General features: G+C 44.9%; 1 protein-coding gene across 1 annotated transcript; it reads right to left on the bottom strand.

Moving 5' to 3' along the window:
• Window positions 1-21,957: 21,957 nt before the first annotated feature.
• Window positions 21,958-40,938, bottom strand: YWHAQ (tyrosine 3-monooxygenase/tryptophan 5-monooxygenase activation protein theta). The gene is made up of 6 exons (XM_073568207.1): window positions 40,781-40,938; window positions 37,834-38,246; window positions 30,406-30,529; window positions 24,140-24,303; window positions 23,808-23,903; window positions 21,958-23,109 (listed from the first exon to the last, which is right to left on the bottom strand). The coding sequence occupies exons 2-6, from the start codon at window positions 38,128-38,130 to the stop codon at window positions 23,044-23,046; spliced, it is 747 nt and encodes a 248-aa protein (XP_073424308.1). The 5' UTR covers window positions 38,131-38,246; window positions 40,781-40,938; the 3' UTR covers window positions 21,958-23,043.
• Between the last annotated feature and the right edge of the window lie 31,151 nt (window positions 40,939-72,089).

Raw genomic sequence — 72,089 nt, forward strand, 5'->3', positions numbered from 1 at the left:
CTCCACTGTCTCTAGTTTTTCCCCTGGCCTCCAACCCCGCCAGTTCCTGCTCTGAAGTGGCCTCTGCACAATCCACACTTGTTCCTGAGTTACTGTGGCTCAGTCACGTCAGTTGATTCCCTGATGTGTGTCCGGCAAGGACTCCTGCTCTGTCCACATTCCCATTACTAGTAGTGTGAATGAGGACTGAGCAGGAGACCTTGCCAGACACACATCAGGGGATCAACTGACGTGACTGAGCCACAGTTACACAGGAGCAAGTGTGGATTGTGCAGATGCCACTTCAGAGCAGGAACAGGCGGGGTTGGAGGCCAGGGGAAATACTAGAGACAGTGGAGCCGGAGGCCATAGTGGTGCATGGTTACAATCAGTAGTAGTCTACAATCTCTATAAAACCAGCTGCAAGTTGGCCTCCGCCTGCTGCATGCTTCATCCTGGGCTACAACACAGCCAGTTGTAGCCTGGAAGTGCCATCCGCACAGATTGAAACACTCGCTCCGGTGTCTGTGGGGTTCAGTAACGCCAGCTGTTCCTCTGCTGTGTGGATGGCAAAGTCTCCTGCTGCCTCCAAACTCACACTGATTTTTAACCATGCTCCACTTAGGGCTCTGGCACCACTGTCTCTAGTTTTTCCCCTGGCCTCCAACCCCGCCAGTCGCTGCTCTGAAGTGGCGTCTGCACAATCCACTCTTGTTCCTGTGTTACTGTGGCTCAGGCACGTCAGTTGATCCACTGATGTGTGTCCAGCAATGTCTCCCGCTCTGTCCCCATTCACATTACTAGTAGTGGGAATGTGGACAGAGCAGGAGACCTTGCCGGACACACATCAGTGGATCAACTGATGTAAATGAGCCCCAGTCACACAGGAACAAGTGTGGATTGTGCACACGCCACTTCAGAGCAGCGACTGGCGGGGTTGGAGGCCAGGGGAAATACAAGAGACAGTAGAGCTAGAGGCCTAAGTGGAGCCCGGTTAAAATCAGTAGTTGTGTACAACCAATATAAAACTTGCTCCAAGTAGGCCTCAGCCTACTGCATGATTGACCCCTGGGCTCCAACATCACCAGTTGCAGCTCAGAAGTGTCTTTGGCACGGGCACTCCCTCCTGCCCAGCCTGGTTCCAGCACGCCTGCTGTTTCCAGGTAGTGTCAACGTCACTTTGCCACCGATACGTTGTCCTGTCGTGTTGCGGTCGGGTTAGCCGAGTCTATGGTGCCTGCAGTTTTGGTGCTTCCTATGTGGGCTGAGGGTTCTGGTAATAAAGGCTGGTTCCGTAGTGCCAATAGGACAAGCACCCCCTGTAGGACTGTGGGTTTCGGTAACTGCGGCCTGCTCACGGCCTTGCAACTTTGTTTTTTTCCTGGGTACCTTGTGCTACCCATCCGGGTTCCAGCACCGTCAGCTGGTTCTCGGCAGAGCCTTTGGCCTAGGTGCCTCCTTCTCGTTATCCGAGTTCCAGCAACGTCTGCTGGTCCTTGGTATTGCTTTTTAGCACAGGTACCTCCTGCTTAGAAACCGTGTTACAGCACCGTCAGCTGGTCCATGGTTGTCCCATTGGCTCTTGTTCCTTCTGCTGCCCCTCTGGGTTCCAGCACCATCAGCTGGTCCTCGCTAGTGTCAGTTGCTCTTGCAGCTTCTGCTACCCATCCGGGTTCCAGCACCGTCAGCTGGTTCTCGGCAGTGCCTTTGGCCTAGGTGCCTCCTTCTTGGTATCCACGTTCCAGCAACGTCTGCTGGTCCTTGGTAGTGCTTTGTAGCACAGTTACCTCCTGCTTAGTAACCGTGTTCCAGCGCCGTCAGCTGGTCCACGGTTGTGCCATTGGCTGTTGTTCCTTCTGCTGCCACTCTGGGTTCCAGCACCGTCAGCTGGTTCTCGGTAGTTCCATTGACTCTTGTAGTTAATGCTACCCATCCGGGTTCCAGCACCGTCAGCTGGTTCTCGGAAGTGTCTTTGGCACGGGCACTCCCTCCTGCCCAGCCTGGTTCCAGCACGCCTGCTGTTTCCGGGTAGTGTCAACGTCACTTTGCCACCGATACGTTGTCCTGTCGTGTTGCGGTCGGGTTAGCCGAGTCTATGGTGCCTGCAGTTTTGGTGCTTCCTATGTGGGCTGCGGGTTCTGGTAATAAAGGCTGGTTCCGTAGTGCCAATAGGACAAGCACCCCCTGAAGGACTGTGGGTTTCGGTAACTGCGGCCGGCTCACGGCCTTGCAACTTTGTTTTTTTCCTGGGTGCCTTGTGCTACCCATCCGGGTTCCAGCACCGTCAGCTGGTTCTCGGCAGTGCCTTTGGCCTAGGTGCCTCCTTCTTGGTATCCGAGTTCCAGCAATGTCTGCTGGTCCTTGGTAGTGCTTTGTAGCACAGTTACCTCCTGCTTAGTAACCGCGTTCCAGCACCGTCAGCTGGTCCACGGTTGTGCCATTGGCTGTTGTTCCTTCTGCTGCCACTCTGGGTTCCAGCACCGTCAGCTGGTTCTCGGTAGTTCCATTGACTCTTGTAGCTAATGCTACCCATCCGGGTTCCAGCACCGTCAGCTGGTTCTCGGAAGTGTCTTTGGCACGGGCACTCCCTCCTGCCCAGCCTGGTTCCAGCATGCCTGCTGTTTCCGGGTAGTGTCAACGTCACTTTGCCACCGATACGTTGTACTGTCGTGTTGCGGTCGGGTTAGCCGAGTCAATGGTGCCTGCAGTTTTGGTGCTTCCTATGTGGGCTGCGGATTCTGGTAATAAAGGCTGGTTCCGTAGTGCCAATAGGACAAGCACCCCCTGTAGGACTGTGGGTTTCGGTAACTGCGGCCTGCTCACGGCCTTGCAACTTTGTTTTTTTCCTGGGTACCTTGTGCTACCCATCCGGGTTCCAGCACCGTCAGCTGGTCCTTGGTAGTGCTTTTTAGCACAGGTACCTCCTGCTTAGAAACAGTGTTACAGCACCGTCAGCTGGTCCACGGTTGTCCCATTGGCTCTTGTTCCTTCTGCTGCCCCTCCGGGTTCCAGCACCGTCAGCTGGTCCTCGCTAGTGTCATTTGCTCTTGCAGCTTCTGCTGCCCCTCCGGGTTCCAGCACCGTCAGCTGGTCCTCGCTAGTGTCATTTGCTCTTGCAGCTTCTGCTACCCATCCGGGTTCCAGCACCGTCAGCTGGTTGTCGGCAGTGCCTTTGGCCTAGGTGCCTCCTTCTTGGTATCCGAGTTCCAGCAACGTCTGCTGGTCCTTGGTAGTGCTTTGTAGCACAGTTACCTCCTGCTTAGTAACCGTGTTCCAGCACCGTCAGCTGGTCCACGGTTGTGCCATTGGCTGTTGTTCCTTCTGCTGCCACTCTGGGTTCCAGCACCGTCAGCTGGTTCTCGGTAGTTCCATTGACTCTTGTAGTTAATGCTACCCATCCGGGTTCCAGCACCGTCAGCTGGTTCTCGGAAGTGTCTTTGGCACGGGCACTCCCTCCTGCCCAGCCTGGTTCCAGCACGCCTGCTGTTTCCGGGTAGTGTCAACGTCACTTTGCCACCGATACGTTGTCCTGTCGTGTTGCGTTCGGGTTAGCCGAGTCTATGGTGCCTGCAGTTTTGGTGCTTCCTATGTGGGCTGCGGCTTCTGGTAATAAAGGCTGATTCCGTAGTGCCAATAGGACAAGCACCCCCTGTAGGACTGTGGGTTTCGGAAACTGCGTCCTGCTCGCGGCCTTGCAACTTTGTTAATCATGGGTACACCTTCTGCTACCCATCCGGGTTCCAGCACCGTCAGCTGGTTCTCGGCAGAGCCTTTGGCCTAGGTGCCTCCTTCTTGGTATCCGAGTTCCAGCAACGTCTGCTGGTCCTTGGTAGTGCTTTGGAGTACAGGTACCTCCTGCTTAGTAACCGTGTTCCAGCAACGTCAGCTGATCCACGGTTGTGTCATTGGCTCTTGTTCCTTCTGCTGCCCCTCCAGGTTCCAGTACCGTCAGCTGGTTCTCGGCAGTTCCTCAGCCTTCTTGTACCTTCTCCTACTTTTCCAAGTTCAAGCTTGTGGAAATGGTTTTTGATTCTCACTCTGGATCTCCCTGACAATGACCCTGAAGACGACGACCCTGAAGACCACACAGAAGAATACCTAAAAGATGACCCTGAAGAAGATGACCAAGAGGACAAAGAACAGGAAGACAACCACCAAGATGCAGAACAACAAGAGACAGACGACCAAGAAGCATAAAAACCAAAAGCAGAAGAACATTAAGCATAAGAATAAAAATCAGAGCAAATGATATTATCTAATTTATAAGCAGAAGAAGACTAAGCAGTGTATGGGGGTGAGTCCGTTCCTCCTCGTGTTGCCCCTGGAAAAGGCCTGCTGCTGCAGGCCAAACTAAACGCGGACAAATCCTGTTGAAAATCTGTTGTCACAGGCTGAACGGAAGGTGTAATCTTCAAACTTTTATAGATAACAACTACAGGAATGCCTGACACAAATAAGAATATGATGAAGAAGAATAGGAAGGAGCTGAAGAAGTTGAATATGAAGAAGAATAATAGTTGAATAAGAAGAATATGAAGAATGTAAAATAAAAATTAAATAGGAAGAAGGTGAAGAAGATGAATAAGGTGAAGAAGAAGTTGATGAAAAAGATGCTGCTGAGGATGATGAAGGAGAAAGTGTGGGAGAAGTAAAAAAGAAGGTGAAGAGCATGGAAGTAGTGAAACATACATATCTGACAAAATATAAAAGAGGTTAACATAGTAAATATCTTTGTAACTCCAAACATCTTTAAAAAAATTTTTTAATTTCTGCTATTCCATTTGATTGGGCTAAAACTCTATGGCTTTAATGTCTCCTACACCTCCCACAATACATTCTACATTATTATTAGTTGTGTTTCTTCATGTAGAATTAACCTACAGGGAAAGAAAGGGTTTTTTTTAATTCCGATATTTCAGTTCCATTGACTTGAATGGGACTTCCGGGATCGGAATCGGCGATACCCGATACCTTTTTTTTAGATCGGCCGATCCATTCCGATCCGATATTTTTCAGTATCGGGTGGTATCGCTCAACACTACTGACTACTTTTTGCAAATCACATGGCAAAAAAACTCCAAAAACCAAAGGTTTACATTTTTGTTGTGATTCCACACTTATTACAATTAATGTACCTTCTCAAACTTCGATCCTCAAAGCGCATCAAATCCACCAATGCAGGTCAATAGTAGTTTAAGGGTTGAAAAAAACTGAGAATTTCTAATACGAGAAAAATAGATGTATCGAGGACTGAAAAAACTCACATAGGCCAATAGTTTATATACAGTGGGGAAAAAAGTAACCTGAAAGAAAAACGAGTTATATTATACTCACCCAGGGGCGGTCCGGGTCCTTTCTTGGTCCGATGGGTGTCGCGGTCCGGCGCCTCCCATCTTCTAACGATGACGTCCTCTTTGCTTCCTGTTGTGGCTCCTGCGCAGGTGCACTGCTCTGCCCTGTTGAGGGCAGAGCAGAGTCCTGCAGTGCGCAGGCCCTCTCTGACCTTTCCCAGCGTCTGCGCACTGCAGTACTCTGCTCTGCCCTCAACAGGGCAGAGAAAGTACGCCTGCACGGGGAAGCAAAGAAGAGGCCGTCACCGCTAGCGGACCAAAATCGGACCCGGACCACCCCGGGGTGAGTATAATTAATTTTTCTTCTCTGTTTACATCAGGGGCTTATCTACAGCATTACAGAATGCTGTAGATAAGCCCCTGATGGCGGTGCTAGCAGCTGATAGTTGAAAAAAATAGGTGACAGATTCCCTTTAAGCCCATTATTCTGTATGGAGCAATGTATGTGGTTCATGATACTGTAAGGAGCGTTATATGGGGCTCATTATACTGTATGGATCATTATATCAGGTCCATTATTCAGTATGGAGCAATTTATGAGGTCCATTATTCAGTATGGAGCAATTTATGGGGCTCATTATTCAGTATGGAGCAATTTATGGGGCTCATTATTCAGTATGGAGCAATTTATGGGGCTCATTATTCTGTATGGAGCAATTTATGGGGCTCATTATTCTGTATGGAGCAATTTATGGGGCTCATTATTCTGTATGGAGCTATTTATGGGGCCCATTGGGCCCATTATACTGTGTGGAGCAATGAATGGGGCCCATTATACTGTATGGAGCACTATGTGGTGCCCATAATACTGTATGGAGCAATATATAGGGCTCATTATTCTGTATGGAGCACTATGTGGTACCCATAATACTGTACGAACAATATATGGGGCTCATTATTCTGTATGAAGCAATATATGGGGCTCATTCTGTATGGAGCAATATATAGGGCTCACTATTCTGTATGGAGCTCTGTGTGGTGCCCATAATACTGTATGGAGGACTATACTGTCCGGTCTAAAATGGTAAGTCTGCAGTCACTATGTCCTGTGAGAATTCACCAGTTTCTGACTTATTGTAGAATTTACAAAAGCTATAACTCATGTAATGTAAGAAGTGAGTGAATTAATTGGCATTGTACTATACCTATATTTCTCTGTTGTATCTTTGCATCATGAATAGTGGCATGTGTTAAAGGGGCCCACAGACTTTCGCCCGGGGCCCAGGAAAACCTGAAGCCGGCCCTGGTACACCATCCCTCTATCACCACCATTATTTGATTGACATCTCTGGCTTCATAGAACCAGAGAAGGGTGGACATAGAGGGAAGTCTCACATCTCAGTCCAGTATCTCAATGAATCTAACCGAATGAATGTCGTTTACATCGAGATATGGAGGTCTCGATCTAGACTTTTTGGACGTACAGATTAATGTTGTAGATGGTGAGATGTATACCAAAGTGTTTCGAAAATCATCTGCCACAAATTCTGTCTTACGGTTTGACAGTTTTCATCCGAATCATGTAAAGCGTTCTCTCCCCTATAGCCAATTATTAAGATTGAAGAGGATTAATAACACTCAGGAGGGTTACGCTCAGCAAGCGGAAGAGTTGTGTGACAGGTTTCGATGGAGGGGTTATCCTAGCGACATTTTGAATGAAGCTAAGGATAGGGTTAACCAGGTAGAAGATTACAATCGTGGTTCTGCCCATAAACCTGACAAAAGTTTTGGTTTTTGTTTTAAATTTGGTCCTATGGATGGTATCATACGATCTGCCATTCGTAGGAATTGGCATATTCTGGAACGCAACAAGGATATTGTGGAGGTGGCAGCAAGAGGCCCTATTATTTCTAATAGGTGTAGTACCACTCTGGGTGATTTAATAGTAAGAAAACGGATGGTGAAGCAAAAATTGGCTAAGTAAGGGTGTCCCGCGTGGCAATTATAAGTGTTGACATTGCCCTTTCTGCAATTACCATGATGTAAGTCGAACGCTCTTTATTGGAGGAATGTCCCACGTTGTTAAGGATTTTATCACCTGCAAAACGACCCATGTGGTTTATGTGGTTATGTGTCGCTGTAAGTCTTTTTATATTGGTAAGACCATTCGTCCTCTGTATGTGAGGTTCAGAGAGCACTATAACTCGATTGGATCAGGTAAGGGGGTACCACGTCTGATTAACCCCTTACTGCCATGTGACGTACTATCCCGTCCATGTGCCCTGGGACTTAATTCCCAGGGACGGGATAGTATGTCACAGCGATCAGCGACGACCACGTGGTGAGCGCCGCTGATCGCGGCCGGGTGTCAGCTGATTATCACAGCTGACACCCGGCACAATGTGTCAGGGGCGGTCACGGACCGCCCCCGACACGTTAACCCCTTGTACACCGCGATCAAACACGATCGCGGTGTACCGGGGTTAAAGGGAAGCATCGGCAGGGAGGGGGCTCTCTCCGTGCATTCCTGAGCCCCCCACAGCAGCGCAATGTGCAGCGCTGCTGCGGGGGGCTCCATCCCTGCAGGTCCCCGAATCCAAGATGGCGACGGGGACCTTCGGGGACCTGCAGGGAGCTGGCTTCCTCATGCCTGCAAAGCACAGGCAAGGAGGAAGCCTGTGTAGTGCCTGTGACAGATTGCTGATCTGTCACAGTGATCTGTGATGTGACAGATCAGCGATCTGTCACAGGACAGTGATGTCCCACCTGGGACAATCTAATAAAGTTAAAAAAAAGTGTAAAAATAATTTTAAAAAATCGCTAAATAAATTAAAAAAAAAAAATTCCCTAATAAATTCATTTTTTGGAAATAAAAAAACCCCAAAAACAATAAAAGTACACATATTTGGTATCGCCACGTCCGTAACGACCCGCCCTATAAAACTGTCCCATTAGTTAACCCCTTTAGCGAACCCCTTAAAAAATAAAAAACAAAGCAAAAAAAGATGGATTTTTGGTTCTTACCGTAAAATCTCTTTCTTGGAGCCTTCATTGGGGGACACAGATTACCATGGGTGTATGCTGCTGCTGCTAGGAGGCTGACACTATGCAAAACAAGAAAAATTAGCTCCTCCCCGGCAGTATACACCTACCGACAGGCACCAAGCACCTCAGTTGGTGAAAAAGCAGTAACTCTAAACATATGTACCAACCCAACAAGGGACTCAAAGGCCCAACACGGTACAACGTAAACAGGGAGGGTGCTGTGTCCCCCAATGAAGGCTCCAAGAAAGAGATTTTACGGTAAGAACCAAAAATCCATCTTTCTTTATCGCCTTATTGGGGGACACAGATTACCATGGGACGTTCCAAAGCAATCCCAAGGGTGGGAACAGCAAGAAGGAACGAAAGAACAGGAAGGGCTTAGGTCGGTCGGTCCGCCGCCTGCAGAACCTTCCTACCAACAACTGCATCAGACGAGTCCTGGGTATGAACCCTGTAGAACCTCGCAAACGTGTGCAAGGACGACCAGGTCGCGGCCCTGCAAATTTGCAGAGCCGAAGCCTGGTGTCGAACGGCCCACGAAGCTGCCACAGCCTGGGTGGAGTGAGCTCTCACTCCCGGAGGGGGCCGTTTTTCCTGAAGTCGGTATGCTTCCAGAATTGTAGAACGAATCCAGCGAGCGATCGTGGATTTGGAAGCCGGAAGCCCTTTCCGGTGACCTTCAGAGATGACCAGCAATGAATCGAATTGACGAAGTGAAGCGGTCCTAGCGAGGTAGACACGCAAGGCTCTAACAACATCCAGATTGTGGAGTGACTTCTCAAGAGGGTGAGAAGGAACAGGACAAAACGATGGAAGAACGATATCCTCGTTGATGTGGAAGGAGGATACCACCTTTGGAAGAAAGGAAGGAACGGGCCTGAGGACGACGTTATCCTGATGGAGCACCAGGTAAGGAGAATGACATGACAAGGCCGCTAGCTCAGAGACTCTTCTGATGGATGTAATGGCAATCAAAAAGGTTACCTTCCATGACAGACGTGACCAGGGAATGTCCTGGATGGGCTCAAACGGCGCCTTTTGGAGAGCGCTATGAACGAGATTGAGATTCCACGGTTCTATCGGTGAATGATGAGGAGGAGCCACATGAGCGACTCCTTGGAGGAATGTCTTAACCTGCGGTAAGGAAGCGAGCTCTCTTTGGAAGAGGATAGACAAAGCGGAAACCTGGCCTTTAAGGGTACTGAGAGACAGACCCGAGTCTAAACCAGACTGGAGAAACCCCAGTATCGACGGAATGGAAAAGGACATTAGAAAGACCTTTTTATCGTCGCACCAACGGAAAAAGGCCTTCTAATGCCTATGGTAAATGCGGGAAGAGGCTGGTTTCCTGGCCTTGATCATCGTCTGAACCACCTGGTTGAACAAACCTGATTCCTTTAGGATAGCGGCCTCAACGGCCATGCCGTTAAATTCAGAGACCGAGAATTCTCGTGGTAAAGGGGGCCTTGCGAGAGAAGATCCGGACGGTCTGGAAGCCTCCAGGGAACGTCCGCAAGCATGTTCACCAGTTCCGCGTACCAGGGCCTTCTTGGCCAGTCTGGAGCCACAAGAATCACTGGAACGCCTTCTGATTTTATTTTCTTGACCACTCTTGGGATCAAGGCAAGAGGTGGAAACAGATAAGGGAGTTGGAACTGGGACCACGGAATTACCAGGGTGTCGGAAGCGACGGCTAGAGGATCCCTGGACCTGGCTACAAAGCGCGGAAATTTGTGGTTCATCCGAGATGCTATGAGATCGACATCCGGAGAACCCCAGCGCTGGCATATCTGATCGAAGACTGTGGGATGAAGAGACCATTCACCCGACGCCAGGCCTTGTCGACTCAGAAAGTCGGCTGCCCAGTTTTCCACCCCTGGAATGTGAACGGCGGAGAGAGCTGGAACGTAACGTTCTACCCAGCGCAGTATCCTGGCCACTTCTGACATCACTTGGTGGCTGCGCGTGCCGCCCTGATGGTTTATGTACGCCACAGCCGTGGCGTTGTCCGACTGAATGCGGATCGGCTTGCCGACGAGAAGGGAATGCCAGCGAAGAAGGGCCAGGAAGATTGCTCTGATCTCGAGAAGATTGATAGGAAGAAGAGCTTCCTGTAGATTCCAGTGGCCTTTGGCCGTTCTGTGATGGAAAACCGCTCCCCAACCTAGCAGGCTGGCATCAGTGGTGATGACTTGCCACTGAACTGGATGGAAGGACCTCCCCTGGAGGACTGACGTAGGCATTGTCCACCAAGTCAGGGATTGCCTCACTTTGAGAGGGAGGAGAATGGGACGGTCTAAGGACAACGTCGTCTTGTCCCAGGCTGAAAGGAGGGACAGCTGAAGGGGGCGAAGATGAAACCGCGCAAAGGGCACTGCTTCCATGGAAGCCACCATCTTCCCCAGAACTTTCATGCAGAACCGAAGGGGAATGGGCGATGGCCGTTTGAGGGCTCAAATCCCTTTGGACAGAGACGCAAATTTTTCCCCTCGGAAGAAACACCCGGGCCAGATTCGTGTCGAATTCCATGCCTAAAAAGGTCAAACGCTGAGTGGGATTGAGGATGGACTTTTCCTTGTTGACTAACCATCCGAGACGATCGAGAGTATCTAAAGTTATCTGAAGACTTAGGAGACAGTCTTGACGGGACGAGCCCTTGATTAAGAGATCGTCCAGGTAAGGGATGATGAGAATCCCTCTGGATCGAAGGATGGCCATGACCGTCGCCATCACCTTCGTGAAAACCCGAGGAGCGGAGACTAGGCCGAAAGGAAGAGCTGTGAACTGGTAGTGACTTTCCTGAATCGCAAACGGCAGATATTTCTGATGCTGTAAGCACACAGGAATGTGAAGATAGGCATCCCGTATGTCCACAGAACAGATAAATTCTCCGGGTTCCATTGAGGCTATCACCGATCGGAGAGACTCCATTTTGAAGTGAAGAATCTTCACGTGGCGATTGAGCAATTTTAGGTCCAGGCTTGAAAGAGACGGCACCGCAGCCCCGTGACTGGAATCTCTCAGAGTAAGAAGGTACTGTGCTCGCAGAAACCTTTGAAACCCCTGCCCCGGCTGTGAAATGGGGGAGAAAACCCTGTACTGAGCCCTCTTGAATATAGATGGAGAGGCGCGCGGCTGATGAGAGCAGCGCCGGCAGGCAGGGAAGAAGGGTGGGAGATTCAAACCGAGAACTCTGTGATGATATTGCTGATGGTTCGTCTGATAATACTGCGGGGCTGGAGGGATCGTACAGGCACTTACCTGACGTCCCTGAAGAGGATGATCACAGGGGCCACACAAGGGTAGGGTAAGCCGCTGGGGACTGTCCTCTGTACCCGCATCCTGCAGAAGACGGCATTAACCTCTTGTTGGTGAGGAGCATCTTGTGATCGCCGTCTTCCTCTCAGCCCTGTCCCGAGAGAGGGGTGAGGAGGGGAATTTTGGCAAGGACCAGCCACCTGTCCGCATCCCATAGCACCAGAAGTGATATGGAAAAAGTCCTGCCAGCGTACTGAGAGTTGCGATGTGGTATCAGCCATACTGCTCGCTCAGCCGCCTGATATGGGAAAGCAGGGTGAAATTTACACCCTGTTTCCCGACTTGAATCTGCAAAACAAAAGAGCAAGAATTAAAAACGTTCCACTAGAACACCTAAGGGAAAGAAAGGCTAATTGCGGATCTGGGGAGATCCCGGTCCGCCTCCTACAGACACTAAGCACAAACTGGGGTGCTTGGTGCCTGTCGGTGGGTGTATACTGCCGGGGAGGAGCTAATTTTTCTTGTTTTGCATAGTGTCAGCCTCCTAGCAGCAGCAGCATACACCCATGGTAATCTGTGTCCCCCAATAAGGCGATAAAGAAATAATGATTTATCATACCGCCGAACAAAAAGTGCAATAACGCGTGATCAAAAAGACGCATATAAATATCCATGGTACCGCTGAAAACGTCATCTTGTCCCGCCAGAAATGAGCCGCCATACAGCATCATCAGCGAAAAAATAAAAAAGTTATAGCTCGCAGAATAAAGCGATGCAAACATTATTTTTTATATAAAATTGTTTTCATTGCATAAAAGCACCAAAACATAAAAAAAGACCTAAATGAGGTATCGCTGTAACCGTACTGACCCGAAGAATAAAACCGCTTTATCAATTTTACCGCAGGCGGAACGGTGTAAATGCACCCCCCAAAAGAAATTCATGAAACGCTGGTTTTTGTTCATTCTGCGTCACAAAAATCGGAATAAAAAGCGATCAAAAAATGTCACGTGCCCGAAAATAGTACCAATAAAAACGTCAACTTGTCCCGCAAAAAATAAGACCTCACATGACTCGGTGGGTCAAAATATGGAAAAATTATAGCTCTCAATATGTGGTGATGCAAAAACTATTTTTACAATAAAAAGCGTCTTTTAGCGTGTGACAGCTGCCAAACATAAAAACTGCCATAAATAGTAAATCAAACCCCCCCGTTATCACCCCCTTAGTTAGGGAAAAATAATAAAATTAAAAAAATATTTATTTCCATTTTCCCATTAGGGCTAGGGTTAGGGCTGAGATTAGGGTTAGGGGTGTGTTGGGGTTAGAGTTGAAGTTATAATTGGGGGGGTTTCCACTATTTGGGCACATCAGGGGTCTCCAAATGCAACATGTCGTCTGATCTCAATTCCAGCCAATTCTGCGCTGAAAAAGTCAAATGGTGCTCCTTCCCTTCCAAGCTCTGCCATGCGCCCAAACAGTGTTTTACCCCCACATATAGGGTATCAGCCTACTCAGGACAAATTGCAAACCAACTTTTGGGGTCCAATTTCTCCTGTTACCATTAGGAAAATAAAAAATTGGGGGCAAAAATATCATTTTTGTGGAAAAAAATGATTTTTTTATTTTCACGCCCGGGCGTTATAAGCTTCTGTGAAGCACTTGGGGGTTCAAAGTGCTCACCACACATCTAGATAAGTTCCGTGGGGGGTCTAGTTTCCAAAATGGGGTCACTTATGGGGAGTTTCAATAGTTTAGGTACATCAGAGGCTCTCCAAACGCACATGACACCCGCAGACCATTCCATCAATGTCTGCATTCCAAAACGTCACTACTTCCCTTCCGAGCCCCGACGTGTGCCCATCCAGTAGTTTTCTCTCACGTATAGGGTTTCAGCATACTCAGGACAAATTGGACAACAACTTTTGGGGTCCAATTTCTCTTGTTACCCTTGGGAAAATAAAAAAAATTGGGGACTAAATGATCATGTTTGTGGAAAAAATACGATTTTTTTATTTTCATGCCCGGGCATTATAAACTTCTGTGAAGTCCTTGGGGGTTCAAAGTGCTCACCACACATCTAGATAAGTTCCTTAGGGGGTGTAGTTTCCAAAATGGTGTCATTTGTGGGGGGTTTCCACTGTTTAGGTACATCAGGGGCTCTCCAAAAGCAACATGACACCCACAGACCATTCCATCAAAGTCTGCATTCCAAAACGTCACTACTTCCCTTCCGAGCCCCGACGTGTGCCTATACAGTAGTTTTTTCCCACATATGGGGTATCGGTGTACTCAGGACAAATTGCCCAATAAATTTTAGAGTCCTGTTACCCTTCGAAAAATAAGAATTGAGGGTGAAAAGATCATTTTTGTGGAAAAAATATGATTTTTTAATTGTACGGCTGTACGTTATAAACTTCAGTGAAGCCCTTGGGGGTTCAAAGTTCTCACCACACATCTAGATAAGTTCCTTGGGGGGGTCTAGTTTCCAAAATGGTGTCATTTGTGGGGGGTTTCCACTGTTTTGGTACATCAGGGGTTTTCCAATCGCGACATGGTGTCCGATCTCAATTCCAGCCAAAAAAGTCAAATGGCGCTGCTTCCCTTCTGAGCTCTGCCATGCGCACAAATAGTCGTTTACACCCACATATAGGGTATCAGCGTACTCAGGACAAATTGCACAATAACTTTTAGGGTCCTGTTACCCTTGGAAAAATAAAAATTGGGGGTGAAAAGATCATTTTTGTGGAAAAAAATGATTTTTAATTGTACGTTATAAACTTCTGTGAACCCCTTGTGGGTTCAAAGTTCTCACCACATATCTAGATAAGTTCCTTAGGGGGTCTAGTTTCCAAAATGGGGTCACTTGTGGGGGGTTTCCACTGTTTAGGTACATCAGGGGCTCTCCAAACGTGACATGGCGTCCGATCTGAATTCCAGCCAATTTTGCATTGAAAAAGTCAAACAACGCTCCTTCCCTTCTGAGCTCTGCCATGCGCCGAAACAGTGGTTCCCCCCACATATCAGGTATCAGCGTACTCAGGACAAATTGCTCAATAACTTTTGCAGTCCAATTTCTCCTGTTACCCTTGGTAAAATAAAAAAAAATTGGACCTGAAGTCTTTTTTGTGAAAAAAAGATGGATTTTTGGTTCTTACCATAAAATCTCTTTCTTGGAGCCTTCATTGGGGGACACAGAATACCATGGTGTATGCTGCTGCTGCTGCTAGGAGGCTGACACTATGCAAAAACAAGAAAGTTGGCTCCTCACCGGCAGTATACACCCACCGACAGATACCAAGTACCTCAGTTGGTGAGAAAGCAGTAGAAGCAACGAAAACTCTAAACATATGTACCAACCCAACAAGGGACTCAAAGACCCAACACGGTACAACTTAAACAGGGAGGGTGCTGTGTCCCCCAATGAAGGCTCCAAGAAAGATTTTACAGTAAGAACCAAAAATCCATCTTTCTTTGTCGCCTTATTGGGGGACACAGAATACCATGGGACGTTCCAAAGCAGTCCCAAGGGTGGGAACAGCAATAAGGAACGAAAGAACAGGATGAGCTTAGGTCGGCCGGTGCGCCACTGCCGCCTGCAGGACCTTCCTACCAATGACTGCATCAGACGAGGCCTGGGTATGAACCCTGTAGAACCTCGCAAACGTGTGCAAAGAACACCAGGTTGCGGCCCTGCAAATTTGCAAGGCCGAAGCCTGGTGTCGAACGGCCCACGAAGCTGCCACAGCCCGGGTGGAGTGAGCTCACTCCCGGAGGGCGCCGTTTTTCCTGAAGTTGGTATGCTTCCAGAATGGTAGAACGAATCCAGCGAGCAATCGTGGATTTGGATGCCGGAAGTCCTTTCCGGCGACCATCAGAGATGACCAGTAAGGAATCGGACTGTCGAAATGAAGCGGTCCTAGCGAGATAGACACGCAAGGCTCGAACAACGTCCAGTTTGTGGAGTGACTTCTCAAGAGGGTGAGAAGGAGCAGGACAAAAAGATGGGAGAACAATATCCTCATTGATGTGAAAAGAGGATACCACCTTTGGAAGAAAAGAAGGAACGGGCCTGAGGACAACCTTATCCTGATGGAGAATCAGGTAAGGGGAATGACATAACAAGGCCGCCAATTCAGAAACTCTTCTGATGGATGTAATGGCAATCAAGAAGGTTATCTTCCAAGAGAGGAGAGATAAGGGAATGTCCTGGATAGGCTCGAACGGCGACTTTTGAAGAGCGCTAAGAACGAGATTGAGATCCCACGGGTCTATCGGTGAATGATGAGGAGGGGCCACATGGGCGACCCCTTGGAGGAAGGTCTTAACCTGTGGTAAAGAGGCGAGCTCTCTTTGGAAGAGGATAGAGCGGAGACCTGGCCCTTGAGGGTACTGAGTGACAGACCCGCATCCAACCCAGACTGGAGAAAACCAAGTGTGGATGGAATGGAAAAGGACATTGGAAAGACTCCCTTATCGTCGCACCAACGGAAAAACGCCTTCCAGTACCTGTGGTAAATGCGGGAAGAGGCTGGCTTTCTGGCTCTGATCATAGTCTGAATAACCTGGCTGGACAGACCTGATTCTTTCAGGATCGCGGCCTCAACGGCCATGCCGTTAAACTCAGAGGCTAAGAATTCTCGTGGTAAAGGGGCCTTGCGAGAGAAGGTCTGGACGGTCTGGAAGCCTCCAGGGAACGTCCGCGAGCATGTTCACCAGCTCCGCGTACCAAGGACGTCTTGGCCAGTCTGGCGCCACTAGAATCAGCGGTACGCCTTCCGATTTTATCTTTTTGACCACTCGTGGGATCAAGGCAGGAGGCGGAAACAGATAAGGAAGTTGGAACTGGGACCACGGAATTACCAGGGTGTCCAAGCGACGGCTAGAGGGTCCCTGGACCTGGCCACGAAGCGTGGAACCTTGTGGTTCATCCGAGATGCCATGAGATCGACATCTGGAGAGCCCCAGTGCTGGCATATCTGATCGAATACTGTGGGATGAAGAGCCCATTCGCCTGACGCTAGGCCTTGAAGACTCAAAAAGTTGGCTGCCCAATTCTCCACCCCTGGAATGTGAACGGCGGAGATTGCCGGAACGTAACGTTCCGCCCAGCGCAGTATCTTGGCCACTTCTGACATGACCTGATTGCTGCGTGTGCCTCCTTGGTGATTTATATACGCCACAGCCGTGGCGTTGTCCGACTGAATGCGGATCGGCTTGCCGACGAGAAGAGGTTGCCAGCGAAGGTCCAGGAAGATTGCTCTGATCTCGAGAAGATTGATAGGGAGAAGAGCTTCCTGTGGATTCCAACGTCCTTGGGCCGTTCTCTGATGTAAACCCGCCCCCCATCCTAGTAGGCTGGCATCGGTGGTGATGACTTTCCACTGAAGCGGAAGAAAGGACCTCCCTTGGAGGACTGACGCAGGCATTGCCCACCAAGTCAGGGATTGCCTCACTCTGGGAGGGAGGAGAATGGGGCGGTCCAAGGACAACGTCGTTTTGTCCCAGGCTGAAAGGAGAGCCAGCTGGAGGGGGCGAAGATGAAACTGTGCAAAAGGCACTGCTTCCATGGAAGCAACCATCTTCCCCAGAACTTTCATGCAGGATCGAATGGGGAAGGGCGTTGGCCGTTTGAGGGCTCGGATTCCCTTGGACAGAGCCGCAAATTTTTCCCTCAGAAGAAACACTCGGGCTAGATTCGTGTCGAATTCCATGCCCAGAAAGGTCAGACGCTGAGTGGGGTTGAGAATGGACTTCTCCTTGTTGACTATCCATCCGAGACAGCCGAGAGTATCCAGGGTTATCTGAAGACTTAGAAGACAGTCTTGATGGGACGAGCCCTTGATCAAGAGATCGTCCAGATAAGGAATGAGAATTCCCCTGGAACGAAGGATGGCCATGACTGTAGCCATCACCTTCGTGAAAACACGGGGAGCGGAGGCTAGACCGAAGGGAAGGGCTGTGAACTGGTAGTGATTTTCCTGACTCGCAAAACGAAGATATTTCGGATGTTGCAAGCAAACTGGGATGTGCAGATAGGTATCCCGTATGTCCACAGAGCAGAGGAACTCTCCGGGTTCCATTGAGGCCATCACCGATCGAAGTGACTCCATTTTGAAGTGGAGGATCTTTACATGGCGATTGAGCAATTTGAGGTCCAGGATGGGCCGAAATGTACCGTCTTTTTTCGGGACTACGAAGAGATTTGAGTAGAACCCTGAAAACTGTTCGTCTGAGCGAACGGGAACAATCACTCCGGCGGAAAGAAGGGAGGAGATGGCCTGACGGAAACCTGGAATGTGGGACCGCTGACTTGGAGATCGAGACAGGAAAAACGGCTATTTGGTGGTGAAACAAATTCTATTTTGTATCCGGATGCGATGATTTCCCTGACCCAAGCGTCGTCGACAACAGACAGCCAAGCGTCCACGAAAAAAGAAAGTCTGCCTTCCACCCTGGAAGAACTTCCAGGTGGTTTTGACCCGTCACTTGGAGGAAAACCTACCGGAACGGGCGCCTGAAGACCTGGAGTATTGCCCTCTGGATCTCCAGCAGGGGGGGGGGCGGGTTTGTCGGATAGTGTTTTTCTGCTCTTGCTCCCTAGAGGCGGAAGGCCGATCTTGCTGGGTAGATCTGTCTGTGGACGAGAAGGGACGAAAAGGCCTAAACGGCCGGAAGCCCTTTCTGTTAAAAAAGCGTTTTGGTCGGGACTGGGGGAGAGAAGTGCTTTTACCACCGCATCGGAAATTATTTGATCCAGTTTGGCTCCTGCATGATTACTTTGGTCTGCCAGATCTGCCAACTCATCCTGAGGAGCTGCCTCTAAGATGACCCTGTGATGAATTTTTGCCCAAGCTGAAATGACTTTCGCCACCCAGGAGGAGGCGAAAATAGGACAGAGGGAGGCGCCGGATGCCTCAAAGATAGACTTAGCCAGGGATTCTGTCTGTCTGTGGGATCTTTAAGCGATGCCCCGTCTGGGAGGGATAGAACCGTCTTAGAGGCTATGCGAGAGACGGGAGGATCCACTTCGGGAGCTTTGGTCCATTTGGAGAGCAGATCTACGTCAAAGGGGTACAGGACATTAAGTAATTGCGTCCTGGGAAGCATTGCTCAGGGTGCTCTCAATGTTTAGTTAGAGTAGTATCGAACTCTTTGTGGTTTGGAAAGGTTCGGGATGGAGGACTTGCTCGTTTAAATGGAACAGAACATTCCTGAGAAGGTGGCTTGTCCTGCTTAATCTCCAGGGTTTGGAAGATAGCCGAGAGAAGACTATCGACCATATTCCGTGTTTAAGATATGTTATCTGCTTCTGAACTAGATCCCGATTGGTGTTCATCGTCTGACCTAAGGTCGTCCCCTGAGGAAGGAGGGCACCTGGGTGAAGCAGATGGGTCCAGCGAACTGGAAGACGAGCCAGACAGAACACGCTTCCTAGAAATCCTACTCGTCCTATCCCTCTGAAGGTCGCGGTCAGGTGCGGACGACTCGCCCTGAGAGGCGGTCGGTGCACACGTGGCTGTAGATAGTTGAGGCAAACGTTCTAGGACCTGGACTGAGAGACTTTAGTCAGATCAGAGACCGACTGAGACATAGCAACGGCCCACTCTGGGAGAGGGGGAGTACCCTCAACCCGAGGATCGGTGTGCTCCTGAGAGGCCGACATAGCTGAAGGACTGCAAGACATACAGAGAGGTGATGACTGACCTGACGCCCACTTCTTTTTACAGCGTGCACAGGCGTAGTGTGTAACGGTGGGCTTGAAAGAAAGAGCCGTTGAAGGGTTGGGCATAGGTAAGATGCGGCTTATGACTGCACTAACAGACAGGGACTGCAGAGGAGAGCCAAACTGCCATTAAGCGCCGAGCCTACCGAGCAGCCGGACCCTGACGTGTCCCCAAATCAGCGCAGGAAGCCAGTGAAATTGCAGGAGGAAGCTGGCTGTGGGCTCAGAGGGCGGGACTTGGCATTGGGATGTGATTGGGAAATGGCAGAGGGGAGCGGTAAAAAAGGAAGATTGACGTCTCTAAAAAGAAAGTTGAGCTGTGATAGGACAGAATGGGCGAGAGAAACGCGTGCCCAGAGTAAAACAGGAGCGCGCTCAGAGAGGGGTGGAGGGAGCGCGACTGAAAGCGAAAGTGTAAACTGTCTCCCTCCCCGCCCTTCTATGCTGATGTCCGCGGCGCCGATAATTAAAAATGAGCTTGCGTCGCCCGCTCTGTCAAAAGACCCCCGTGTCCAGGTAGACTCCCGGTGATTGTGACGTGACCCTGTGCCTCTGTATGAACGAGCGCGGCTGTGATGTGAGGCGCGCGGCTGCAGTGGAGGAGAGGCGGGAAATTCAAATACAGGGGACCACTGTTTCCTAAGGCATGCGGGGCTAAGGGATTGTTCAGGGCTTACCTGACATCCCTGAAGATGATCGCAGGGGCATGCCAGCAGACAGGCCGCTGGGAGATGTCCCCTTACCCGTGTCATGCAGAAGATTGCGTCCTTTTGTTTGGCGCGAGGAGGTAACTACTGGCGACCGCCGTCTTCCTCTCAGCCCTGTCCCGGGATAGGGGTGAGGTGTTGCTTTGGCAAGGACCGGCCGCCTGTCGTCAGCCCATAGCACCGAATGGTGATAGGGAAAAAGGTCCTGCCTGCGGTACTGAGAGTTGCGATGTGGGTGACACCACACTGCTCGCTCAGCCGCATAATATGGGAAATCAGAGTGATAGCTACACCGTTTCCCGACGGAGAACCTGAAAAATAAATTAGACAAAATTAAAATGTTCGACTATAAACCTAAAGGAAAAAAAGAGGGGCTATTAATCTGCGAATCTGGGGAGATCCCGGTCCGCCTCCTACAGACACCAAGCACAAACTGGAGGTACTTGGTATCTGTCGGTGGGTGTATACTGCCAGGGAGGAGCCAACTTTCTTGTTTTTGCATAGAGTCAGCCTCCTATCAGCATACACCATGGTGTTCTGTGTCACCCAATAAGGCGATTTAAAAAAAAAACAAAAAAAAAAAAAAAACGAACATTTACTTTCTGTAATATTCAAAAAATTCCTGTGATGCACCTGAAGGGTTAATAAACTTCTTGAATGTGGTTTTGAGCACCTTGAGGGGTGCAGTTTTTAGAATGATGTCACTTTTTGGTATTTTCTACCATATAGACCCCTCAAAGTGGCTTCAAATGTGATGTGGTCCGTAAAAATAAAATGGTGTTGCAAAAAATGAGAAGTTGCTGGTCAACTTTTAACCCTTATAACAAAAAAAATTTGGGTTCCAAAATTGTGCTGATGTAAAGTAAACATGTTAGAAATGTTATTTATTAAGTTTTTTGTGTGCCGTATCTGTGATTTAAGGGCATAAAAATTCAGAGTTGGATAATTGCGAAATTTTAAAAATTTTCGCCAAATTTCCATTTTTTTTCCACAAATAAACGCAAGTTATATAAATGAAATTTTACCACTAACATGAAGTACAATATGTCACGAGAAAACAATGTCAGAATCACCGGGATCCATGGAAGCGTTTGAGTTATTACCTCATAAAGGGACAGTGGTCAGAGTTGTAAAAATTGGCCCGATTATGAACATGCAAACCACATTTGGGGCTTAAGGGGTTTAACATGTTAGGGAAGTTCATGGAGGAAATCCAGAGGTGCTTTCTTTTGTGGGCCTGGAAAGGGTGTCTCTTGCAGCGCAGGGAGGAGACCTGCATAAGCTTCTATTAAAAAGAGAGGCCATATGGATTATGCGCACCCGGGCGCAGGAATCCGCTGGTTTAAATGAAAGATTGGACATGGCTATATTTTTGTAATAAGCCGCTCTTATTGTATTTTTTTTTGTGTTTGTTTTTCAAAAGCATTTTAATGGTTAAGGGTAATTGCTGCACATGTATTTAGGCACCGGAGGTGGGGTTTGGTTATCTCCCTCTGTTAAGAGGCGAGTCCAGTCCCACTCTCCTGTGTGACCAGTAGAAGCGCTACTGCAGCGTGAAACGGCTTTCGTCATTTCCACTCCTGCTCCCATCCTCCCTATGCCGTTGTTTTAAGGTATCTGAATAAAGAAGATTTTAATCGGTGAGTGCCATCCGTTTTCCTTTCTGGTATGGACATAGAGGAAAGCCAAGCAGGCTTGAAGGTGTATTTAATCAATTGGCCTCACCATGAAGCACAGAGCGCCTGTACTTGGTACGAACGGTCATTCTGTGCAGAGAATCCCAAGAGCTGTCAAAGCAGTTTATTCAAAGTGTAAAATTTCTTTAACGGGTTACAATTGTGAACAGATTATAATAGTCAAAAAACAAAGATCAATTGTGTTTATTTATATTTTAGACCCCAGTGTACCAATAATTTTTGTATTTTATTAAGAAAACACCAGGACAACAATAGGAGTGTAATGAAGGTTTATTGGCGTAGGCAGGTTTGTCAACTGAACAGCAGCATGAAGTTTAAAGAAAAAAATATATACTGTATATAATTGGACATGAGAATCCCTGGGTCATCCGCAGCCCCTGCTGCATTGGGCTTTGATCACACAGTGCAGTTTTTAATGGGCTTTATTTACAACTGAAATCAAGACTGGTTGTCTGAGAAAAAAAAAAAAAAAGAAAAAAAAAAAAAACCACTCACCAACCTAAAGAGAATTTCACACAATCACATGGTAGCTGTAATATGGCTACAATTACCAGCCTGACTTCAGGTCTCGTGACCCAACCTTATCAAGCCATAGTGATATATGACATTAGCTTGTGCCATAAGGCCAACGGTCGGCCAGAAAATTGTTGCTGCAATATAATCATGTGAACCTTCCCCTAAAGATGTACTGTGTGAACAAAACCTCGACCAGATGTCTGTTGGGTATAGTTTTAGTTTTCTACCCAAGCATCAGCAATTTTTGGCCTTTTAGGATCATGGGCAGGCAGAGAAGGGGTAGAATATCTAAATATTCATGGACTAAGATACCCCAAAAAAAAAAAAAAAAAGTGGAGTAGTGGAGTCAAAAGGGAAAATTACATTTTATCAAACCTGGGTTTGGCTGCAGCAGATAACTAATATTTCTTACATTTTACATTATAATACACAAAAAGTCAGTTGCAGAAACTGTTGGTTCCAATTTCTTTTTTTTTTTTTTAATTTAAATATTAGAAAGGCTTAGATAGTCCTTACCATAAGTGTCTGGTAGTTAACGTGCATTTCCACTTTAATATCTTTTATTTTTTTACATGAAGTGAAACCGTTAATACTTTTCTACAGCAGTAACCGCACACCAAAACAAAAAACCTTGTAAAAAAAAAAAAAAAAAGGAGGAAAAAAAAGGAATGGAGATCTTCAGAAGCTGCAGTGTGAACAGACTATAAACTTTATTTCCGTTACACATGGATGGACTTTCTTTTGCTATAAGGAAATCCCACGTGGAGCGAATAGGAATGGAAACGTGTAAAAAGAGTTGACCGGGGGTTGGATGGAAGGACAAGTTAGTTGTTTTCTCCTGCCTGTTCTCCAGCATCATTGTCATCTCCTGCAGCATCAGATGTCCATAACTGAGGGAAAAAAAATATAAAATTAAGTCACTTATTTTTTAAAGTTTCAAGAACAGAAGTAGTAAGTGTTCAATCTCTACCATCATTCAGCAAGCTTTATCGCAACAAAAACAGCACAACTAGGACCGACCGTGCATGTGACGGTGGTGGACACTCTGGTCAGATAATTATGACAATCCTTTTGCTTTTGGGGGGGGTTCAAATGTCAGGAATGTAACATTAACTATGTAGTGGCTCCCATTTATCAGGCAAACCTCCCTGAACACAGTTCAGAATGTGCCAAAGGAACTCGAAGTTGTGGGAGTGCAAGTAGGCTATGCCAGCCATTAAAAACTTTAGGAGTTGCATGCTTGGCCAAATATGCAAGTGTATGATGGAAGTGGAGAGAGTGAGGAAGGGGAGATGGGTCGTTCAACCCCCCCCCCCCCCCAAAAAAAAAAAAAAAAATTTGTTTATGGTTAAAAAGTGTAATGTGGCTCTTTACTTCAACACTGGGAGGTGAGCAGAGCAGCGGTGTCACAGCTGCAGATATCCACCAGGCTGTTTGTCAAAGGAGCAGGTACTATACATAAGACTAGGACTGACATGTCATACCTGCTACTTTGCTAAATTTTGCATCAGGAGTTGGCAATACCTGACGGGGTCCCAAAAAAAAAACAAAACAAAAAAAAAAAAAAACAACCACAATAAAGACTTACTGTTAGGTTGTCTCTAAGCAACTGCATGATAAGTGTGCTGTCTTTGTAGGAGTCTTCATTGAGGGTGTCAAGTTCTGCAATGGCTTCATCAAATGCCTGCAATAAAGATTAAAATATATATTTAGCGTATTGGTATAAATACTGATGGAAAGCAACAACAGAAGAGTGTCTGGAAAAGAATAACATGGATCTATGCAGGAACTAACAGTAGCTACTACTCTTTTCCATTCCAGTGCAATAATACATATATTGAGAATATTGTATGAAGAGTTCAGCTGTCATTCTGTAAGGAAACCCTGCACCAGCATAAACATATAGGCTCGAGTACTCACAGTCTTGGCCAGTTGGCAGGCCTTTTCTGGACTATTGAGGATTTCATAGAAGAATACAGAGAAGTTCAGGGCCAGGCCCAGGCGGATGGGGTGTGTTGGTTGCATTTTCTGTTTGCTGATTTCAAAAGCTTCTTGATAAGCTTCTTGTGAGTCTTGGATTGTGCCTGTCAAAGAGGCAGAACAGCCATTAGATGCCAGCTGCAAGTGATCACTGGGGAAGAATCAAGTCATTCACACAGTTCAAAAACGTATTGAAGTAATTCAAAGGGGTTTTTTGCTCCTCTTAAAGTGAAACGTGCTGCAATTTCTCTTTTCATTAATTATCTCCTTTTCAACCTTAGACGTATACTTATGCCTAAGGGTATGTCCACACGTTGCGGATTCTGCCAAGTGGATTTGGCTAAATCCGAAAGTCAAATGACCTGCGTTTCACCCGCAGATTTAGTGCGGATTAGCCTGCGGATTTCCCCTGCATTTTAACACCTGTGGTTTTCTACAATGGAGGTGTCAATCTGCTGTGGATTCTGCACATAGATTTGACATGCTGCAGACTTCAGTCCACAGCATGTGCGCTGCGTTTTTAGTTTTTCATTGACTTTAAGGTATTGTACAACACAGCAGAGTCTGCTGCAGATCCACAGGGCCAAATCTGCCACAGATCCGCAGCAGAATCTGCAACATGTGCACATACCCCAAGGAGGCCTCCTCCTGTTTGCTGCAGGCTCTGGCAATGAGCTCGCAACTTAACCAGCACATGTCAGCCAATTTTATCAGTTGACATGTGCCCCCAACAGCCGCAGGTGGAATCGCTACTCACCCGCTGGTGTTAAGTTAAATGCCGCTGTCCATATCAGACAACAGCATTTAACATGATCATGCCGGAAGCGTGTCACTAAACCAGCACATCGGCGCCCGTGTCAAATGACCGTGGGTAGTCGATGGGTTGGCATAACAACCCAGGGTCATTGCCGAATCACTGAGTCATCCAGCCGTCGGCGCTCATAGCAAGTGAGCATTTCTGCTACACAGAGCAGGGCTGCTGCATGGAGCACAAAGCGATCAGATGATCACAGCTTCTAGTCTCATGGACACTATTAAAGCAGGGAAGAAAAAAAAAAAAAAAAAAAAAAAAAAAAAAAAAAAATGTACACATGTTCAAATCACTCCCCAGTTAAAATGAAAGAAAAAAAAAAAAGCAACATTTGGCATCGCCGCATTCAGAATTGCCCTATCAATATAGAAAATTAATCTGATCAGTAAGAGGCGTAGAAAAAAACCCCCCGCTAGAATTACATTTTTTTGGGCTGCTGTAATAACAGGCAAAAGATCCTATCTTCAACAAAATGGCATCAATAAAAACGTCAGCTCAGCGCGCAAAAAAAAAAAAAAAAAGCCCTCACCCAGACTCAGATCATGAAAAATGGACGCTACGGACAGGGCTGTGGAGTCAGAGCTCATTTTGGTGGAGTCTGAGTCAGTATAAAATGGACAGACTCCTAAAATATATAATAAATTGGGTACAGTAGTTCAATGCAGAATGTGCTGAATATTTCATAGGAATTTGGGAAAGTTATGAAATCTCTATATAAAACTGTATGTATGTATCACCAACCAATCACAAAGCATCTTTCATTTCACCAGAGCTGTTCAACAGAAGCTGAGCTGTGATTGGTTGCTATGAGCAACAGTTATCCTTGCAACCAATCACTAAGCATCTCATTTCACCAGAGCTGGTTAAAAGAAGATGAGCTGTGATTGGTTGCTATGAGCAAGTTTTCCCACTTGACAACACCTCAGCAGACACTGACAGTGGGAGAAATCTAGCATCCCCAGGATCAAAAGCTCCCAGCCATTGTCTGCCCCCTGAAAGGAGCAGAGAGCACATGACAAATGAATCCCCCTCCCATACCCATCACACATCCTCCACCCCATAGGCACATCTTCCCTCTTAAAGGGATCATTGGTATGCAAGTCAGAGCCAATCCCTCAGCACTCTGGTTCTGACCCCAGGCCTCTCTTAAAGGGATCCCCGTAATGGAAGTCAGGACCGTTCCACTCAGCTCTGTGGTTCTGACCCCAGTGTCTCTTAAAGGGATCATTGGTATGGAATTTAGGACAAATCTACACTGCGCTTTGGTACTGACCCCAGGCCTTTCTTAAAGGGATCTCCTGTATGGAAGTCAGGGCAAATCCACTCAGTGCTTTGGTTCTGACCCAAGGCCTCTCTTAAAGGGATCTCCGGTATGGAAGTTAGGGTAAATCCCTCAATGCTCTGATTCTCACCCCAGGCTTCCATTAAAGGGATCATTGGTATGGAAGTCAGGGCAAATCCACTCAGCGCTCTGACACCAGGCCTCTCAAAGGGATCCCGGGTATGGAAGTTAGGACCGTTCCACTCAGCGCTCTGGTTCTGACCCCAGGCTGACGGGATGATGTGGGATATTAATGGTAGCAGTCCAGTGGCTCTGGCAGACGGGGTGATGTGGGATATTAGTAGTAGTTGTCCGGTGGCTCTGGCAGACGGGATGATGTGGGATAATAGAGGTAGTAGTCCGGTGGCTCTGGCTGAAGGGATGTGAGATATTATAGTGGATGTGGCTATGCGGAGTGGGTGGGGCTCTGCACTCAGATTATACCGTATATACTCGAATATAAGCCGAGATTTTCAGCCTTTTTTGGGCTGAAAGTCCCTCTCGGCTTATATTCGAGTCATATACACGGGGGGGGGGGGGGGGTAGGGGTGTCAGGTCATACTTACCCGTCCTGATGCTGTCTCTTGAGCCCCCAGCTTCTCCACTCTTCCTGCCTTCAGCGGTCATGTGGTACCGCTCATTAAAACTCATGAATATGTGCATATGAGTTTTAATGAGTGGTATCACATGACCGCTGAACGCAGGAAGAGAGCGGAGAAGCTGGGGGCTCAAGCGACAGGACGGGTAAGTATAGCGATACTCACCTGTCCTGCGTCCATAGCTGCTTGCTGCTGTGTCATCGGTCAGTGACTTCAGACAGCAGAGGGCGCGGTGATGTGATTAGTGCGCGCCGCGCCCCCTGCAGTCTGAACGTCACTGACCGATGACGTGGCAGATAGCGGTGAGCAGCCATGGACGCAGGACAGGTGACTATCTGACACCCAGCGACGGAGAGGTGAGTGTGTCATTTTTTTAATTTTTACATGCAGCAGCACATGGGGGAATAATCTAAGGAGCTTCTTCTGGGGACACCATATGGGGGAATAATCTATGGAGCATTTCCCACCCTAGGCTTATACGCGAGTCAATAAGTTTTCTGTGGCAAAATTAGGGGGGGTTGGCCTATACTCGAGTATACACGGTAATTATATATACACACATACATTACAATGTGTTATAACTAACCGTAGTTAGTTACTACGCCCGGGCTCTTCAGCTAGTGTCCTATAAATGGGTGTTCTATTCCTGATCTAAGGCTACATTCAGTGTTTCTGCTGCATTTTCTGAGGGTACGCTTTTCAGCTGCAAAAGCAGATCAGCTTTTTAAAAAAAACCACATCACCTGAAAGGTTTTTGAGCTCAGATGTTTTCAAAAGCAGACTAGAAATCTGCTCTATCCATATCTTATCTGTACCAAAAAGAATGGAAGCCAGGTAGCACACAGACTAACACTCTTTAGCACATCAGGTACATCTCATAGCTGCCCAAAAGGACACCCTGGACAGGTATTGCTCGTCTTCAGTAACACATCAATTTATAGTTGGAATAAATAAACTGCATTCATCACATCTTCTTAAGGTGCAGGCTTTATTTTCAAGTGTAGGGTTTGCAGTATGAGGTTCTACCCCCCCCCCCCAGGTTTGATCCTGGCCACGCCCATGGTGTGAATGTAGCCTGAGGAGGATCTAGGCTTTGTCTTAGCTGAGATAAGTCAGTGCTGCACTCCAGCACCAGTGAAGCTCCTCCTCTACAGACAAGGGTACAAAGTAAATTTGTTCTCTAAATATCTTGATTAATGTATCATACAAATGATTTCATGTTTGATGTTCACATTGTACTAAAATAAATTTTTCACTTAAATATAAATATATGTGGGAGTCAGAGTCGGTGTAAGGGAAATTGAGGAGTCAGAAGTCGCAGGTTTGGCTTACCGACTCCACAGCCCTGGCTACGGCGGTATCCACAGAGGCAGCCCGGGCACAGGAACATCCGGAGCATCGTCTAGGGTCGAGAGCCCCCGCCAGGAGGAAGCGACGCTACACTGGCCTATGTTGGGGGACCTTCTGGGCAGGTGTCAGCTGCAGAAGTCTTGAGGTTGGAAGGAAAAGGCCGAGCCCCCCGATCCTCACCATCTGCCCGGAAGTCGGTTCTGGTTCTCACTGTTCCTATCCGCAGTGGGACAGGAAAAACACTGAAGGGTGGTAGGAGGGTCCATTTAAACTCTCGTGGTTTCCTGTCCCACTGTGGATAAGGAGGATGTCCTCCATGGTGCTGTCAGGTGGTGACCTGGAAATTTAGACTTTAACCACCACTAAAAAAAAAAAACCTATACATGTTTGGCATCTACAAACTCTTAATGGCCTGTTGAATCATAATGGCAGGTCAGTTTCAGGATTTCGTGAACATGGTAAAGCAAAAAAAAAAAAAAAAAAATCAATTGTGGAATTGCACTTTTTATGCAATTTCACCGCACTCTGAATTTTTTTCCCCGTTTTCTGTACAGGTGGTGAAGGGGTAAAATAATCGATAATTTAAAAAATGTAAGTGTTAACATTTTCTTCCAGATTTTTAATTAATTGTCTGAGGCTGGTACTGTGGCTGCCTCCAGCTGTGAGCTGGGTTGTCCAGGTCACAGCTGTGGCACCTAGCATTAGTTGTAGTAGAGCCAACCACAGCAAGCACTGCCATGTTCAGAGTACTCACCCAGCTCTGCTGTGTCAGTGTAAACCTCCAGACATCCCTATATAACAGAAGGCTGAAGGAGTCTTTACCCTAACAGAGCAGCGTATCCAAAACCAGTCCATGATACACAGCACATATCCAATCCCAGCAGCACCAACTAACAGGATCGGCACTGCCAGCCACCTTGGGTGACTCAGTTGACATCTTGGTATCACTTTGCAGTCAAAAAACACAATGTCTCCACACTATAAACCTAAACTTCATGCTCCCTTATCTTTTAGAGAGCACCCAGGAGAGGAGCGACACATGTGGGCTGATCCCACCCACATTTACAGCAGTTGTAATGCGAGATGATAGTACACTGTTTTCATGGCAAATTTCAGCAGTTGCTCCCCCAGTTGCTTAAGAGGGGAATATATCAAAATTACCTTTATTGCTATAAAATATAAACAAATTATTTTTTTTCAAAGATAATTTTAACATCTTCCCATTTCTTCAATGTTTTTCTCCTGATGCCATATTTCTTTTAACATGAATCGTTTAACCTGAAAGAGTTCTTACTAAAGCAAGAAAATGTACTTTAGCAAGCCTAACTCAAATCAATAGGGCAGTCAGATAAAGGTCTGCCATGAGTGAATGCGCTGGTAAGCTGGGCACAGACTTCAGGTGGCCGTTTTCTGAGACAATCCCCATTCATGTTCGGTCTATGAAGGTTGTCGTTGTGGATAACACTGCCATAAGTTAGAACAACATGATTAATCTCTGTTGTGACCTGTGGTCTGGTCTCATCTTTCAATGAGGAGAATTAAATATAAACAAGTAGTTTTGACAGATACCTACCATCGGTCAGCATCTGTCATGCTCATAGGTGTCACAAAAAGGCACCAATAGCTGGCAGGAAAGATCACATTACAACTGCATGATCATCTAAAAATCAGGACACGTGCACAATATCTTCTGATCTTGCACAGGTCTCGGCAGATGTGTGGGGTTGTAACGTCACCAGCACCTCAAGAGGCAAGTGTGAGCAACGTGGGACGGCTCCTTTGAGTGAAAGCATGCATCTTACGACCTGGTCCTGCCCGTGTGCTATTAGTTTTAAAGAGGCAGCAAATCTAACCAATTTTAGTCGGTGGAACCATGACACTAATATCCACAGATCCATGTGTCTGTTTTGTTAAAGTGAGTTAATATCCTATGCATATGTGTGCTTTTTTCCCCCCCTCCAGTTACTTATGTCTACGGACCTTCGTTAAAATTAATGGTGCACATAAAAACCATTGACTAATATGGGTTTTTATCAGACTGGAAAAAACCCTCAAATATTGGATGGAGTTTAAAGTTTTTTTTTCCAGGTCATCATGCCCTGAAACTGCATGTAAGGACACTTACGAGCTTTGTCTTCTCCGGTGGCCACCTCTGCAAGGTATCGGTAGTAGTCTCCTTTCATCTTCAGGTAGAAGACCTGGCTCTCTGCCTGGGTAGATTTGGCGATTAGAAATTTATCAAGCAGGGTCTAGATTGGAAAGAAAGATTAAATCATCATCATCTGCACCATCTTATTTTATTTAGGTTTTATGGCAACATTGCCACTTATGACTTTCCCTGCAGTGATCCATTACACACCCCTGTGGCCCTCAGATACAAGATATTCACCTGCTATCAGAAGCTAGACATTTGGAGGATGGCCGTGAAGGGTCAGCCCGTGTCTCAACTCTGGGGATAATCTTCTGACGATCAGAACACCCAGGAGTGGACAGGGCCCGAGCCATCATCTGTACTCCTGACGAGTACATGCTGATATGAATGCCACTTACATGCACTTCATTTTTACCATAATGGTGACAGATCTCAAAGAGATTCAGAGTTTAATATCTTTTCACACAGGACCAAAAAAAAAAAAAAAAAAGATAGATTTATAATATTTTGAAGTTTTTAATTTAAAAGTATCTTTAGACAGGACTATGCGAAGTATCTTCACTCCCAAATGGCTCACATTCTGAACCAGTTTCACTGGAAGTCACCAGTCCAATCTTCAGGTTTTGGGACATAAATCCAGCCAGCACATGATGTGTGAGAGTTTAATGGTCAAAAGGTCCTTTATCAACGCTACCTTTTGTATTTAAGCATCTAATGAATGTGTGCGCGCGCAAAGGCCATGGTGAAGGGAGGAGGACTGAGCTGTGACATCGGTGATTGGCGGACCCTGAATTATAAGCAGTGTATAGAGGTTACCGGTTATTGCAAGCCTGTCTAGAAAAGTCCCCCTGGTGACACAAACGTGATTTAATAGTCAATTTGAATAGACGGTCCCTTTTGAAGTGAACCTGACAGCTGATACATGCTGCCCATGAGTTGGCAGTTCAGGGAAACACTTCAAGCCTCCAGGCACTAGTCAGACAAGAGGGTCCCCAGCAGCCTCTGACCATCTGCTCTGAGTGACAGGTCTCTTCCTATATGTGTATGGGGAATGACCAGTCATTTCTAGGCAGCGGGCAGGGAGAAGCCACCAGGTTATTCAGACGAGTCTTTGAGGTTTGGTCATTGGCAGCTTTTAAAGTAGGTTTTTCTCTGATGTGCTGCAGAGCGAAACATACATGGCTGAAATGTCAGGTACATGCTACCAGATCCAAGGGCAGAATGTCAGCGGTCAGATTCCCTTTAGAGAGAACTGGTCAGGTTTGGTAACACTTAACCTGCAGGTTGATCACGTTAGGAAGGTGCCTGGCTGTGTTATTAAAAGTGCACCACACAGGAGAAAAGTAGCTTTATTCCTCCCAGAAGCCGTCGTCTTTCAGTCAGAGTGCCAGGCGTGCTGACAAGGAGGTTTATTTTCTCCCTTTAGTAATGCAGCTGGGTACCTTCCTAACTTGCAAATTAACCCTATAGATGCAGGCTTATTAACAGCATTATCTGACCTGACAGGTTCTCTTTAAGGGAGAACTCACTTGATGAGCTGGAAATATATTTTTTCCTTAATTGTAAAAATTTTATTTAGGCTACATTACTAAGTGTAGTTTTCAAGAAAACCTCAACATGGAGATGGAGTGGTGCATGCACAATACCAGAGCCATCATACAGATCACTACAACTATATAGGCCATCCGGGGAATACACAGGACTGGACTCTGTATACTGAAGCTGGACGTTACCAACTGGCAATAGTTATGTACCAACATTTGCAGATCTTCCCTTTTCTAAGCACTCTATAAAATAACCTATTTAAGCAAAGTAAATCAGACGTGGCACCGGGACACCATAGTCCCCCAGAATTATGGAGCACAAAGCACAATAGTGCTCATTAAATCACTAGATGCTCTAATTAAATTGACCACCCTGTCACATGCAGCAGTCTATGCATGACCCCATTATAACCAGGCTATTCCCCACCTGAAGTGTCCTGACCCAAATTTTCTTTCCAGCGGGCAATCTCTGCTGCTTGAGTTTTTCCCTTTATCATGGATAGAAAGGAAACATTACACCGGCTGCAAAGGATATGTATAGATGACGTAACCAAACCGAGCTGAAGCACCACCTGCTCTTCAACGTTCATATACCGATCCCGTGGAACGGGGGGGGGGGGGGGGGCGGGAGACGGCAACGTGGTATCCTCTCACATTGCTGCACTGAACTCAACCTTTTAGCTTCATTAGTTAAATCTTGTGATTTAAAAAAATTACAATTAGTTTTTCTAAAAATTCTGGACACTATGCTGTAACTAAGATGCTGCACTTTTGTGCAGCAGAGATACACAGGGTCAAGAACTCATCATGGGAACTAAGCTTCAGCACACAAGTACTTGCAGCAGCTTTTTCTGCTCCTAAATCCTAATGTGGGCACACGCCTTTATTAAGCTAAACCTGGACATGAACAGACCTTGTATTCGGATCAGCAGCTCTGCACACTTCACTCCTACAGTGCATTCTCTGGCTCATTCTGCAGTACTACAAGGCAAACCTGGTAACCCGACCTCCTCTGTGGCAGCAGGGGACAGATGTTTTGCATGGTGTGTGGACTTTGCAGAAGTAACAAATAAAACACAAGCCCAATTTCCATAACTCAACCGGTCATACAATCATATGACATCTTTGTATTAAGGCAGTCTTCAGGCTGCACGGTCCTTTACTGCTTACAGATAAGCAGATATCACACCGATGGATGAAGAGATCACACACATAGCAGGGATCAGTGAATCCTCAGTTGAGGTCAGACTCTTGGACTTAAGGGCATGTCACACTAAGATATCGCTAGCAATATCGCTATAACTAGTAACGTTATAGCGATATTGCTAGCGATATCGCTGTGTGTGATACTTACCTACGACCGGCTCCCCCGCTGGTTATCGCTGATCGCGCGAGAACGTTCAGGACCGTTTCTCGTCGTCAGCTTCCTGTGGCGCTTCCTGCTGTGAGGACGAGCGACGCGTGGAGCCGGGCGGGAGGACGCAGGATCGCCTGGTGTGACAGGTAAGTAGCGATCCCCGTCCCCAGCGATGTCGCTAGTGAGATCTGCCTATGTGGCAGCTCACTAGCGACCACTTAGCGATGTACCAGCGATCCTGACCGCGTCATATCGCTGGTACATCGCTAAGTGTGACAGTACCTTTACAAGACCTGAAGTGATAAGTTACTTAAAAAAAAAAAAAAAAAAATCAATAGACACTAAAAACCCAGCCAAAAGGGTTACAGAAGTGGGGAGCACATTACTGGTATATAGTCCTAATGGACAAAGAAAATCCACAGAGGAGGAAAAGCTGCTGTGCTGTGTTAACGGCTACATAGACTGAGCAGCCGACATTGTGCTGCTACACAAGTGTGCAGACGTGCTGCAGCGCACTCGTTACTGCAGTGCTACGGACAGAAGGATTTACAAGGCTTTGATGATTATTGATCCACTGGAGAGAGACAGCGCCACTCCTGTACTGCTGGCATAAGTGCAGGCAACAATGCAGCAAAATCACTGGAATGGAAAGCATGATGCAGCTCATTCACAGATACTACAGCCTCAGCAAGTCAAGGAAGATCAGATGAGGAAGCAATGGCTGCTGTGCACAGGAAGCCAGCATGTCCAGAAAAGCACAATGTATACACAATTATACAGATGGCCTAGCCATGTCACGTTTAACAAGCTGATCACATCATTCTCATCTATGACAGACATGCAAGTTTGTTATATTTGGACTATCAATGCAGGAGCTACCACCATCTTTAGTCCCTTTTCCCCCCAGAGTGTGCAAGCCAAAAGCCACCACGTGTACAGGGAAGGAATAAAGGGGGGGGGGGGGAGCACCACTCATGTGTGCTTTAATATGAGAAGGAAGCCACAAAGTTAGGCACATCCTTTACACAACACCAGAAAGTCTGGTAATGTCAAGAGGATAAATACAGATTTCTATTGCCAGTACTTTTGTCTTGGACATATCTAGCCACAAGCAAACTGTTTCCAGAGTCTCCACAAGAAATCTGAAGCCCATATTGCCAGCTCACCTCTACATTAATGCATAATACAGGCTGTGGAGTAAGAATCATGGAGTCAGTCATGGACTTTGAGGAGTCAGATTTGGCTTACACAGACTCCACAGCCCTGATACAGGCCACCCTCAAAGGAGACAGCCGTCTTCTGCCATTTATCTAGAATGCACATGGCACAATTTGCAACCTATATATTAGGCTAAACCATGCAACCTCTTCTCCAAAGATGGAGTGCAAAATTTGTGAATCTTAAAAATGTGAAAGAACTAAGGTGACCATTTCATAAATCAATAGTACATGTGAAAATAAGAATCCTTTTAATTTACCCTAGAAATCTGCTTTTCTCCACCTGGACTGATTGTCCTCAATTAATGGGTAAACAGACTTCAGTTACAACAGACGTTCCCATTACCGAGCAACAGTTGGAGCTCATACAGTTCTATAGAGCAATGTAACAGTTTCAGGAGTGTTGGCCTCTAGATCCTCCTTTACCTCATTGAATGCTAAAAGCACCAACAGTCTTCTCCTGTGTCAGTAACGGAAAATCTTCACTGAATACAGAGTTTAGACATGAATTGAGCCAATGATCAATCCAGGAGGAGAAAGAAGCAGATGTCTCAGAAAATATATTGCAAAAGTTGAAAATTTTCGTGTGCACTATTTAGACTTATGAAGTAAGAAAGTTAAAGTGATGGTTACTCTTTAAGGCCATGTGCACACGTTGCAATTCAGCTGCGGATCCGCAGCATTTCAGGCTCTGCGGGTCCGCAGCAGATTTAGCTGCGTTATACAGTACCATTGTTTTCAATGGTAAACTGGAAAATGATGCAAATTTTTCCACACGTTTAAATCTGCAGCATGTCAATTCTTTGTGCGGAATCCACAGTGGTTTCACACCTCCATTCTAGAGGTGTGAAACCGCAGGCTAATCCACAGTAAACTGCAGGTCTTTTGACCTGAGAATTTACCTGCGGATTTTTCCCAAATCCGAGCGGAATAATCCACAGCACCTAAAACTGTGTGTGCACATAGCCTAAGGAGCCCATTGCCATGCATTCAAAGTGACATAAGGAAAGGTGAATTTCCCCAAGTTTACTAAAACAGGTAAAACTAGACATCAAGAGAACATAAAGAGTCACTGAGCAGGACACTGTTCCACCCAGTAACAAAGCTTATAAAAGCCGGCGACAAGAAGAAAACTTCCAGGCTCGTTAAATATGACTAGGATTATGCAACACTGTTATAGAAGCCACCAGGAACGTGCACGGGCAGGGAGGAACCAGACTATCGTGCTTGGACCAAGCCAAAAGTAATGACTTTTAGCAAGTTTAGTAATTTCACATTGATTGCAAGAAAAGATTAGAAATCCAAAGAAAGAATGATGAGCAGGTCAGTCTGCATGACTAAAATATCAGCCAGGGGGAAGAAATCCCAGTAAGCAGCATGCCAATAGCACCCCAACTATTCTCTTTTATAGATTTCTAAGGAAGTTCTCATGGACTGGCTCAAAGGCCCAATAATGTGCAAACAACTAATGCACTTAAAAAGTATCAGATTTATCACGAAGGTTCATGCCATTAGACTAGAGACCTCCAGGATTATATTTGCCTCCACCACCTAAGAGCAGGCTTACTCTGTCAGGAATACACAACAAAAGTTTGGCACATTTGTTGACTCACAGGGCCACATTCTACCAAACCCCCTCATCAGACAAGGCAGAGAAAAGGGACAATTTTTGGTGCAAATTGCACCAGAATTCTGGCTTAGTTAGCGCCATAAGTCACACTGACTACTACATAGACCTTCAGCTGACCTTGATGCATTGCAACAACACAGTTTGTGAGGTATCAAGGAAAACAGATTAAGGCTATGTACACACGTATGCAGAAGATTTCTGCATGAAAACTGGACTTCATCACAGAAAATGCGCGTTTTTCTCCTGCGCGTTTATGTGTTTTTTCGGAGCGGTCCCAGTCTCAGAATATAGCTAGAAATGCGGAATTTTCAGCGAAATTAATGAGCATGCTGCGTTTCTTGCGAAAAAACATCAATATGCACAAAAAGAGCGGAATTCATTAAAATGAATGGGATACTTCTTTTAAGCGTTTAATTTGGTAAAACAGAAAAGAAACGCTTACGTGTGCACATACCCTAAGCCAATATGTGCAATTCTTACTTTAAAGGGAACTGGCCATCAGGATTTCACCCACAAACTATCGATATGCACATGTAACAATTTTAAAGACAGATCCAGCAATACCTTTACAAAGTTGTTCCTCAGCTACTGAGAAGTCAGATCTGATAAGCAAATGAGGCTGATGGACTGGGAGATCTGAAGCCTTTGTCACTCCAGTTCTACTCCTAGCCTAGCATCTCCTCCTCCTCCTCATGTGTGAATGGAGGCAAAAGGTGCCATCAGTCAAGCAGGAGATATTGCTAGGTAGAAATAGAGCTGGAGTGTCAGGAAGCTTCAGATCTACCATAGACCATCAAACACTATTATCCAGAAAGGAGTAACTGACTGGCCATGTAAAAGTAATGATGGACTTGTCTTTCAAAGAGCAAGATGAGCAAATTTGAGGGGTGAAATCCTGCTGACAGATTCAATTTAAAGTCTACATATGTTGTGGAATCAACCAAGTGCAAGTGGGTTTTTGCTCTTCCAACACATCCCATTAAGTAGACAACTGAAATCACATAAGGGGTTTTCAGCTTTCCAAAAGGTGGACACCATATACCCCAAGGTAAAAAAAAAAAAAAAAAAATTTTTATATATATATATATATATATATATATATATATATATATATATATATATATATATATATTTACCACAAACAATGAGTACTTGTCCTCCCTGGGTCCAAGCATTTTGACTGCAGCAGTAGCATTTCCTAGAGAGCAGCATCACCACTAGCCAATAGCCAAGCTCAGTGGTTAGAGCAGTTTACTCCGTGACTGACTACAGTGGTGATCCAAGCTGTCAATGTGATGGGCAGCTAGAACACAGGCTCGCTGGACTCAGAAGGCAAGCAAGTACCTGTTCCCATTCAGGCTTACCCCACACAGCAGTATCTAGAGTAATGCTGGGCAGGGGTACTGGAACATAAGTCAAGTGGATGGGTCAAGTAGTAGTTCCCTACACAGCTGGAACACAATAGTTGATTTGCAAGCAAAACCAGCAAAGGGTCAGTTTCAGAAGTTCATTCTAAAGTCTAGTGAGGGCCACAGAGGACATAAAACATCCTAGCAAGGTTATTTCCTTAACGATACGTAGAGGCTAAATACTACACCAGTAGTAGGCATGTATGGAAATGTCACAGTGGTCAACTTCAAGTCACCAACTTACCAACACAGTATCACATATAGATTTAAGTTCTCCCTCCACTTTCTCCCTGTACTCCTTCACCATCTGCATCTTCTTGTCTGCACCATCCGTCTTTTGTTCGATGCTGGAGATGACCCTCCATGCTGACCTCCGTGCGCCAACCACATTCTTGTAAGCCACAGAAAGAAGGTTCCTTTCTTCGTTGGATAGCGGGTCACCACACTCCGTCACATTCTTCATGTTGGCTGCCATATCATCGTAGCGCTCTGCTTGTTCTGCCAGCTTGGCCCTCTGGATCAGCTCGGTTCTGTCTGCCATGGCTTGAGTGTGATTTTGTACAGAGCAGAGTAAAACAACCCAAAGGAAAGAAAAAAAGCTGAGAAAGTTGAGTGAGGAGTTCTAGCTAGACGTGAAGCTGGAGCGGGCAGCCAAACCTACAAAACAAAAACGCAATGTTAAAATAATGGCATGTCAGTGCATAAGCACAATTATGCTCCTTACTGACCCACTGCCTGGCATCTGTATGGAGAAAAAGTGGTTTAAAAAAAAAAAAAAAAAAAAAAAAAGTGATCCACTTGGAAGTACCAAGACACAGGTCTACCACCACTTCATGAAGTATAGAAGAACCTCCATAGTATACCTGAGATCAACTAAATCATGTGTCCAGGAAGCATGGGGAGGTGCATAGACATTAGATCATCAATAAATCATAAAAAACCGATGGGTTTGCCTGACTTATCTAATAGGTATGAGGGCCTTTGGTCAAACATCAAAGCAAGTGTCTGGCTGTTGCAAAAAAAAAAAAAAAAACCTAATCGCCATATTGGCTACCATATTAAAGCATCACTCCAGCCACTATCTTCAGCTCTCCTGGTGCCACTCCGGTTCAGTGAAGCCATCTTGTGACTGCAACTTCTAACAGACCAGAAGTCAGAGGTAACGGTCACAAGCTCTGAATGCACATACTCGTGATTCTCATGGGAGTCTCTCGCATGAAAATCTGGCACTGCTGCTGGCACTCGGACCGGAGCGTGCAGGTGCATAGTAATACATGTAGCCGCACGCTCCGGTCCCAGTGCCAGGTTTTCATGCGAGAGACTCGCACGAAAATTGTGCGAGTCTCTCGCAAGCGAGTATGAGCCCTAACTCATCCTGGCTCTCCTAGACTTTGGGATGTCACCACTTAATGTACCACCTAGCAAACACTGGAGATCTGGCAGGACCCAAGCTACAGAATACAACTGTAGCGATGCTGGGAACAGCTGAAGACTGCATTTAGCAAGTATAAGACTAGGGGCAGGGATCTTTAGTGACAGACGTAACACTGCAATTAAAAAGCTGGGAGCGGTGCTATAAGTTGGACAATCTTTAAAAATAAGAAAGGCAATGGCCAAAATAAGTAAAGAACAGGGCCCCGCAGCAAAACAGGTACAGTTAAGCGGATGACCACAGTGCAGAGGAAGTTTAGAAAGGACTGCAGCACTAAACTGCTGCCACATTCCCTTCACTCAATATTCAGAGAGAATCCTACAAGTCATATTCAAATTAAACACGATGCTGAAATCTGCCAACATGCCATTCCAAAAAAAAAATAATCAAAATTTAAAAATAAGCGTGCAAATGTCAAAGCCTAGCCACGTCCTCTCCATTCATAAATGATGCGGGAAATTCCAGATCACATGTCAAATCCAAGGAGGAAGCACACACCCATTAACTATACTGTGGATGGCTCCCTTCACTGAACATCAACTCTGCAAAAAAAAACAAAAAAAAACACAACACCACCCTCAAGATCTGCAAGGGAATGCTTCCTTGTTAAACGAGTTAACACATGAATCAGTAACAGGAGGCGCTGGGTGATGGAAGTCGTACTAAGGGAGGAGGAATGAAGCTGCCTGCCCTGCCTTTTGTCTCCAGGCACTATGGATCATCCCCACCCTGCCTGCCTCTCCTTCCATTACACCCACCCCTCAGGCTTCCCAGTAATACTACTACCAGTAGTAGAGAACAGGCAGGGCTGGGAAGCAGAAGGAGTGTGTGACAGCGTGCGCTAGAATCCAGCATCTTCAATAAAAAGCCACAAAATAAATCGTCAGTTGCAAAACAAAACAAAACAAAAGAGCATCCAACTTGAAAGAATTGTATCACCTGGAAAGACGTTGCAGATCACTGGTGTCGGGTCTATTGTGACGCAAGTCAGACGGTGATACAATGTTTACAGTTTGATACAATATTAGAAACCAAAATAAAATTGTGGTACCATGTTAACCAGAAAAATAGATGGGGGACATAAGTATTTACATCTAATATTAGAAACCAAAAGACATAAGCCAGCATCTTGTTAAGTATATAAGACAGATCTGAAGTAACCACACGGATATCCAGACGCCAAATTACATAATATCATACTGAGACTGGAATAATCCAAGAAATTAATATGCAGCGAAGGATGGGAATCTCCCCCCTCCCATCACCAGAGCACCTAACCCAGAGGTGGAGATCCCAACGATGCAGCCATCCACACACAAGAAACAAGGAGCAGCAGAGAATATATAGTTTCCCAATCTATGTGGGCAGATAGATGGGGTATTATGGGGCCAGCATGACCGTGATATGTACCTGCCATATAGGGCCCCTCCCTACATAGTAAGCATAGCCCCCTAATACACATCCCTTCTATATCCGGCATTGTGGCCGCACAGCCGCCACATATCCCCTCCCTCACACACCGTCACCGTTCAGCCTCACTATAGCGCCATCCCCGGCTAATGACCCACTAGCGCAGATAGCAATGGCGGCCAGGCGTGAGGAAGAACACCTCAGCCCGGCAGAGCGCGCCGTGACATTCAGGCGGTGACAGGATGATGGCGAGCGCCGCGGAGCAGACAGAAAAGCTGGCGGGAAGGTAGGGTGAGGCTGAGGACCGAGGAAAGACGGCCGGGGCTCCGGGAGCCGAGCACACACTCACCTGGCGCTCCTCACGGTGTGAGCCGCTGGCCGGCGGAGAAAGGAGAGGGAGGACAAGAGAAAACCCAGAGACTGAGTGCAAGCGTACAAGAAACCCCTCTAGGCTCAACCTAACACAATTACCAGGCGTTGGCAAAAAAGGGAGGGGTCAGTAGAAGCCAGCCAATCGCTAACTCGGAGAAAAGCCGCCAATTCCGCGTTCACCTAGACGTAGGAGCCAATCAGAAGCTAGCGCGGGAGGGAAAGGCGGGGTTCAGGGGGTGGGGAGAGCAGGAGGATGGGATAGGTTGAACGACAGGCTGCGGCTTGGGCCACGGGGTTTCCTCCAATGAGATGCAGGGAAAAATAACGTCATTGTTGCTGTGGCAACCGGATTGCTGCTTACCTCTCCTCACGCTGTGCAGCCTGGGCGTGGTGGCGGCGGCTTCCTGCAGCAGAGGTGCTGCACCACGGGCAGGGCGGGACGCCGCCACACCACGGCTGTGTGCTACACACGAGCGGCGACTGACCAGCAATATCCCCTATACATATATATCCAGCAATGTCCCTTATCTACATGTATCCAGCAATGCCCCTATATACCCAGCAATGTCCCCTGTATACATATATATCCAGCAATGCCCCTATATATACCCAGCAATGTCCCCTATATACATATATATCCAGCAATGCCCTCTATATACATATATATCCAGCAATGTCCCCTATATACATATATATCCAGCAATGCCCCTATATATACCCAGCAATGTCCCCTATATACATATATATCCAGCAATGCCCCTATATATACCCAGCAATGTCCCCTGTATACATATATACCCAGCAATGTCCCCTGTATACATATATACCCAGCAATGTCCCCGTATACATATATATCCAGCAATGTCCCCCGTATACATATATATCCAGCAATGCCCTCTATATACATATATATCCAGCAATGCCCCCTGTATACATATATATCCAGCAATGCCCCTATATATACCCAGCAATGTCCCCTATATACATATATATCCAGCAATGTCCCCTGTATACATATATACCCAGCAATGTCCCCTGTATACATATATCCAGCAATGCCCTCTATATACATATATACCCAGCAATGTCCCCTGTATACATATATATCCAGCAATGCCCTCTATATACATATATATCCAGCAATGTCCCCTATATATATATATCCAGCAATGCCCTCTATATACATATATATCCAGCAATGTCCCCTATATATATATATATCCAGCAATGTCCCCTATATACATATATATCCAGCAATGCCCCCTATATACATATATATCCAGCAATGTCCCCTATATACATATATATCCAGCAATGCCCCCTATATACATATATATCCAGCAATGCCGCCTATATACATATATATATCCAGCAATGTCCCCTATATACATGTATATCCAGCATTGCCCCCTATATACACATATATCCAGCAATGCCCCCTATATACATATATATCCAGAAATGCCCCCTATATACATATATATCCAGCAATGCCCCCTATATACATATATATCCAGCAATGTCCCCTGTATACATATATACCCAGCAATGTCCCCTATATACATATATATCCAGCAATGCCCTCTATATACATATATATCCAGCAATGTCCCCTATATACATATATATCCAGCAATGCCCCTATATATACCCAGCAATGTCCCCTATATACATATATATCCAGCAATGCCCCTATATATACCCAGCAATGTCCCCTGTATACATATATACCCAGCAATGTCCCCTGTATACATATATACCCAGCAATGTCCCCGTATACATATATATCCAGCAATGTCCCCCGTATACATATATATCCAGCAATGCCCTCTATATACATATATATCCAGCAATGCCCCCTGTATACATATATATCCAGCAATGCCCCTATATATACCCAGCAATGTCCCCTATATACATATATATCCAGCAATGTCCCCTGTATACATATATACCCAGCAATGTCCCCTGTATACATATATCCAGCAATGCCCTCTATATACATATATACCCAGCAATGTCCCCTGTATACATATATATCCAGCAATGCCCTCTATATACATATATATCCAGCAATGTCCCCTATATATATATATCCAGCAATGCCCTCTATATACATATATATCCAGCAATGTCCCCTATATATATATATATCCAGCAATGTCCCCTATATACATATATATCCAGCAATGCCCCCTATATACATATATATCCAGCAATGTCCCCTATATACATATATATCCAGCAATGCCCCCTATATACATATATATCCAGCAATGCCGCCTATATACATATATATATCCAGCAATGTCCCCTATATACATGTATATCCAGCATTGCCCCCTATATACACATATATCCAGCAATGCCCCCTATATACATATATATCCAGAAATGCCCCCTATATACATATATATCCAGCAATGCCCCCTATATACATATATATCCAGCAATGCCCCCTATATACATATATATCCAGCAATGTCCCCTATATACATATATATCCAGCAATGCCCCCTATATACATGTATATCCAGCAATGTCCCCTATATACATATATATCCAGCAATGTCCCATATATATATCCAGCAATGTCCCCTATATACATATATAGATCCAACAATGTCCCCTATATACATATATATATCCAGCAATACCTTCTATATACATGTATATCCAGCAATGCCCCCTATATACATGTATATCCAGCAATGCCCTCTATATACATATATATCCAGCAATGCCCCTATATATACCCAGCAATGTCCCCTGTATACATATATACCCAGCAATGTCCCCTGTATACATATATACCCAGCAATGCCCCTGTATACATATATACCCAGCAATGTCCCCGTATACATATATATCCAGCAATGTCCCCTGTATACATATATATCCAGCAATGCCCCTATATATACCCAGCAATGTCCCCTGTATACATATATACCCAGCAATGTCCCCTGTATACATATATACCCAGCAATGCTCCCTGTATACATATATACCCAGCAATGTCCCCGTATACATATATATCCAGCAATGTCCCCTGTATACATATATATCCAGCAATGCCCTCTATATACATATATATCCAGCAATGCCCCCTGTATACATATATATCCAGCAATGCCCCTATATATACCCAGCAATGTCCCCTATATACATATATATCCAGCAATGTCCCCTGTATACATATATACCCAGCAATGTCCCCTGTATACATATATCCAGCAATGCCCTCTATATACATATATACCCAGCAATGTCCCCTGTATACATATATATCCAGCAATGCCCTCTATATACATATATATCCAGCAATGTCCCCTATATATATATATCCAGCAATGCCCTCTATATACATATATATCCAGCAATGTCCCCTATATATATATATATCCAGCAATGTCCCCTATATACATATATATCCAGCAATGCCCCCTATATACATATATATCCAGCAATGTCCCCTATATACATATATCCAGCAATGCCCCCTATATACATATATATCCAGCAATGCCGCCTATATACATATATATATATCCAGCAATGTCCCCTATATACATGTATATCCAGCAATGCCCCCTATATACATATATATCCAGCAATGCCCCCTATATACATATATATCCAGCAATGTCCCCTATATACATATATATCCAGCAATGCCCCCTATATACATATATATCCAGCAATGCCCCCTATATACATATATATCCAGCAATGCCCCCTATATACATATATCCAGCAATGTCCCCTATATACATATATATCCAGCAATGCCCCCTATATACATGTATATCCAGCAATGTCCCCTATATACATATATATCCAGCAATGTCCCATATATATATATCCAGCAATGTCCCCTATATACATATATATCCAACAATGTCCCCTATATACATATATATATCCAGCAATACCTTCTATATACATGTATATCCAGCAATGCCCCCTATATACATGTATATCCAGCAATGCCCTCTATATACATATATATCCAGCAATGTCCCCTATATACATATATATCCAGCAATGCCCCTATATATACCCAGCAATGTCCCCTATATACATATATATCCAGCAATGCCCCTATATATACCCAGCAATGTCCCCTGTATACATATATACCCAGCAATGTCCCCTGTATACATATATACCCAGCAATGCTCCCTGTATACATATATACCCAGCAATGTCCCCGTATACATATATATCCAGCAATGTCCCCTGTATACATATATATCCAGCAATGCCCTCTATATACATATATATCCAGCAATGCCCCCTGTATACATATATATCCAGCAATGCCCCTATATATACCCAGCAATGTCCCCTATATACATATATATCCAGCAATGTCCCCTGTATACATATATACCCAGCAATGTCCCCTGTATACATATATCCAGCAATGCCCTCTATATACATATATACCCAGCAATGTCCCCTGTATACATATATATCCAGCAATGCCCTCTATATACATATATATCCAGCAATGTCCCCTATATATATATATCCAGCAATGCCCTCTATATACATATATATCCAGCAATGTCCCCTATATATATATATATATATATATCCAGCAATGTCCCCTATATACATATATATCCAGCAATGCCCCCTATATACATATATATCCAGCAATGTCCCCTATATACATGTATATCCAGCAATGCCCCCTATATACATATATATCCAGCAATGCCGCCTATATACATATATATATATATCCAGCAATGTCCCCTATATACATGTATATCCAGCAATGCCCCCTATATACATATATATCCAGCAATGCCCCCTATATACATATATCCAGCAATGCCCCCTATATACATATATATCCAGCAATGCCCCCTATATACATATATATCCAGCAATGCCCCCTATATACATATATATCCAGCAATGTCCCCTATATACATATATATCCAGCAATGCCCCCTATATACATGTATATCCAGCAATGTCCCCTATATACATATATATCCAGCAATGTCCCATATATATATCCAGCAATGTCCCCTATATACATATATAGATCCAACAATGTCCCCTATATACATATATATATCCAGCAATACCTTCTATATACATGTATATCCAGCAATGCCCCCTATATACATGTATATCCAGCAATGCCCTCTATATACATATATATCCAGCAATGCCCCTATATATACCCAGCAATGTCCCCTGTATACATATATACCCAGCAATGTCCCCTGTATACATATATACCCAGCAATGCCCCTGTATACATATATACCCAGCAATGTCCCCGTATACATATATATCCAGCAATGTCCCCTGTATACATATATATCCAGCAATGCCCCTATATATACCCAGCAATGTCCCCTGTATACATATATACCCAGCAATGTCCCCTGTATACATATATACCCAGCAATGCTCCCTGTATACATATATACCCAGCAATGTCCCCGTATACATATATATCCAGCAATGTCCCCTGTATACATATATATCCAGCAATGCCCTCTATATACATATATATCCAGCAATGCCCCCTGTATACATATATATCCAGCAATGCCCCTATATATACCCAGCAATGTCCCCTATATACATATATATCCAGCAATGTCCCCTGTATACATATATACCCAGCAATGTCCCCTATATATATATATATCCAGCAATGCCCTCTATATACATATATACCCAGCAATGTCCCCTGTATACATATATATCCAGCAATGCCCTCTATATACATATATATCCAGCAATGTCCCCTATATATATATATCCAGCAATGCCCTCTATATACATATATATCCAGCAATGTCCCCTATATATATATATATCCAGCAATGTCCCCTATATACATGTATATCCAGCAATGCCCCCTATATACATATATATCCAGCAATGCCCCCTATATACATATATATCCAGCAATGTCCCCTATATACATATATATCCAGCAATGCCCCCTATATACATATATATCCAGCAATGCCCCCTATATACATATATATCCAGCAATGCCCCCTATATACATATATCCAGCAATGTCCCCTATATACATATATATCCAGCAATGCCCCCTATATACATGTATATCCAGCAATGTCCCCTATATACATATATATCCAGCAATGTCCCATATATATATATCCAGCAATGTCCCCTATATACATATATATCCAACAATGTCCCCTATATACATATATATATCCAGCAATACCTTCTATATACATGTATATCCAGCAATGCCCCCTATATACATGTATATCCAGCAATGCCCTCTATATACATATATATCCAGCAATGTCCCCTATATACATATATATCCAGCAATGCCCCTATATATACCCAGCAATGTCCCCTATATACATATATATCCAGCAATGCCCCTATATATACCCAGCAATGTCCCCTGTATACATATATACCCAGCAATGTCCCCTGTATACATATATACCCAGCAATGCTCCCTGTATACATATATACCCAGCAATGTCCCCGTATACATATATATCCAGCAATGTCCCCTGTATACATATATATCCAGCAATGCCCTCTATATACATATATATCCAGCAATGCCCCCTGTATACATATATATCCAGCAATGCCCCTATATATACCCAGCAATGTCCCCTATATACATATATATCCAGCAATGTCCCCTGTATACATATATACCCAGCAATGTCCCCTGTATACATATATCCAGCAATGCCCTCTATATACATATATACCCAGCAATGTCCCCTGTATACATATATATCCAGCAATGCCCTCTATATACATATATATCCAGCAATGTCCCCTATATATATATATCCAGCAATGCCCTCTATATACATATATATCCAGCAATGTCCCCTATATATATATATATATATATATATCCAGCAATGTCCCCTATATACATATATATCCAGCAATGCCCCCTATATACATATATATCCAGCAATGTCCCCTATATACATGTATATCCAGCAATGCCCCCTATATACATATATATCCAGCAATGCCGCCTATATACATATATATATATCCAGCAATGTCCCCTATATACATGTATATCCAGCAATGCCCCCTATATACATATATATCCAGCAATGCCCCCTATATACATATATCCAGCAATGCCCCCTATATACATATATATCCAGCAATGCCCCCTATATACATATATATCCAGCAATGCCCCCTATATACATATATATCCAGCAATGTCCCCTATATACATATATATCCAGCAATGCCCCCTATATACATGTATATCCAGCAATGTCCCCTATATACATATATATCCAGCAATGTCCCATATATATCCAGCAATGTCCCCTATATACATATATATCCAACAATGTCCCCTATATACATATATATATCCAGCAATACCTTCTATATACATGTATATCCAGCAATGCCCCCTATATACATGTATATCCAGCAATGCCCTCTATATACATATATATCCAGCAATGCCCCTATATATACCCAGCAATGTCCCCTGTATACATATATACCCAGCAATGTCCCCTGTATACATATATACCCAGCAATGCCCCTGTATACATATATACCCAGCAATGTCCCCGTATACATATATATCCAGCAATGTCCCCTGTATACATATATATCCAGCAATGCCCCTATATATACCCAGCAATGTCCCCTGTATACATATATACCCAGCAATGTCCCCTGTATACATATATACCCAGCAATGCTCCCTGTATACATATATACCCAGCAATGTCCCCGTATACATATATATCCAGCAATGTCCCCTGTATACATATATATCCAGCAATGCCCTCTATATACATATATATCCAGCAATGCCCCCTGTATACATATATATCCAGCAATGCCCCTATATATACCCAGCAATGTCCCCTATATACATATATATCCAGCAATGTCCCCTGTATACATATATACCCAGCAATGTCCCCTGTATACATATATCCAGCAATGCCCTCTATATACATATATACCCAGCAATGTCCCCTGTATACATATATATCCAGCAATGCCCTCTATATACATATATATCCAGCAATGTCCCCTATATATATATATCCAGCAATGCCCTCTATATACATATATATCCAGCAATGTCCCCTATATATATATATATCCAGCAATGTCCCCTATATACATATATATCCAGCAATGCCCCCTATATACATATATATCCAGCAATGTCCCCTATATACATATATATCCAGCAATGCCCCCTATATACATATATATCCAGCAATGCCGCCTATATACATATATATATCCAGCAATGTCCCCTATATACATGTATATCCAGCAATGCCCCCTATATACATATATATCCAGCAATGCCCCCTATATACATATATATCCAGCAATGTCCCCTATATACATATATATCCAGCAATGCCCCCTATATACATATATATCCAGCAATGCCCCCTATATACATATATATCCAGCAATGCCCCCTACATACATATATATCCAGCAATGTCCCCTATATACATATATATCCAGCAATGCCCCCTATATACATGTATATCCAGCAATGTCCCCTATATACATATATATCCAGCAATGTCCCATATATATATATCCAGCAATGTCCCCTATATACATATATATCCAACAATGTCCCCTATATACATATATATATCCAGCAATACCTTCTATATACATGTATATCCAGCAATGCCCCCTATATACATGTATATCCAGCAATGCCCTCTATATACATATATATCCAGCAATGCCCCCTATATACATATATATCCAGCAATGTCCCCTATATACATATATATCCAGCAATATCCCCTATATACATATATATCCAGCAATGCCCCCTGTATACATATATATCCAGCAATGTCCCCTATATACATATATATCCAGCAATGCCCCCTATATACATATATATCCAGCAATGTCCCCTGTATACATATATATCCAGCAATGTCCCCTGTATACATATATATCCAGCAATGTCCCCTGTATACATATATATCCAGCAATGTCCCCTATATACATGTATATCCAGCAATGCCCCTATATACATGTATATCCAGCAATGTCCCCTATATACATATATATATATATCCAGAAATATCCCCTATATACATATATATCCAGCAATGCCCCCTATATACATATATATCCAGCAATGCCCCCTATATACATATATATCCAGCAATGCCCCCTATATACATATATATCCAGCAATGTCCCCTATATACATATATATCCAGCAATGCCCCCTATATACATGTATATCCAGCAATGTCCCCTATATACATATATATCCAGCAATGTCCCATATATATATCCAGCAATGTCCCCTATATACATATATATCCAACAATGTCCCCTATATACATATATATATCCAGCAATACCTTCTATATACATGTATATCCAGCAATGCCCCCTATATACATGTATATCCAGCAATGCCCTCTATATACATATATATCCAGCAATGCCCCCTATATACATATATATCCAGCAATGTCCCCTATATACATATATATCCAGCAATATCCCCTATATACATATATATCCAGCAATGCCCCCTGTATACATATATATCCAGCAATGTCCCCTATATACATATATATCCAGCAATGCCCCCTATATACATATATATCCAGCAATGTCCCCTGTATACATATATATCCAGCAATGTCCCCTGTATACATATATATCCAGCAATGTCCCCTATATACATATATATCCAGCAATGCCCCCTATATACATATATATCCAGCAATGTCTCCTATATACATATATATCCAGCAATGTCCCCTGTATACATATATATCCAGCAATGTCCCCTATATACATATATATCCAGCAATGCCCTCTATATACATATATATATCCAGCAATGCCCCTATATACATATATATCCAGCAATGTCCCCTATATACATATATATCCAGCAATGCCCTCTATATACATATATATATCCAGCAATGCCCCTATATACATATATATCCAGAAATGTCCCCTATATACATATATATCCAGCAATGCCCCCTATATACATATATATCCTGCAATGTCCCCTATATACATATATATCTATCCAGCAATGTCCCATATATATATATATATATCCAGCAATGCCCCCTATATACATATATATCCAGCAATGTCCCCTATATACATATATATCCAGCAATGCCCCCTATATACATATATATCCTGCAATATCCCCTATATACATATATATCCTGCAATATCCCCTATATACATATATATCCAGCAATGCCCCCTATATACATATATATCCAGCAATGCCCCCTATATACATATATATCCAGCAATGTCTCCTATATACATATATATCCAGCAATGTCCCCCTGTATACATATATATCCAGCAATGTCCCCTATATACATATATATCCAGCAATGCCCTCTATATACATATATATATATATATCCAGCAATGCCCCTATATACATATATATATCCAGCAATGTCCCCTATATACATATATATCCAGCAATGTCCCCTATATACATATATATCCAGCAATGTCCCCTGTATACATATATGTCCAGCAATGTCCCCTATATACATATATCCAGCAATGTCCCCTATATACATATATATATATCCAGCAATGACCCCCTATATACATATATATCCAGCAATGACCCCCTATATACATATATATCCAGCAATGACCCCCTATATACATATATATCCAGCAATGTCCCCTGTATACATATATATCCAGCAATGTCCCCTATATACATATATATCCAGCAATGTCCCCTATATACATATATATCCAGCAATGCCCCCTATATATATCCAGCAATGCCCCTATATACATATATATCCAGCAATGTCCCCTATATACATATATCCAGCAATGTCCCTATATACATATATATCCAGCAATGTCCCCTGTATACATATATATCCAGCAATGTCCCCTATATACATATATATCCAGCAATGCCCCCTGTATACATATATATCCAGCAATGTCCCCTATATACATATATATCCAGCAATGTCCCCTATATACATATATATCCAGCAATATCCCCTATATACATATATCCAGCAATGTCCCCTATTTTCATATATATCCAGCAATGTCCCCTATATACATATATATCCAGCAATGTCCCCTATATACATATATATCCAGCATTGCCCCCTGTATACATATATATCCAGCAATGTCCCCTATATATATATATATATATATATATATCCAGCAATGCCCCCTATATACATATATATCCAGCACTGTCCCCTATATACATATATATCCAGCAATGTCCCCTATATACATACTGTATATATCCAGCAATGCCCCCTGTATACATATATATCCAGCAATGTCCCCTATATACATATATATCAAGCAATGCCCCCTATATACATATATCCAGCAATGCCCCCTATATACATATATATCCAGCAATGGCCCCCTATATACATATATATCCAGCAATGCCCCTATATACATATATCCAGCAATGTCCCCTATATACATATATATCCAGCAATGACCCTATATACATATATCCAGCAATGTCCCCTATATACATATATGTCCAGCAATTCCCCATATATACATGTATATCCAGCAATGTCCCCTATATACATATATATCCATCAATGCCCCCTATATACATATATATCCAGCAATGCCCCCATATACATATATATCCAGCAATGTCCCCTATATACATACAGTACAGACCAAAAGTTTGGACACACCTTCTCATTCAAAGAGTTTTCTTTATTTTCATAACTTTGAAAATTATAGATTCACTCTGAAGGCATCAAAACTATGAATTAATACATGTGGAATTATATAATTAGCAAAAAAGTGTGAAGCAACTGAAAATACTGTATGTCTTATATTCTAGATTCTTCAAAGTAGCCACCTTTTGCTTTGATTACTGCTTTGCACACTCTTGGCATCCTCTTGATGAGCTTCAAGAGGTAGTCACCGGAAATGGTCTTCCAACAGTCTTGAAGGAGTTCTGTTGTGAATTTTCTTGCTCGGAGTTCTGAGCCGAAGCTCCCGCTGCTCCCTCTGGTGGTTGCTGAGAGTAGTGGAGCTGGCCAGGTGGATGGAAGTTCCCCACCTGACGACGATAATTGGAAACCTGGGATTACTGGCTGGGAGCATATAGTTGTGCTGGCTGCTCTTGGAGGTTGCTGGTGATTTTCTCAGTGTGCATTTGGAGCTCTTTTATCCCCTGCCTGATCTGCATGGTTCAGCTAAGTGATTCTTTTGCTAATCCTTTGCATCTAATCTGGCTGTGTCTTTTTTTTTGCTTTCTGCTTTGCTGCTAGGGTTTAGCGTGCTCCCTGCTGGGGGCAGCGCTGGGCCCTGCTTCATATGTTGCAGCTTGTTCAGTCCCCTGTTATGTTAGTAACTTTTTGCTTGCTGCCAGTTTATACCAGAGTGCTGATCTAGCGGGGGTGAGATCGTGTGATCTCAGGTTTTTTGTATATCAGTAGTGTTGGACTTTTTCAGGGTTTCGTGCGTGATTGCAGACAGTATCTTTTCTATCTTGTCCTGTCTAGACAGCTTGGGCCCCACCGTTTGCTTAGTCTGCTCTCTGCCTGTGTTTGAGTCTCATCTTGTCTTACCGACAATATATGTTAGGGGGCTGTCTATTCCTTTGGGGATCTGCTCCGGAGCAGTTTAGATTTCATCTTTCTGTCTTTATGCTTAGTTAGTCCTCCGGCTGTGATGAAGCTGTGATGAGCGTAGGAACGCTCCACGGCTATTGCTAGTTGTGCGGATAGGATCAGGGGTCTGCAATCCGCTTAGTTACCAAGCTCTTTGGTCTTCTGGTGGCTTAGCCTGTTTCTGCCATCCTCGTCGGTGACCCATTCATAACAGAGTTTCCAGAGATGCTTAGCACTTGTTGGCCCTTTTGCCTTCACTCTGCGGTCCAGCTCACCTCAACCATCTCGATTGGGTTCCGGTTTGTTGACTGTGGAGGCCAGGTCATCTGGCATAGCACCCCATCACTCTCCTTCTTGTCAAATAGCCCTTACACAGTCTGGAGGTGTGTTTGGGGTCATTGTTCTGTTGAAAAATAAATGATGGTCCAACTAAACGCAAAACGGATGGAATAGCGTGCCACTGCATGTGGTAGCCATGCTGGTTCAGTATGCTTTCAGTTTTGAATAACTCCCCAACAGTGTCACCAGCAAAGCACCCCCACACCATCACACCTCCTCCTCCATGCTTCTCCGTGGGAACCAGGCATGTAGAGTCCATTCGTTCACCTTTTCTGCGTCGCACAAAGACACGGTGGTTGGAACCAAAGATCTCAAATTTGGACTCATCAGACCAAAGCACAGATTTCCGCTGGTCTAATGTCCATTCCTTGTGTTCTTTAGCCCAAACAAGTCTCTTCTGCTTGTTGCCTGTCCTTAGCAGTGGTTTCCTAGCAGATATTTTACCATGAAGGCCTGCTGCACAAAGTCTCCTCTTAACAGTTGTTGTAGAGATGTGTCTGCTGCTAGAACTCTGTGTGGCATTTACCTGGTCTCTAATCTGAGCTGCGTTGACCTGCGATTTCTGAGGCTGGTGACTCAGATGAACTTATCCTCCACAGCAGAGGTGACTCTTGGTCTTCCTTTCCTGGGGCGGTCCTCATGTGAGCCAGTTTCTTTGTAGCGCTTGATGGTTTTTGCCACTGCACTTGGTGACACTTTCAAAGTTTTCCCAATTTTTCAGACTGACTGACCTTCATTTCTTAAAGTAATGATGGCCACTCGTTTTTCTTTACTTAGCTGCTTTTTTCTTGCCATAATACAAATTCTAACAGTCTATTCAGTAGGATTATCAGCTGTGTATCCACCAGACTTCTGCACAACACAACTGATGGTCCCAACCCCATTTATAAGGCAAGAAATCCCACTTATTAAACCTGACAGGGCACACCTGTGAAGTGAAAACCATTTCCGGTGACTACCTCTTGAAGAGAATGCCAAGAGTGTGCAAAGCAGTAATCAAAGCAAAAGGTGGCTACTTTGAAGAACCTAGAATATAAGACATGCAGTATTTTCAGTTGTTTCACACTTTTTTGTTAATTATATAATTCCACATGTGTAAATTTATAGTTTTGATGCCTTCAGAGTGAATCTATAATTTTCATAGTCATGAAAATAAAGAAAACTCTTTGAATGAGAAGGTGTGTCCAAACTTTTGGTCTCTACTATATATATATGTATATATATATAAATAGTGTGTGTGTGTGTGTGTGTGAAAAAGTTTTCCCCCTTCATGAGTTCCTTTTCTTTTGCATGTGTGTCACACTTAAATGTTTCAGATCACCAAACAAATTTAAATATTAGACAAATATGACACAAGTAAATATAAAATGCAGTTTTTAAATAAAGGTCTTTATTGTTAGGCCTGTTTCACACATCCGTTTGTCACTATCAGTCAAAATCTGCCGATTTGCAAAAAAAATGGATCCGCCATTTATTTTGGCGGATCCGTTTTTTTCCCCATTGACTTTCATTATCGGCGGATTTTGACTGAGGATCGTCTGTTGCATCTGTATTTCTGCGGATCTGCCAAAATTTTGGCGTCCGCTGAGATCACCGAACGGACAATGCAACGTTTTTTTGTTATCCGGATCCGTTTTTTCCTCTTTTGCTACATGTTTAACCCTAAATCCAATCTGGCTGCTGGATAAAAAATCTCTCTCTCTCCTCCACTCACTGCGTCATCGCCCGAGATCTCGCCTCATCGCCCGAGATCTCGCCTCATCGCCCAAGATCTCGCCTCATCGCCCGAGATCTCGCCTCCACTCACCGCGACATCGCCCGAGATCTCGCCTCCTCTGACCGCTATATCGCCGGTAGTCATTTTTTCTTTTCAGCCGCGGTTCCTTTAAAATTCCGAAATCGGCGGATCCTAGCGCACCAAGCGCCGTTGGTGTTTCATCACCCACGGATCCGTTATCCGCCATTTTAGCAGCTGCCAACGCACAGGAAAAACGTAAGTGTGAAACAGGCCTTAAGGGAAAAAGAAAAAAAGAAATCCAAACCTACAGGGTCCTGTGTGAAAAAGTATCAATCAAGAAATCACTTAAAAAGCACCTGTTTGACAAAGTGAAGTAGACCAAAAAATCTCCAAAAGCCATCATGCTGCAATACAAAGAATTTCTGGAACAAATGAAAAACAAAGTCATTGAGATCTATCAGTCTGGAAAAGATTATAAAGCTATGGGACTCCAGCAAACCACAGTGAGAGCCATTATCCACAGATAAAGAAGACAACAAATAATGGTCAACCTTCCCAGTGGTAGCCAGCTGTTAGGCGTCAGGTTCCTGCCACTGCACAGCAGGAATCCAGAACCTTGCACCCAGTGGTCTCCCATTCTTCTTCAGCCGCAGTGGATCCTGCTCAGCAGATTCCTTGGTACCGGCACTCTGCCCAGGCCAACTCAGTGGGTTTGCTTGCTGCTGCCACCTCTGGCACAGCTATGACAATGCATGCTGCTCAGCAGCGAGATTCTCCAGGGACCAAGTCCTCATGTCGGGCCACTGAGCATGCCCGTGGAGTGATCTCCCATTGGAGATCGAGGGTCACGTGCTCAGGTCCTGCTCGTGTTCGTATTGACCCATCCGAGAAGCCAGGAAGGTCCCGGACGCCCGTGGCTATAAAAGGTTCGCATGGCTGCTCGCCCATGCGCTAGGATAGACTGTATTTACAGACTATGAGATGTATGCACGTATGAATGCATCTGGTGATTGACTCATTATGAAACCCCTACCCTTGGTACGCATGTGTTGTGCAGCCTAGCCTGCTAGCGCCCAGGCTTAGGTGTAGGTAGGTCAGGATTGAGTCAGACATTGGTCCTCACCAGTGATCCAGCACGCCTCAGTGCACGTGCTCCACACTCCACTGCCAGCGTCTTTAGCGGCGCTCGTGTCAGCGACGCCGCCCGCTCAGTGGGCCTAGTGGGACTCTATCCCCGTGTCCTTGGGGTAGCGTTCTGTGGCCGTACACTGTGCGCTCTTTTAGCCGAGCTCTGTGAGCACAAACAGGCTCCGGCGTTTATGTTCAGCGGTAGCGCGGCTCTGTGAAGCAACAGAGTCCGCCCCTGTACACACCGGGTGACGATAACCCGCGTGTGTTCTTATAGTATACCGCCATATAGCATCTGCCATTACAGAGCAGCAGGTTACGACCCCTGCATGGTGGACCCCGGACTGCGAACGCACCTTATTACCATCTTTATTATTTGGTGCGTTCTGCCAGCCCTAACACCAGCTGTCCAAAATTACCCCAAGAGCACAGCGACGACTCATCAAAGAGGTTACAAAAATCCCACAACATCCAAATAACTGATTGCCTCACTTGACTCAGATAAGGTCAGTGTTCATGACTCCACCATAAGAAAGAGACTGGGCAAAATGGCCTGCTTGACAGAGTTCCAAGGCGAAAAACCGCTGCTGAGCAAAAAGAACATAAAGGCTCGTCTTAGTTTTGCCAGAAAACATCTTTATGATCCCCAAGACTTTGGGACAATACTCTGTGGACTGACAAGACAAAAGTTGAGCTTTTTGTAAGGTGTATGTCGCATTACATCTGACATAGATGTATCACAGCATTTTAGAAAAAGAAAGCATACGTCGCATTACATCTGACATAGATGTATCACAGCATTTTAGAAAAAGAAAGCATACCAAAAGTAAAATATAATGGTGGAAGTGTGATGGTCTGGGGTTGTTTTGCTGCTTCAGGAACTGGAGGACTTGCTGTGATAGATGGAACCATGAATTCAGCTGTCTACCAAAAAAATCCTGAAGGAGAATTTCTGACCATCTGTTTAGGACATCAAGCTGAAGCACGCTTGGGTTATGCAGCAGAACAATGACCCAAAACACACCAGCAAGTCCACCTCTGAATGGCTTAAGAAAAGCAAAATTAAGACTTGGCGTGGCCTAGTGAAATTTCTGACCCTAATCTGATTGAGATGTTGTGGCAAGACTTTAAAAAGGCGGTTCATGCTCGGAAAACCTCCAATGGGGCTGAATTTGAACAATTCTGCAAATTTCCCTCAGAGCGTTGTAAAAGACTCATTGTGTTAGGCGTCAGGTTCCTGTCGCTGCACAGCAGGAATCCCGCGCTTTGCCTTCGGCGGTCTCCCATTCCTCTCCAGCCACAGTGGAGCCTACTCAGCAGACTCGTCGATCCCAGCGCTCTGCTCACACCAGCATGGTAGGTTTGGTTGCTGCTGCCACCTCTGGTCCAGCTATAGCAACGCATGTTGGTCAGCAGCGAGCTACTCCAGGGACTAAGTCCTCCTGTCAGTCCACTGAGCATGCCCGTGGGGCGATCTCTCATTGGAGATCGGAGGTCACATGCTCGGGTCCTTCTCCAGCTCGGATTGGACCATCAGGAAGGTCCCGGAAGGACGCTGCTATAAAAGGATTGCATGGCCGCTCGGCCATGCGCTAAGATAGACTTTTGTTGAGACTTGTGTGAGTGATGACGGATGCATGTAAATGGTGACTGACTCATTAAATAACCCCTTCTGTCATGAACTCATTTTCTGCTCCACCAGTTGAGAGTTCCCCTTCCGTTCTCCCTCTGGTGGTGACAGGAGGTAGTGCGGTTGGTTTAAGTGGTAGTGATCTGCCACCTGATGAGGAAGATAACGATTGGATCTCTGGAGTATCAGACTGGATATAAGACAGCCGACGCCCTATCCGGGTGCTGGTGATTCAGTCTACTTCTCAGGTCCTGGACTTCAGCTCTCTTCCAGTCTTCTCAAGTTAAGTTTGTTTTTTGCTAATGTTCACACTTGCGCTTGTTGGTCAATTCAGTTTGTTGTGTAATCAGCCTGCCCCTGCTGGGGCTATGCTGAAATTCCACTCCTACTAATCAGTATTTGCCAATCTGCTTTTTGTCCCTTATTAGATTGGCCTCTTTTTTGCTCTGTCTCAGAATATTTCAGAGTGCTGATATAGGTTTAGAAGTCTAGTGACTTCAGGGTTAATTTTGCAATCAGAAGTGTTGGACAATATTTTTGTAGGGTTTTTTTTTGGCAGATTGCAGACAGTGTCTTTCCTTTTCTGTCCTTTTTATTTAGCCGGGCCCCATCGTTTGCTCAGCCTATTTTCCTGCCTTTGTTTGTATTTTCATCTTGTTTCACCATCAATACATGTGGGGGGCTGTCTTTTCTTTGGGGTCTGCTCTGGGGCAGTTAGTTTTCCTCTTTTCCTGCTTTAGGCTTATGCAGTTCTCCGGATGTGACGAGGCCTCTAGGACCAACGCAGGAACGCTCCACGACTGCTGCTAGTTGTGCGGTTAAGATCAGGGATCTGCAATCTGCATAGTTACCAACTTCTCTGGTTTTCTGAGACTTAGCTTGTTGTCTTTTTTTCCTCCTCGGTTTCCCATTCATAACAGAATCACCAGCCATACCGCAGATTCTAGGGTACTCAAAAGCAGGAAAAAATTGTTAGAGAGAGAAAAAAAAAAGTTTCAGAATTATTTTTTTTTATTATGTATTTTTTCCTCTTTTTCTCTGGGGCCGTAGGAGGATTTTTTTCCTAATGGAGATTAAGCAACTGTCTGATCGTGTGGAGCAGCTTGCTGCTGAAGTACAGGGAATTTCCACCTACCTTATTCAGTCACATGCTGCTGAACCCAAGATTCCTACTCCTGATGTGTTTTCTGGGGATCGGTCTAAATTTCTGAATTTTAAGAATAATTGTAAATTATTTCTTGCTTTGAAGCCTAACTCATCGGGGAACTCTGTGCAGCAGGTTAAAATTGTCATCTCCTTACTGCACGGCAATCCCCAAGATTGGGCTTTTTCTCTGACACCTGAAAATCCTATTCTGACTAATGTGGATGCATTTTTTCAGGCCTTGGGGTTGTTGTATGATGAACCTAATGCAGTTGATCAAGCTGAGAGATCCCTGTTGGCATTAAACCAGGGTCAGGATCCTGCAGAGTTGTACTGTCAAAAATTCCAAAAGTGGGCGGTCCTTACTACATGGAATGATAGTGCATTGGCAGCTCTCTTTCGGAAAGGTTTGTCAGAGACCGTAAAAGATGTTATGGTGGGATTTCCTGTTCCCTCTGGTCTGGATGGCTCTATGTCATTAGCCATTCAAGTTGATCGGCGTTTACGTGAACGTAAAACTACACGGGAGGCGCTGCCACCTTTTGAACAAATGTCTGAACCTATGCAATGTGATGGGGTTTTGTCTAGGGCACAACATCGGGAGTTTAGAAGGCGTAATAAGCTGTGTTTTTTCTGTGGAGACGCCTCTCATACTATTTCTGTCTGCCCTAAACGAGAGAAACGTTTTGCACACACATTTGCTGTGGGCAGTATACAACCTAAGTTCCTTTTGGCAATTACTCTGATCTGCTCCTTGTCCACATTTTCCACTAAGGCTTTTGTGGATTCAGGAGCAGCTCTGCATTTGATGGATTTGGACTTTGCTAAACGTCCATGACGCCTCTGCAGACGCCTATTCCTTTGAGGGGTATTGATGCCACTCCTTTGGCGGAGAATAAACCTCAGTTTTGGACCTAGGTGATAATGCGAGTTGCCCCAGACCACCAAGAAAATTGTAAATTTTTGGTGTTGCATAATTTGCATGATACTATTGTTCTGAGGTTCCCCTGGTTGGAAACTCATAACCCAGTTTTGGATTGGAAATCTGTGTCTGTGGTGAGTTGGGGTTGTCAGTGTGTTCTTAGGGACGCTCCTGTTTTCTCCACCTCTCCTCAGTCTCATGATATTCCTGATTATCTGGCTGATTTCTCTGGTTTTTAGTGAGAGTAAGTCTGCGTCTTTGCCTCCTCATAGGAGTTATGACTGTGCAATTGAGTTGATGCCTAGGTGTAAATTTCCCAAGGGTCGGCTTTTCAACTTATCTGTACCCGAACATGATGCTATGCGATCCTATATTAAGGAGTCGTTGGAGAAGGGTCATATTAGACCATCCTCGTCACCGTTAGGCGCTGTTTTTTTTTTGTGGCCAAGAAAGATGGTTCATTAAGACCGTGTATTGATTATCGTTCCCTTAACAAGATGACGGTTAAATATCAGTACCCGTTACCTCTGATGTCTGATTTATTCTCCAGAGTTAAGAGTGCCTGCTGGTTTACTAAGCTTGACCTCAGGGGGGCTTATAATCTTATTCGCATCAAGCACGGGGATGAATGGAAGATGGCGTTTAATACTCCGGAGGGACATTTTGGGTACCTGGTGATGCCTTTTGGGCTCTCTAATGCCCCTTCTGTCCTCCAATCCTTTATGAATGATATTTTCCGAGACTTTGTGGATAAGTTTTTGATCATCTATCTGGATGATATTTTTATCTTTTCTAGTGATTGGGATTCCCATGTGGAACATGTCCGGACTGTGTTCCGGATTTTGAGGGAGAATTCCCTGTTTGTTAAGGGATCGAAGTGCCTCTTTGGTGTACAGAGGATTTCATTTTTGGGATTTATCTTGTCTCCATCGACTATTGAAATGGACCCGGCCAAGGTACAGGCCATTTATGATTGGGTTCAGCCTACTTCTTTGAAAGCTCTCCAGAAGTTTTTGGGTTTTTCTAATTTCTATCGTAAATTTATAGGTCATTTTTCTAGTATTGTCAAACCACTGACTGATCTGACCAACAAGGGAGCTGATGTGCTGAATTGGTCTCCTGAGGTTGTCTCAGCATTTCAGGAGCTTCAGCGGAGATTTACTTCAGCTCCAGTTTTACGGCAACCCGATGTCTCACTTCCATTTCAAGTGGAGGTGGACGCTTCTGAGATTGGTGCAGGAGCTGTGTTGTCCCAAAAAGACCCTGTGACTTCTAAGATGAATCCCTGTGTCTTCTTTTCTCGAAAGTTTACCCCATCTGAACGCAACTATGACGTGGGGAATCGGGAATTGTTGGCCATGAAATAGGCATTTGAGGAGTGGAGACATTGGTTGGAGGGAGCTAGATATCAATTTGTGGTCCTCACCGATCACAAGAATCTGATTTATCTGGAGTCGGCCAAACGCTTGAATCCTAGACAGGCTAGATGGGCCTTGTTTTTCACACATTTTAATTTTGTGTGTCTCTTTTCTTCCAGGCACTAAGAATGTTAAGGCAGACGCCCTTTCTAGGAGTTTCTTTGCTGATTCTCTTAATGTGACCGAGACTACTACTATCCTAGGTGAGGGGGTAGTTCTTTCTGCCATTTTGCCCGATTTGAGACGTGCCCTGGATGAATTTCAGGAGGATAAACCTGAGCGTTGCCCTATGGGAAGATTGTATGTTCCTGACCAGTGGAGAAAGAGAGTGATGTCTGAAGTCCATTGCTCCGCATTGACTGGTCATCCGTGTATTTTTGGTACCAGAGACTTGGTGAGTCGGTCGTTTTGGTGGCCTGCCTTATCTTGTGATGTCAGGAATTTTGTACAGTCCTGTGGGACTTGTTCTCGGTCTAAACCCTGTTCTCGTTCTAGTGGGTTGCTGATGCCCCTGCCGGTGCCCAAGAGGCCATGGACCCATATCTCAATGGATTTTATTTCTGATCTTCCTGTCTCTCAGAGAATGACTGTTATCTGGGTGACTTGTGATAGATTTTCGAAGATGGTCCATCTTGTACCACTCCCAAAGTTGCCATCTTCCGCTGAATTGGTGCCCTTGTTTTTGTAACAGGTGGTTCGGTTACACGGGATTCCTGAGAACATTGTGTCCGATAGAGGGGTCCCGTTTATTTCCAGATTCTGGAAAGCCTTTTGTTCCAATCTGGGAATTCAGATATCCTTCTCCTCCGTGTTTCATCCCCAGACCAATGGGCAGACTGAGAGAACAAACCAGACCCTGGAGTCTTATTTAAGATGCTTTATATCTGCTGATCAAGATGATTGGCTCTCATTTTTGCCCTTGGCCGAATTTGCGCTGAACAATAGAGCTAGTTCTGCCACTCTGATGTCACCCTTTTTCTGTAATTTTGGGTTTCATCCTCGATTCTCTTCAGGGCAAGTGGAATCTTCATCCTGCCCAGGTGTGGACACTGTGGTTGTGAGAATGCAGCAGATATGGGACCAAGTGGTGGATAAGTTGTCACTCTCTCAGGAAAAGGCCCAGCATTTTTCCAACTGGCGTAGGACCATTGGTCCCCGGTTTAAAGTGGGTAATATGGTTTGGCTGTCGTCTAAGAATATTCCTATGAAGGTTGCATCTCCAAAATTTAAGCCAAGATTTATTGGACCTTATAAGATTTTGGAGATTCTTAATCCAGTTTCATTTCGATTGGCTCTTCCAGTTACGTTCAAAATCCATAACGTATTTCACAACTCACTGTTGAAGAGGTTTGTTGAGCCAGTAGTTCCTGTGGCGGCACCTCCTGATCCTGTATTGGTTAAAGGCAATGTGGAATATGAGGTAGAGAAAATATTGGATTCTCGTTTGGTTAGACGGAGACTCCAGTATTTGGTCAAATGGAAGGGTTATGGCCAGGAGGATAATTCTTGGGTCTCTGCCTCTGATATTCATGCCAATAAATTGGTTCGTGCTTTTCACCGGGCCCATCCTGATCGGCCTGGTGGCATGGATGAGGGTTCGGTGACCCCTCCTCAAGGGGGGAGTACTGTCATGAACTCATTTTCTGCTCCACCAGATGAGAATTCCCCTTCTGTTCTCCCTCTGGTGGTGACAGGAGGTAGTGCGGTTGGTTTAAGTGGTAGTGATCTGCCACTTGATGAGGAAGATAACGATTGGATCTCTGGAGTATCAGACTGGATATAAGACAGCCGACGCCCTATCCGGGTGCTGGTGATTCAGTCTGCTTCTCAGGTCCTGGACTTCAGCTCTCTTCCAGTCTTCTCAAGTTAAGTTTGTTTTTTGCTAATGTTCACACTTGCGCTTGTTGGTCAATTCAGTTTGTTGTGTAATCAGCCTGCCCCTGCTGGGACTATGCTGAAATTCCACTCCTATTAATCAGTATTTGCCAATCTGCTTTTTGTCCCTTATTAGGTTGGCCTCTTTTTTGCTCTGTCTCAGAATATTTCAGAGTGATGATATAGGTTTAGTGGTCTAGTGACTTCAGGGTTAATTTTGCTATCAGAAGTGTTGGACAATATTTTTGTAGGGTTTTTTTTTGGCAGATTGCAGACAGTGTCTTTCCTTTTCTGTCCTTTTTAGTTAGCCGGGCCCCATCATTTGCTCAGCCTATTTTCCTGCCTTTGTTTGTATTTTCATCTTGTTTCACCGTCAATACATGTGGGGGGCAGTTAGTTTTCCTCTTTTCCTTCTTTAGGCTTATGTAGTTCTCTGGTTGTGACGAGGCGTCTAGGACCAACGTAGGAACGCTCCACGACTGCTGCTAGTTGTGCGGTTAAGATCAGGGATCTGCAATCTGCATAGTTACCAACTTCTCTGGTTTTCAGAGACTTAGCTTGTTGTCTTTTTTTCCTCCTCGGTTTCCCATTCATAACACCCTTCCTTTGATACGTATGTGTTAGGGTTAGTTCAGCGTGAATCAGAACCTCATGGTGGCAAAGCATGTGCCACAGTGCTCCAGTCCTGCACAAAGGTTAGCGCCATAGTGCCGCCATATCTCCCATGCCTCTGGGCGGTACAAGTCTATCCGCTGCACCAGGGGAAAAATAATAGGGCACAGCACTTTGCTAGCATCACTCTCTAGCGCTGCTGCAGCGGCTCTGTGCGCAAGTGGGACTAGAAGGACTCTGTCTATATGCCTCTGGGCAGAGTTCTGTGACCAGATCGCGTGCGCTCACATTATATTAATGCGACCTTGTGAAGTAACAGGGTTTGCCTCACACACTGCGGGTGAGGTAACCCGAGTGTGCTACTATCCACCATTGTCTAGCAGCAGTTTCCATCGCTGCACGGTGGACCCCAGGCTGCGAACGCACCTCATTAACATCTGTATTATTTGGTGCGTTCCGCCAGCCTAACACATTGCTAGTTATCGCAAAATGCTTTATTGTAGTTTTTGCCTTTAAGGGTGGCCCAGCCAGTTATTAGGTTTATGGGGCAATCACTTTTTCACATAGAGCCCTGTAGGTTTGGATTTCTTTTTCACTTAATAATTAAAACCTTCATTTAAAAACTGCATTTTGTGTGACAAACATGCAAAAGAATAGGAAATCAGTAAGGGGCAAACACTTTTTAGCACAACTGTATGTATATATACAGCTCTGGAAAAAATTAAGATACTTCTTACAAATGTCCAGTTTGCCTAGTTTTTCTCTTTATAGGTACCGTATTTTTCGGACTATAAGACGCACCGGACCATAAGACGCACCCCAATTTTCAGAAGGAAAATAGGGAAAAAAGTAATAATGTGTCAAATGGGGGTCCGTCTTACAGTCCGAATTCAGCTTACCTGGGAAGGGATCCGGCACAGGTGGAGGAGTGGTCCAGGCTCGTGCGGTGGCAGCTCTGTGCTGGGGCAGGTTGGTTGTGCTGGAGCAGCTGGGCTGTGCTGGGGCAGGTGGGCTGTGCTGGGGCTGGGGCAGCTGTGCTGGGGCAGCTGTGCTGTGCTGGGGCAGCTGTGCTGGGGCAGGTGTGCTGTGCTGGGGCAGGTGTGCTGTGCTGGGGCAGCTGTGCTGGGGCTGGGGCAGCTGTGCTGTGCTGGGGCTGGGGCAGCTGTGCTGTGCTGGGGCAGCTGTGCTGGGGCTGGGGCAGCTTTGCTGGGGCAGTTGTGCTGTGCTGGGGCAGCTGGGCTGGGGCAGGTGTGCTGTGCTAGGGCAGCTGGGCTGGGGCAGCTGTGCTGTGCTGTGCTGGGGCAGGTGGGCTCTGTGGGGTGAGGGTGGCGGCTCTCTGTGCTCCAGTGCAGGGGTGGCGGCTCCGCCGGCATTTCCTCCAAGCCGGAGGCCCCCGCACATCCCTTGCTGGCCGCCGCCATGTTGCGGTGGCCTCCGGGAGCATGGACGCTGGAAAGATGGCCGCCGGTCCCGGGATGGCGCATGCGCAGGTTCAGATCTCATCCCGAGATCTCGGGGGACGAGATTCAAATCTCGGCAACGAGATCTCGTCCCCCGAGATCTCGGGATGAGATCTGAACCTGCGCATGCGCCGTCCCCGGACCGGCAGCCATCTTTCCGGCGTCCATGCTCCCGGAGGCCACCGCAACATGGTGGCGGCCAGCAAGGGATGTGCGGGGGCCTCCGGGCTTGGAGGAAATGCCGGCGGAGCCGCCGCCCCTGCACCGGAGCACAGAGAGCCGCTACCCCTGCACCGGAGCACAGCCCGCTGCCACCACCGCACTACAGAGCCCCGCGGCACCCGCACCAGCCTCGGAGGTAGGAACATTGCAACCATAAGACGCACCCCCACTTCCCCCAAAATTTTTTGGGAAAAAAGTGCGTCTTATGGTCCGAAAAATACGGTATATTTTTGAGTAAAATGTAAATTGTTCTTTTAGTCTACAAACTTCTGACAACATGTCTCCGAATTTCCAAGCAAGAAATTTTGTATTTTTTTTCTGAAAAGGAGAAATGGTCAAAATTAGAAAAAAAAACCCAAGTGCTTTCAGACCTAAAATAATGCAAAGAAAACAAGTTCATAATCATTTATAAACAACAATACTAATGTTTTAACTCAGGAAAAGTTCAGCAATCAATATTTTGTGGAATAACCATGATTTTTATGCAGCTTTCTTGCATCTTGACATGCTTGCCACCTGCCTTTCACACTGCTTCTGGCGCAAAAAGTTAAGCAGTTCTTCTTTGTTTGATGGCTTGTGACTGTCCATCATCCTCTTGATTACATTCCAGAGGTTTTCAATAGGGTTCAGGTCTAGAGAATGGGCTGCCCATGACAAGGTTTTGATGTGATTGTCTCTTAACTTTTGCCAGAGCTGTAGATGCAGCCGCTAACTTACAGAGACCCTCCGCTATGGTTCACTGCTGCCTGAAGACACTTATTGTTGTACCAATCTCCAGCCCTTTGACAAATGAATTCTCTTCTGTTAAAACCACACATTTTTTTCACATTTTTCCAGAGTATATTCTGACATTTTGTGCACTCCATTTCCTATGTTTTTGTGCATAGTTAAGTCTCTTGGCCTTTTTTCCATGTCAAAGGTATGGATTTTTGGTCTCAATTCTTCCATGAAGACCATGCCTGATGGACAGTAGATTGGTGTAGCTGGGTCCCACTGGTTGCTGCCAGTTCTAAACTGATGCCACTATTGGACATCTTCTGGATATTAAATAAACTAAACATTATGTTTTGTTTTTCTGCTGCACTGTTTCCTTGGCCGAACACTGCATCTACAATTCTCCGCATTGCCCATTTTTAGTGCTTCTTCAGAAAAGCTTGAACAACACATCCTGAAACTCCAGTCGGCTATGAAATCTTTGCCTGAAAGAGACCCTGCTGATGCAGTTTAACTACCTTGTATATTGTAACATAAATCTGTCTTCCACGACCTCATCTTTGTAGCAGAGTTTGGCTGTTGCTTGCCCAATTTTTAAGCCTCCTACACAGCTGTTTCTGTATCAGTGAAGTATGATATTCCCCCCTACTTATGAAAATGATGATCATTATCATCTGTTTGGTATAATTGGTTACTCATATCTTTGAAGACAAAGGGCGGTCACACCAAATACTGATCTGATTTCAATTCCTCTTTTGTTAATTTACATCACATCTTGTTAATTTTTTTCAGCAAATTTTTAATTTTCAGCATTTTTTCCAACACCTGCCTAAAACTTTTTTTCTGTGAAGTTGTTGAGTACCGTAAGGAGACGCCTGAGTGCTTCGTACCTCACGATCTGTACAAGGTCCTTGAAAGTTAGATGTGGGTCACCGCCAATGGTTATAATATACAGCTTGTTCTGTCTTGGACATAAGGTCAGGAGGAGTTGAACGGAGTGGCCATTCTATTACTCTCCTCCTGACCATGGAAAAGCAAGGGACACAAGTTTACCCTTTTTGGTGAGGGTCCCAGGAGTATAACCCACATGGATGTAACAGATAGCATCTTTCTATGGATAGGTGATAGTTTTATAATCTAGACTATCCAAAATGAGAGAGATTGGCCATATTGCACATGTGTACGGCAATAGGGGTTTCCAAGTATTCTGTCCACGATATACAGTTTTGTTTACTTGTGACGGAGCTCAGGTGTATACAGACAGTTTTAGTTGTATAGTCGTCTTTCCTTTACTATAATATGCATAAACATTAAATCTTTCTCATGTTATAACCATCTACATCCCCGGCACAGAAATTGTAGGTTCTCAGCGGTGGTGGGGGGGGGACACACCATTGATGCAACCTTTGCAGCCGCACAGAGGCCTAAGAGGTAGGGGCCACGTCTACCTCCAAAGCAGAAATCAGCCTCTGTCATAGACTCATGAAAGACTGCATTATGATGGGCTGTTAACCTGCAAAGGGCCCATGTGTGTTTTTGCTTGTTAACATTCATTTTATGACAAAAAAAGCTAAGTAATGAGTTGCATTTTTAATAGCTATTTGATGCTAAACTTCATTATAAAACAGTTTTATAAACAGACATTACAGAATATAATCTCCGGATCTCAACAATTAGTTCCTCTGATCTCTGCAATAAAAACAGTTCAATGGGCTGGATGTCAGTGGATGGATAACTTTATTTGATTCTTGTTTTGCTTGGAAACAATCACAATTCTTTGAAGGGTTGAATATAATGGCATGCAGTGGATGTGTGTGAATGCATACAATATCTGTAGATATTCCAATTGTATTATCTATGAATCTAGCAACAAAGAGACAAAGAACAGTTCTGTATTGTAGTTGGCTTGCTAAGAGTCTCCGAGGGTCTTTGGCACCTCGTGTGCCGTCATCTCGGTTTCATGCCACTGTAAAATACTACAAAGATAGACGATAACCGAGAAAATGGAGAATGCAACATTGGTATTTTTATTTTTTTTACACTGATGAATGATGTGTTTCTTGTTCTAATATATAGCTAGGGTGGTAAGTGTAGAAGATGCTATGTGTCAATTTCCATTTGGACTTAAAGGTCCTGATTTATCAAAATCAGCAATTTTCTCTCCAGGCCTTGATGGAGGGCCGAGGTAGAGTGTGAGGCGCCTGATCTAATACAAGGTGCTCAATTTTTGATGAATCAGGCGAGTGGGGTTCACTTGGGCGTGCTCCTCGCCATAAATCTTACTCCAAAAAAAGGCCTGGAGTAAGATTTGTGGCGTCAGGACCTCCTCTACACTTCATGAATCTAAGGAGCAATGGTTTGTATCGGCACTATCTACTTTGTCAGAGCTGGGGTGAAAATATTGGTCCCCAGCATTCCTTATCCACTGGTGGAGCATGTAGTACCGGCATCCCTGCATGGCTCTTCCTCCTGCCCCCTAACAAGGATGCCAACATACTCACCGACACGACTGCTCTGCTGTTCCACGTGCTCAAGTTCCCGCTGCAGCTCCCAGGTCTCAGAGCCTGGGCATGTTGTGCAGGTATCCCGGTAAGGCACTTAGAGAGTGCGCTCCCTGCTTCTTAAAGGGGCAGTGCACTCCGTAAAGTTTCCCCATCCTACAGCTCCCGAGTTGCCTGAGCATCCTTTGTGTCTAGTTAGTCTTGCACTTGCTACTTAGTTGTTAGGTCCCCGTTCCTGAATCCGTTCTATCTGTACCTGAAACTGAAACCATCTTGTCTGTACCCAAACCGGAATCCTCTTGAACCTGAACCCGTTCTGTCTTAACCAGCCATCCTGTCTGAACCAGTACCTGTGAACCTTAATCCGTCCTGTCTAAATCAGCGGTCCAGTCTGAACCTGTACCAATATCCTTCCTTTCGACCAGTGTTGTTGTTCCTACTCCGCCAGACACTTCATCTCCGTAATGGCATTCCTGACGCTTGGGGTCAGATGCTGAAGTACCTGGGACAGCCCTGGAGAGGTACTTGGCGGCTACTTGCAGCTCAAGCCTAACCTCACCATCAGAGGCTCTAGTGAAGACATGGTAGACACTTAGTCACGCCTCTCCAGGGTAAGCCTGGCCAGTGGCGCAGTGGGTCTACACCCACGAGCGTGACAGTGAGTGACAGATCAGAACAGCGGCATCATTGTATAATGGTGCCGGCAGAGCGAACATGTGCTCTGACGTGTATAATTTTCGGGTGTATTTGCATACTGGAGGTGTATATGCCTTAAAATGATGTACAGCAACAAAAAGAGCGGTCTATAGGAGCGCTAAAGGAGAGGCAGAAACCAGAAAAAGAATGGGCTGCCCATGACAGGGGCCCACCTGAGGAAGACGGCTGTGACCGTAGAAACGCGTTGTGGGTATTGGAGGAAGAATAAAAGCTGAGTTTTTTTTTATCCTTTTTCTGGTTTCTGCCTCTCCATTAGCGCTCCTATTGACCGCTCTTTTTGTTGCTTCACATTGAATTTTCTTCTTTGAGGATTAGCGGCAGGAGCAGCTTGGAGGGCAGTTGTTTGTGGGAGAACCTGCATTTGCTGGGCGGTGCTGGGAAGCTCCGGAACCCTTGGTGTTCACTTACGGCTGGGATTGGTTTCAACTTCACATCCGGGAGCCGGTGAGAGATGGATTGACCAGGAGAGCAGAGGTTGCTGACAGCCACGCACAGAGCCCTTCTGGGTTGCGAGGACACGCTCCCCAACTACCATTTGCGTTCACACCATGGTTGTGCAAGGGTGGCACAACCCTGTAAGGTGAGCACCCTATTGATTCAGTTAGGGAATTTAATTTCAACACATTTACACTCATTGCGCCTCTCTTTGCATTTTATTTTTCATGTTAAAATGATGTACGTCAGAGCGTACTTTCGCTCTGCTGTCACCATTATAGTTTATGGCGCATACGTCCAAATCCAGTTTTGCGGGGGGTTCGGACGTAAGCCCAGACTGGGCCACTGAAAGGGTGCCAAAACGCAATGTGAAAGCACCCCTATAGATATAATTCTATGTGTACCTTAACACAGATCTGTACCATGAGATAACTGTGGACATTAGGAAGTTACACTGCAAGGGACTGTCCAAAAAATCTAATAATCTAATCAAATTAGCTTTAATTAGTAAGTTAGTAATTCAATTCAGGTCAGGTGCACACATCCACAGGTAACTACTTCATCCTGGGTCCAGAAGCTTGTGTCACAGCCTCAGAGAAATACATGAAGCTGTCCTGCTCCAGTTGGAAGACCCTTGGCCAGTCCATGGATTGCGGTTTGTGATCGGACCGAGATCTAAAGATCTCTGCATAGCACGAAGACAGGGGCATGACTAGAACCATGTGTAAAGGGGAATGGCTGCTTATCGCACTAGCTAATAGCTATGCCGGTCCCATTCTGTATCTTTGTTGTGACTATGAAATTGACACTCCATTTTTTTTATGTGTTTGGTTCATCATTTACAGTTTAGTTTTATGTTTGTAAGGCTTATAATAAAAGTACAGTGTTTGCGATTATTGATCAAGCTTTCAGCTGTCTTGGATTCCATGAGGAGCAAAGCCTTATTTAGGCTTACCCCATCTGTCTTCCTATTGAGTTTTAGGACCCTGTCCAGGGATCTTCCTTTTCGATTCGATTTGCCTCTCATCTCTGCAGTCTCTTGCTGATTTGTAACGCTCAATTTTTTTCCTGCTTGATCGTTAACCCGAGCTGCCAAATCCTCAGTATTACCCCTGACACATACAAACATCAACAGATGCACACGTGTGCAACTACAGCTAAAGCTACGTTCCCACGTTGAGCTTTTGGTGAGTTTTTTACTCTGCGTATTTTCGAAAAAATGCAAGTAATCTATTTTGCTTAATAGGTGCAGAAAATCTGCAACATCAAAAACGCACCAAAAGGTCATTGCGGGGAAAATGCATGTTTTTTTGTTGGTCCTTCGCAAGTAAAATACAGCTCCATCCCTAAAGAGAGAAATGATAGTGTAAGGTAGTACGTTGTAATGTCGCTGTCCCCCAAAAATGGCCAGTCTCTACAGATCTCTTTTTATTTTTCAACAACAAAGATATTGATCATTACCTGCAGGGAATTTTTGGTTCTCTCAGCCATTTTCAAGTCTTATCCTTTGCAGCCAGAATCAATATCATATACTGATGTCGCTTAATAAGGCTGAAACAGCAATTCGCAATGTTCAGCTAGTCCCAAAGAAGCGTAAATGCTTTTGTTACTGACATTTTATCTATCCGAACAATGATGACACTATGTATTCATGACGGCACATCAAATGTGGTCTGCCATGTCTTTGTATATGTCTGAAAAAGATGAATATTGCCAGGTTGGAGGCCAGATAGTGTCCACAATGAC

The sequence above is a fragment of the Dendrobates tinctorius genome, unplaced genomic scaffold (assembly GCF_039654945.1).
Source record: "Dendrobates tinctorius isolate UK_male_01 unplaced genomic scaffold, ASM3965494v1 ptg000021l, whole genome shotgun sequence".
Taxonomy (NCBI): Eukaryota; Metazoa; Chordata; class Amphibia; order Anura; family Dendrobatidae; genus Dendrobates; species Dendrobates tinctorius.

Coding starts and splice junctions, on each gene's coding strand:
- YWHAQ (XM_073568207.1), bottom strand. CDS start 38,130: ATGGCAGACAGAACCGAGCTGATCCAGAGGGCCAAGCTGGCAGAACAA. Junction 30,530..37,833: donor CTATATGTGATACTGTGTTG/GTAAGTTGGTGA, acceptor TTTCCAATCTAG/ACCCTGCTTGATAAATTTCT. Junction 24,304..30,405: donor CACCGGAGAAGACAAAGCTC/GTAAGTGTCCTT, acceptor CCTCTTTGACAG/GCACAATCCAAGACTCACAA.